The 72,089-nt window shown below is 33.2% G+C and overlaps 5 protein-coding genes across 5 annotated transcripts; all 5 read left to right on the top strand.

Moving 5' to 3' along the window:
* The first annotated feature begins 19,142 nt into the window (after positions 1–19,142).
* Positions 19,143–22,334, top strand: LOC140452791 (uncharacterized). The gene is made up of 2 exons (XM_072547120.1): positions 19,143–19,286; positions 21,015–22,334. The coding sequence occupies exons 1-2, from the start codon at positions 19,143–19,145 to the stop codon at positions 22,332–22,334; spliced, it is 1,464 nt and encodes a 487-aa protein (XP_072403221.1).
* A 981-nt stretch (positions 22,335–23,315) lies between these two features.
* Positions 23,316–23,960, top strand: LOC140452790 (uncharacterized). The gene has a single exon (XM_072547119.1). The coding sequence runs from the start codon at positions 23,316–23,318 to the stop codon at positions 23,958–23,960; it is 645 nt and encodes a 214-aa protein (XP_072403220.1).
* Positions 23,961–24,016: 56 nt separating this feature from the next.
* LOC140452789 (uncharacterized) lies at positions 24,017–25,198 on the top strand. Its single transcript, XM_072547117.1, has one exon. It carries the CDS (start codon positions 24,017–24,019, stop codon positions 25,196–25,198), a length of 1,182 nt encoding a protein of 393 aa, XP_072403218.1.
* Positions 25,199–46,600: 21,402 nt separating this feature from the next.
* Positions 46,601–49,402, top strand: LOC140452788 (uncharacterized). Its single transcript, XM_072547116.1, has one exon. The coding sequence runs from the start codon at positions 46,601–46,603 to the stop codon at positions 49,400–49,402; it is 2,802 nt and encodes a 933-aa protein (XP_072403217.1).
* A 94-nt stretch (positions 49,403–49,496) lies between these two features.
* Positions 49,497–50,321, top strand: LOC140452787 (uncharacterized). The gene has a single exon (XM_072547115.1). The coding sequence runs from the start codon at positions 49,497–49,499 to the stop codon at positions 50,319–50,321; it is 825 nt and encodes a 274-aa protein (XP_072403216.1).
* Positions 50,322–72,089: the final 21,768 nt, after the last annotated feature.

The raw sequence follows: 72,089 nt of genomic DNA, 5'->3' as shown, positions 1-72,089 counted from the left end.
ATATAAGACTAAATAAAGTAAACTAAATTGTAACATATAACTTTTAACGGGTTTTTACCCAGATATTTAGTGGCTCAAAAAATGTACACCTAGACACTGATGATGGAATATGGATTCCGAAAACGATTTGTCTTCATGACATAGCCCGTTTGGGTTTTTTAATTTATGTACCTTTTATAAAGGATTTGAACAAATTTTTTTTTGTAATGATCTTTCTTTTATCTTAGTATAGATTAGAGCAAGATCTTTCATTAACGATTGTCAGCGGTATGTCAGTGGTAAATTTACTGGCTTCATTTAGACTTTAGAGGGTCGTTGGTGCGTAAGGAATTTTCGAGAAATTTTTCAATATAGTTCTAGAAAACCCTAATTTTTGTGTTTTTATAGGATTTGAGTGCAGCTTTTAGTTCGAAATAGTTTATACGAGAGTTCGGATAATTGGTATCTTGTGAAACTGAGGATGAATAATGAAAGGGCGAAGGAAGAAAAGAGTATATATGGTTAGGTCCAGATTTGTTGCAAATCTGGACCCAATTGGACATATAACTCACAGCTCTGGGGTTCAGCTAGCAAATCTAATATTATGATAATACAAAGATTCCAATCAAAAACTCTGAGAACAATCGCTAATGCACCTTGGTATATCCAGAATGATGCAATACATAGAGATCTTCAAGTACTAACAGTCTCTGAAGAGTGCAAAAAAACTTCTGAACAATATCAAAACAGGTTGCGGGCGCGTTCTAATACCCTGGCACACAATCTTCTCAACAACCAACAAGCGAAGAGATTGAAGCGACATGACCCCTTGGACCTACCTCACCTATACTGACAGAGCCTACAGTAGTGGGAGTTACGCCTTCCACAACACCCAGCCATTGTGATCAGTGCCGCTATCAGTGCTTTAGTGCTCGCGTATCAGTGTATGTGCGCATCCTACCGGTAAAAAGCCAATTTGTGTCGTGATGATTTGGTCACTGGACCTTACATCTCTCTGTCATGTAAAGACAAAAAATTTTACTTATTGTTTTCACTGCAAAACAGATTGTAAAAATCTTAAATGTTAATAAAAAAAAAATTTTTTTTCCAAACTGGACTTAGGCTAGTATTTGAAGGACATAAAGTTTTCTTACTTAGTTAAATAAAATCGTGTCTAAATTTGGCAAAAGATGAAGTAAAAATATACAGAGAGCAGAAAAAATGAATAAATGCGAGAGAAAGAGAGAAATTCTATTTATCATGTATGCTGTGATTAGATTTGACATCAGAAGATTTATCAAAGGATGCTGTTATATATACCCTTGTAAGTCGGAGGTAGGCTGTTCTTTTAACTTTTTTAAGATTCTAGTGATACGGTTTTTTAGTGACCTTTTCCTTGTACCTATGTAGAGCTGCGATAAGTCCTTTTGAATACCATCTTTGTTGGAGGATTTTTAAGCTTCTTGTAGTGGGGTGATACATACAAAAGAGTTCTCAAGAAATGTAATAAGTTGCGTGGAATTGAATGTAAAATTAGTCGGATTATCTTTGTAAATCATTTTGATAGCGGAAACATAATAAGGTTTCATCAAGTAATCCAATCAAAGATTAGATTTGGACATTTTTTGGCTGGTTTGGGTGGCATCGAAAATGTCGAAGGAGGAAAAGAACTTAATAGAGCAAGAATACCGGATGAAGATAGAATGGTAGGAGTATCAGGAGGACTGTCATTGAAGTGTCCCCTTTTTTGTCCTACTGCCAACATGCGCTTTGAATTAGTACCACGAGAGATGGATAAATCCATAATGGCAGCCAGGATGGGTATGTAGTTAACGGAGATGGACTCAATTTCCGAAGATAGAAATTCTTTTGATGAAGGTAAGGATTCAGGATTAAGGACTCCTTAGAGTCAGCTGAAAATGAAGAAGAGGGAGGAGCATTAGCTGCAATGAGTGTGTGATCTGGTCAACTGGAGACTTTGCAATCAGACTCCACGGTACGACCCGTAAGCTTACAAAGAAAACAGTATAGTCTGTCAGAGAATAAAAATATTTTAAGGGATGTATTTTCATGGTTAATTAACAGAGAAGATTGCATTTCTAAGTTCACCTTGTCAGCTATTACAAATGTTACCCTAGTAAAACTCATAATATATGCCTATTGATCATCTGATGTTCCGTATTTTTTAGGGACTGCTCGATTAGTGAATGCGGGATGGAAGGAGATACATTTGAAATAAGGATTTTTTTGGTCGCAGAAAGAAGCCTGCAGATAAAGATGACGGTGGAATTAATTATGACGTTCGGTGTATTAGTTGATCAACGATGTCGGTAGAAGTGAGGAAAATGCAGATTTGATTATTCGAAATGCGAGATGTAAAAGTAATATTTCTTGGATAAACTATTTCAGCAATTTCTTTAATATATTTAAATAAAACAGTATTCAAAATGGAGTGCATGACAATAACTTGTCCCCTTTTAGAAAACGAACTCGAAGGAGGTCTAGAGACTGCGGCAACGACATATGATTTTGGGATGGAATTGAAGTTGTTTAGTGTAAATGTAAATATTTAATTGCTGTTCATGATGTGTAGTCCTGGTTACCCAGACCGTAACACAATACCTAAATGTGAGTACCTAATGGACCCTCTCCCAAACTGGAAAGAAATAAAAAAAGGATCTCACCTATTTCTTGGGATTTTCACTGTTTTTTTTTTTTTAATTACACCAATATAGCCGCAATTAAATTCGACTATTGAAATATAAAACCAAATTTGATACTCGTTTTCTTATCACATTGTAATTAAAGAACTTCGCTTGGTATTGTTAACTCGTCGATGAATTACTTTATCTGTTTAACACTGTTTAAATCTTTAAAATCCGTGAGGAACTTTAAAAAGGGTGTTTAACCTTTGACAGTTATTTGACGTTTTTTGATTCGATTATTTGAAGCTTTATTTATAAACTTCAACATTTTATTAAAAATGCAGTTTGAAAAAGTGCTTTTTAGCTTCTAAACATTTATACTACTTTTGATATTTTTCATGTCATACGGCTGTACGTAGGCTCAATAAAAAGCTGGTGTAAAAGCACAATTAAAAAAAACAGAAATGTCCATAACCAATAACAAGAAACAAGCTGAGATATTGCAGCGGACAGATCTACCTTGCATTTTTCTGTGGCGATATTTTACGAGTACCATTATTTTAATGTTTCAAAACTAATTTACTTCTTCACTGTGTATGCCATTTATAAATAGAATTATAAAATTTAGATATTCTTTTATAATGTGTTTAATTTTCAGCTTTTAATGTTAATAAACAATGAAAATATTTGCAATTTCTTAAACAAGAAAAAAAATGCTATTTGATTTCCTCTGGGCCATAGAAGGTTTTGGATTTTTTTTAAATGTTTTTTTTTATTTGCTTTATATTGAGCCTACATACAAGTGTATGACATAAAAAAGTGAAAGTTATTAGAAATTTTTATATGCTAAAAATTTGTTATTCTTCAAACTGATTTTTAAAAACAAATTTAATATAACCTTGATGTTTTTTTTTAATAATTTAAAACGAAGACATAAAAATCGATATCTATTTACAAAATAACCCTAGAGTGACTGTTTGGACAAGTACAGTTGTTTAAATAATCGGTCTCCTGGATAAACAAATTGAATAACTCATAATAAACTGTATGGTCGTTCTATATGATATTTAGCACACTTTAAAAACTCATTAACTGCCATAATTTTAAATAGTTGTATTACATATCGTTATACAAAAAAGAAAGTTATTTATATTTATATTATTTATATTTATATTAACATTTATAAATTTTACTTTAAAAATAAGGGTTTTTAAATTATCTCGGTCAATTCTTTATGTATTTTAATTATAAAAATCTCAATATTAGAGAACATTTTATGATCTATAACTTTTATTTTAACCATAATTATATCTCTAACATGAATAAGAAACGTTTTATGCGCATAAACTTTTTTCACTTTTTACGATTGTTTAATAAAAAAGCAAAGCAAAATTAGCTGGAGTCTTTACATAATTGTCATCAGCTACCCCTCATATACCTTTTAGAGACTTTAAATACCTGTTTAAGATTTTTTCAGCTTTTTTAGAGTTGTAGATCATAAAAACTTATGTAATTTTTGAGAGAATCCAAATTAAAATACATGAAACTATTAACTGAAATAGTTGCAAAAAAAACCTTATTTTTGCAGTTATTTATAAATTATAATAACTAATAAAGTGCGCTAAATATCAATCAGAGCAAATAGTTTATAGGTTATTTATTCTGTTTATAAACATTTATAATAACGTTGATATCGTTTATGCCACAAACTTATTTAGAGGCTTATGAAAAACTGGTGAAAAACACACTTTCTAAAAAAAACAGAATCTTCTATGACCATTACTAGGCAAGAGAGCATTTTATATTTAAAACCAAAGCATTTTATTCTTAAAATCATACTTCCATTGTCTATTAACAGTAAGAGCTGAAAATTGAAGGGGCCCTAAATGAAGATCTGAATTGTGCGTTCCAACATGGCATATGAGGTAAAGAAGTAAAAATTTATAACGCGTTAAAATGATGGTATTCGTAAAATACCGCTTCGGAAAAGTAGAATAGAGAAACATTTGAGCTCGGTTTTTTTTTAGATTTGAACTTTTTCAAAATGAAGCGCGATTGCAAAATTTGCAATATCTTGGCTTCTGTAAAACATATTTTTTTTTAAACTGGGATAGGTCAACAAAAAGTTGTTTACATAATCGCTTTCTACGATAAACAAATCGTCACTATTTTTATTAGTTACATTACATACCATTATGCAAAAACAAAGTTATTAAAATTTATAAATTTCTGCAAAATCAAGGGTTTTTTGCAATTATTTTGGTGAATTATTTATATATTTTAATTTAGAAATTCACAAATGGAAGAACTTTTTGAATCTACAATTTTTATTTTAACTATTTTTCTCTAAACTGGATAAAAAACGTTTATAGCCAAAATCACCTGTATGTCTTCACAGATTTATTATTAACTAACCCTCATATATCTTTTAGAACCTTCAAATATCTGTATAAAATTTTTACGTGAAACCAATAATTTTTTCCCAGATGGACCTTTGTATAAATTAGTTCTACGATAAAGATGAACTTATTTCTACTTTTCAATACAATAACTAAAGATAGCTAAATAAATACATATTTAAATATCTAATACTTTGTTTATGTTTATTAACTTGATTTTACTCACTAATTTGTTTTTCCGAAGTTTATTATATCATAATTATAATACCAACGAAAACGTAAGTTAATTACGTAACGGAAACGGTGTAAAATAAAAGAATATAAAAAAAGTTTCTATTTACTTACCAGAGTGTAATATCCATCTTTGACAAGGCGAAGGATTTTTGTCGGAAATCTGAACATTCTTAATTCATGAATTTTGTATGGTGATAAACCACATTTGTAATAACAACAAATATTTCCGGCCATCTGTAAAAAACCATTTATTTATTATGGAAGTAACATTATTTGAATTTAAAATCACTTTTTTCAAATATTATCGAATGTATGTATTATCATTGTTTAAATAGGACTAGTTAGACAATCCTTATGGAACAAACGTTTGACTTTTACTCTGCCGTCATATGGCGGCCTCTAGTCATAAATTTAAAAAACTATTAACAGAAACTTAATTCTCGGCAGGATTCTATTCGAGTATATTTTTACCTGTCTCATGACTAAGGCAAACCTGTACACGGATGCCAGATTGTGAAGAAAATATAAGACTTTAATAAAATGCTTATTGTTATTATCGTTGTATGCGTCTAGTGAAAGATAACTTGACTATTTCGAGAGAATATTTCAAATTGTTTTTATACTTTGAGACATGCTAAATCTAAATCGGTTAGTAATCTATTTAAATAAAGTAGGTAAATGCTGACTTCTTTTTAATTTTTATTAGTTTATCAGATATTTATTTTGGTTATATGATTTGCTAGAAAAGGATTAAATATTTAATTGAAATACACTCGATTGCTATCGTCTTAGAACACTCATGCGGAGGTTTATTTTTTAGTCAAGATTTAAGTTTTATCATTGTTTAAAAAAGAAAATCTTTTTAAACAATGGTTTTATGTATGTTTTGAGAAAATTAAATTTTCAATCTTTTAATCTTTAAAATGACGTTTGAAAATATAGTAAATATAAAAAAAACACATCGATATGCCACAACAAGAGGCAACACATATTTAGGGACAAATTAATCTATGTGTTGGGATAAAAGGAATAATAATTAACAACACTTTAATAAATAGTATCCTTTATTTTATTTATTTATGTATTTTATAATATAAACACCAGTTTTGTATTTCTGTTTATATGAATGAGAAGTTTAAATGACATAGAAATTTTTTTTTTAAATCGGGTAGCTCCAGACTTTCCAATGCAGCATTACCTACAACAATATTATTATTAACACAACTGAAAAAAAAGGCAATTTTCTGCACAATAAAGTAAAAAAACAATTTAAGTTCTGTATTCAAAATATAAATAACTTGGCAGTTATGCCAACATATTTTTAATGTTTTTGGTAGTATGGGTATGGGATCTAGTCTTTCACCCATTCTAAATAGCTATATCAAGGATGGTGTTATCAGTGATTGTATCAACAATTGCACTTTTTCATTCCTTTTTTTAAAGATATGTAGATGATTTAGTTTTGGCACTTCCTAAACACAAAATTATTGAAATAGTCAACATTTTCAAGTATCATAATCAACATATACAATTTACAGTTGAGGAAGAGGTAGACAATTCTCTAGTTCCTTAGAGTAGGTTTCAAATCCAGTGCTTTATACAGGTTGGTGAATTGTTTGAAGTTGGTAAGTTTGGTATGGTTGATTCGTAGTTGTAATAGTCGATGCTTCTCTTCTAGTTATGAAGTCTAGGGAGAGATGACCAATAAAAGATTGAAGTTTATGAAAAGTTGTTTTGCTCTTTTGCTCTAAGTTTTGTCAAGTATCCTCTACCGACTTTTTAAAAACGAATTTCGAGATTCGTTAGCTAGTTGAATTGGAGTGACTTCAGTCACCCCATGGTTGGTAGCTTCTTTGGCAAAATGATCTGCTGTTTTATTACCAGTAATTCCGGTGTGAGAAGGCAGCCATATGAGAGAGACTGTTACATCGTAAGCAGAGAGATTTTGGTATATGTCATGAATGTTTTGAACTAATAGGTACTCAGTGAAAATTATATTGACTAAATGGATATATGAAAGATAATCTGAACAAATGGCAATATGTCTGTTTTGATGTGAGATGCATTTAAAAGCCAACACAATACTATATAGTTCACCTGTGCAAACGTTGCATATTAAGGGTAACCGAGATGATCTTACAAGTTCATGTTTAGTGGTTACTGCACAACCAATACCAGTGGTAGTTTTAGAAGCATCTGTATAGAGAATTAAATTCTAAAAATGCTTTCTTTATAAAGGTTAGAAGATTCAAGTTTGTTAAAAATAGTGAGTGAGGTATATATTGAAGGGATATCTTTAGCCCAGAGGGGAAGTAAAGGTAGAGGAAATAAAATAGTCAGAAAAAGGTCAATATTTTTAAGTAGTGGACAAATTAATTGAGGTATAGGTTTTATGATAAGGTGTTGGTTATTGTTAGTGGAAGAAGACGGCATTGTGGCAATTAGGGAATGAACAAGATTACATGGATTTGCAGATGTTGATGCAGCATACGAAAGTAGAAGTGATTATCGTCTTAGGGTAGGAGAAAGTTCATTAGATTCACGGTATACACTCTCAATAGGACTAAAGCGAAAAGCGCTCAGACCTAGAAGTAGTTGTTTTATTGGCACCCCATTGAAGATGACTGAGGGTTTAAAAATGTTCAACCTTTTAAAACAATTGATTTTAAGTTCAGAGATTCGATTTTTTCAATTTAATCTGGAGTCAAACATAAAACCGAGAATTTTACAATAATTAACACCAGAAAGTAGAGAATTGTTAAATAAAATTTGGGGTAAGGGAGTGAAAATCCCTATGGAAAATTTTATTAATTTGGTTTTGCTCTCAGAGAGTGATAATCCTAGTTTGTTAAATCTATCTTGAAGTAGATTTACTACACTTTGTATAAGTTTATATGAGGATGGGACATATTTAAGATGGCAGTAAATGATTAGGTCATCAGCGTATTGAACATATTTGATGGGAGGCAAATTTCGTTGATGGCAAGAATGAATAAAGTTAAACTTAATGCAGATTCTAAAGGGACACCTTAATTTTGAGGAAGAGATCGAAAAAGTTTACCCTTGGCAAGGACTTTAAAGATTCTTTCAATTAGATATTTTTTTACAAATGAAAAAATATTACCATTTAAATTATAGTGGGAGTTTTTGTCAATGATTGCTTTTCTGGAGATTGAATAAAATGCCCCTTCAACGTTAAATATAGTTGCTACGACATCTTGTTGATTATAGATTGCTTAAGAAATGTGTGTTTGAAAAATAAAAAAGTTATCAATAGTAGACCGATTACGTCGGAAGCCGGATTGAGCGTCGGGAATAATATTATACTGTTTAACGAACCACGTGAGTATTTCATTGATCATTGTTTCAAGAAGTTTGCAAGTAATACAAGTAAGAGAAATCAGACGAAAGATATTGGAGTTATAGAGGGCTGGTCAGGTTTTTTAATTGGAATGATTATAGAATTGCGCCAAACATCTGGGAATTTTTGTGTGTTCTAGATAAGGTTATAAATTTCGAGAAGTTTGGAGAGAGATGTATTGGAGAGATTTTTTAAAAATATATAAGGGATATCATCGGGATCATCAGCAGATTTTGTAAATGAAAACAAGGTAAATTTTAGTTTATTTAGGGTAAACAAGCCGTTCATAAACTTGACATCGTGTGGAGTTGAAGAGATGGTGGAGAAAGATTGAGCGCGTAAAGAAGTGGGAGTAAAAGCTATATTACTTTTATTGAATCTGTCTTCAACCCCATTAGCGAGTGTGTCAGAAATGAATTGACTGTCAGAGATAACTGTGTTGTTGAAGAAGATGATAGGAGAAACAGTTAGGATATAGGAATGAAGGATGACTAAATTCATAGGATGAAGGTTAGTTTTATTGCCTTGGATTTGTGAAACAGTTTTTTTTATAAATGAGAGTGGAGTTATCATATCCACTGGTAACTTTAACATCCTAATATATAAAACTAAATAATGTAAACTAAATTGTAAAATATAACTTTTATCGGGTTTTTACCCAGATATTTAGTGGCTCAAAAAATGTACACCTAGACACTGATGATGGAATATGGATTCCGAAAACAATTTGTCTTCATGACATAGCCCGTTTGGGTTTTTTAATTTATGTACCTTTTATAAAGGATTTTAACAAATTTTTTTTTTGTAATGATTTTTCTTTTATCTTAGTATAGATTAGGGCAAGATCTTTCATTAACGATTGTCAGCGGTATGTCAGTGGTAAATTTACTGGCTTCATTTAGAGGTTCGTTGGTGTCTAAGGAATTTTCGAGAAATTTTTCAAGATAATTCTAGAAAACCCTAATTTTTGTGTTTTTATAGGATTTGAGTGCAGCTTTTAGTTCGAAATAGTTTATAAGAGAGTTCGGATGATTGGTATCTTATTGTGAAACTGAGGATGAATAATGAAAGGGCGAAGGAAGAAAAGAGTATATATAGTTAGGTCCAGATTTGTTGCAAAACTTTTATTTTAAATTTTCTGCCAGAATCTTGGCTGTCTCTTAATTGTCAAGGATAACCTTTCGATTAAAAAAGAGATTGGATATTTTAAGGTTATTTTTTGTTAACAATTTTTTTTCCAAACTGGACTTGGGCTAGTATTTGATGTACATAAAGTTTTCTTACTTAATTAAATATCGTGTCTAAATTTGGCAAAAGATGAAGTAAAAATATACAGAGAGCAGAAAAAATGAATAAATGCGAGAGAAAGAGAGAAATTCTATTCATCATGTATGCTGTGATCAGATTTGACATCAGAAGATTTATCAGAGGATGCACTTATATATACTCTTGTAAGTCGGAGATAGGCTGTTCTTTTAACTTTTTTAAGATTCTAGTGATACGGTTTTTTAGTGATCTTTTCCTTGTACCTATGTAGAGCTGCAATAAGTCCTTTTGAATACCATCTATGTTGGAGGATTTTTAAGCTTCTTGTAGTGGGGTGATACATACAAAAGAGTTCTCAAGAAATGTAATAAGTTGCGTGAAATTGAGTGTAAAATTAGTCGGATTATCTTTGTAAATCATTTCTATAGCGGAAATATAATAAGGTTTCATCGAGTAATCCAATCAAAGATTAGATTTGGACATTTTTTGGCTGGTTTCGGTGGCATTGAAAATGTCGAAGGAAAAAAAGAACTTAATAGAGCAAGAATACCGGATGAAGATAGATGGTAGGAGTATCATGAGAACTATCATTGAAGTGTCCCCTTTTTTGTCCTACTGCCAACATGGGCTTTGAATTAGTACGACGAGAGATTGATAAATCCATAATGGCAGCCAGGATGGGTATGCAGTTAACGGAGATGGACTCAATTTCCGAAGATAGAAATTCTTTTGATGAAGTTAAGGATTCAGGATTAAGGACTCCTTAGAGTCTGCTGAAAATGAAGAAGAGGGAGGAGCATTAGCTGCAATGAATGTCTGATCTGGTCAACTGGAGACTTTGCAATCAGACTCCACGGTACGACCCGTAAGCTTACAAAGAAAACACTATAGTCTGTCAGAGAATAAAAATATTTTAAAGGATGTATTTTCATGGTTAATTAACAGAGAAGATTGCACTTCGAAGTTCACCTTGTTAGCTATTTCAAATGTTACCCTAGGAAAACTCATGATATATGCCTATTGATCATCTGATGTTCCGTATTTTTTAAGGAACTGCTCGATTAGGAATGCGGGATGAAAGGAGATACATTTGAAATAAGGATTCTTTTGGTCGCAGAAAGAAGCCTGCAGATAAAGATGACGGTGGAATTAATTATGACGTTCGGTGTATTAGTTGATCAACGATGTCGGTAAAAGTGAGGAAAATGCAGATTCGATTATTCGAAATGCGAGATGTAAAAGTAATATTTTTTGGATAAACTATTTCACCAATTTCTTTAATATATTTAAATAAAACAGTATTCAAAATGGAGTGCATGACAATAACTTGTTCCCTTTTAGAAAACGAACGGGAAGGAGGTCTAGAGACTGCGTCAACGACATATGATTTTGGGTTGGAATTGAAGTTGTTTTGTGTAAATGTAAATATTTAATTGCTGTTCATGATGTGTAGTCCTGGTTACCCAGACCGTAACACAATACCTAAATGTGAGTACCTAATGGACCCTCTTCCAAACTGGAAAGAAAGAAAAAAAGGATCTCACCTATTTCTTGGGATTTTCACTGGTTTTCTTTAATTACACCAATATAGCCGCAATTAAATTCGACTATTGAAATATAAAACCAAATTTGATACTCGTTTTCTTATCACATTGTGATTAAAGAACTTCGCTTCGTATTGTTAACTCGTCGATGAATTACTTTATCTGTTTAATACTGTTTAAATCTTTAAAATCCGTGAGGAACTTTAAAAAGGGTGTTTAACCTTTGACAGTTATTTGACGTTTTTTGATTCGATTATTTGAAGCTTTATTTATAAACTTCAACATTTTATTAAAAAAAAAAAACAGTTTGAAAAAGTGATTTTTAGCTTCTAAACATTTATACTACTTTTGATATTTTTCATGTCATACGGCTGTACGTAGGCTCAATGAAAAGCTGGTGTAAAAGCACTTTAAAAAAAAAAACAGAAATTTCCATAACCAATAACAAGAAACAAGCTGAGAAATTGCAGCGGACAGATCTCCCTTGCATTTTTCTGTGGCGATATTTTACGAGTACCATTATTTTATTGTTTCAAAACTAATTTACTTCTTCACTGTGTATGCCATTTATAAATCGAATTATAAAATCTAGATATTATTTTACAATGTGTTCAATTTTCAGCTCTTAATGTTAATAAACAATGAAAATATTGGCAATTTCTTAAATAAGAAAAAAAATGCTATTTGATTTCCTCTGGGCCATAGAAGGTTTTGGTTTTTTTTTTAAATGTTTTTTTTTATTAGCTTTATATTGAGCCTACATACAAGTGTATGACATAAAAAAGTCAAAGTTATTAGAAATTTTTATATGCTAAAAATTTGTTATTCTTCAAACTGATTTTTAAAATCAAATTTAATATAATCTTGATGTTTTTTTTTTAATAATTTAAAACGAAGCCATAAAAATCGATATCTATTTACAAAATAACCCTAGAGTGACTGTTTGGACAAGTACAGTTGTTTAAATAATCGGTCTCCTGGATAAACAAATTGAATAACTCATAAACTGTATGGTCGTTCTGTATGATATTTAGCACACTTTAAAAACTCATTAACTGCCATAATTTTAAATAGTTATTACATATCGTTATGCAGAAAAGAAAGTTATTTATATTTATATTATTTATATTTATATTAACATTAAATATAACAAAATAACATTAAATAACAAATTTTACTTTAAAAATAAGGGTTTTTAAATTATCTCGGTCAATTCTTTATGTATTTTAATTATAAAAATATCAATATTAGAGAACATTTTATGATCTATAACTTTTATTTTAACCATATATCTCTAACATGAATAAGAAACGTTTTATGCGCATTAACTTTTTTCACTTTTTACGATTGTTTAATAAAAAAGCAAAGCAAAATTAGCTGAAGTCTTCACATAATTGTCATCAGCTACCCCTCATATACCTTTTAGAGACTTTAAATACCTGTTTAAGATTTTTTCAGCTTTTTTAGAGTTGTAGATCATAAAAAGTTATGTAATTTTTGAGAGTATCCAAATTAAAATACATGAAACTATTATTAACTGAAATAGTTGCAAAAAAAACCTTATTTTTGCAGTTATTTATAAATTATAATAACTAATAAAGTGCGCTAAATATCAATCAGAGCAAATAGTTTATAGGTTATTTATTCTGTTTATAAACATTTATAATAACGTTGATATCGTTTATGCCACAAACTTATTTAGAGGCTTATGAAAAACTGGTGAAAAACACACTTTCTAAAAAAAACAGAATCTTCTATGACCATTACTAGGCAAGAGAGCATTTTATATTTAAAACCAAAGCATTTTATTCTTAAAATCATACTTCCATTGTCTATTAACAGTAAGAGCTGAAAATTGAAGGGGCCCTAAATGAAGATCTGAATTGTGCGTTCCAACATGGCATATGAGGTAAAGAAGTAAGAATTTATAACGCGTTAAAATGATGGTATTCGTAAAATACCGCTTCGGAAAAGTAGAATAGAGAAACATTTGAGCTCGGTTTTTTTTTTTTAGATTTGAACTTTTTCAAAATGAAGCGCGATTGCAAAATTTGCAATATCTTGGCTTCTGTAAAACATATTTTTTTTTAAACTGGGATAGGTCAACAAAAAGTTGTTTACATAATCGCTTTCTACGATAAACAAATCGTCACTATTTTTATTAGTTACATTACATACCATTATGCAAAAACAAAGTTATTAAAATTTATAAATTTCTGCAAAATCAAGGGTTTTTTGCAATTATTTTGGTGAATTATTTATATATTTTAATTTAGAAACTCACAAATGGAAGAACTTTTTGAATCTACAATTTTTATTTTAACTATTTTTCTCTAAACTGGATAAAAAACGTTTATAGCCAAAATCACCTGTATGTCTTTACAGATTTATTATTAACTAACCCTCATATATCTTTTAGAACCTTCAAATATCTGTATAAAATTTTTACGTGAAACCAATAATTTTTTCCCAGATGGACCTTTGTATAAATTAGTTCTACGATAAAGATGAACTTATTTCTACTTTTCAATACAATAACTAAAGATAGCTAAATAAATACATATTTAAATATCTAATACTTTGTTTATGTTTATTAACTTGATTTTACTCACTAATTTGTTTTTCCGAAGTTTATTATATCATAATTATAATACCAACGAAAACGTAAGTTAATTACGTAACGGAAACGGTGTAAAATAAAAGAATATAAAAAAAGTTTCTATTTACTTACCAGAGTGTAATATCCATCTTTGACAAGGCGAAGGATTTTTGTCGGAAATCTGAACATTCTTAATCCATGAATTTTGTATGGTGATAAACCACATTTGTAATAACAACAAATATTTCCGGCCATCTGTAAAAAACCATTTATTTATTATGGAAGTAACATTATTTTAATTTAAAATCACTTTTTTCAAATATTATCGAATGTATGTATTATCCGGTAAAATTTATTTCTAAATACCTAATTTGTTCATTTCTCATACAATGTTTTTTTATGTTTTACACACATGTAATTAAAATGTTTTACTTACCTCGGACCAAATTTTTGTAATACACTTCCAAATAAAATAAAATATTTAAATTCTTTAAACTTATTTAGATATAGGAAGATTTAGAAGCCACAGTACGTTTATGTACAATTTTAGTTGACACGATATTTACTAGTTGATAGTAATAACTCTATTTTAAATGAATAGCTTAAGTGATTCAAGGTATGTTTTTTGTTACATGTTTATTTGTAAGTAAACCTGTTGCTACTATGTCAGTGAAATATTGCAACGCTGGTGAATTTAATTCAGGGGATCAAAAATGGACGTTTAGTTAAGTCTTTAACTTTTTCACATAGCACCATCTAGTATAATGTATATCAAACAAACAATGGTATATTAAAATCTATTGAGACAGAAAGAGTGGTGACATCTAGTGACTGTCTCAATTAGAATCAAACAAATTTGTACATTGCGTTGGCTAACTAATCCTATTTAAACAATGGTAACACAGAATTTAGTTTACTTTTAGCAGATAAATTAAAATCATTAATAAACCAGTTCTTGAAAATCAGTTTAAAAATATTGTTTCAATAATAAATATAAAGAAGCCCACCTTTAGTAAAGTAGCTGGAATAACAGGTAAGTAGTGTTTATGTATCACATATTTTAAAAATTAACTAAACTCTATTTTCACTATTTGGGAGAGTGAGTCATCGTTTGAAGGCGTAGAAGTGGGGAAAGACGTATGAAAATCCAGTGGCGTTCACTCACTTTTATTTCAACGTTAATTATATTATAATGTTTAAATATTATTGTTCAAAATAGGCCACAATATATTTATCTGGTTTTTACTGGAGTTTCAATCTCTATATCCAAAGACCGTTTTCAAAGATATAAATTATAGTTATATTTATTTTATTTGTTTATTATTATATATTCATATATTCTTATAGTATTTTCTTTTTTTTTTCTTAACTTTAAAAACGGTCTCTGTAATAGAGATCGAAACGTCAGTAAAATAAACATGTAAATAGATGTATTGTGGCTTATTTCCAACATTCTCCCTAAAAATACGGAATGTCACAAGCAAAAAGCCACAAAAAAAATAAATATTGCTATCATTTGTATATTTGAAAACGATCTCTTTATATAGAGATCGAAACGTCAGTAAATTAAACCTATGAATAAATATTTTGTGGCTTATTCCCTACTGTCTCCTAAAAATACAGAATGCCACAAACAAAAAGCTATAAAAAACAAGTAATTTTGCAGAAAGCTTACTGATGCCACCCGGTTGCCGCGGAAGTTACGCTAAAACGTCTTTTGCGTGACCCGCCCTTAAAGAGTTACACAATGAAATGTTTTTAAAACAAATTTTAAGACAGTTTCCACACCACCCGAGAGGTATGTCTTGTGGCGCGTTACTTTTTTTTAAATGGGTGTTCGCCAAGAGCCATATTTTCCCATTAAATAAAATAAACAAAACACTTAAACAGTATAAAACAAAACAAAATAAAATCCTATAAAACAAAATAAAATTCTATAAAAACAAAATAAAAATAATTTTGAATGTAACATTGTTCTATTCTAACACAAACACTAACCACACTTACTACGTTTTTTTCTGTTTTTGGTTTTTTTATGCTGATGTTCCTACTAAACTATTAGAAAATATTATTCGCTGTCTAAATCTGAAGATGTAGTGCTGCTATCGCTGTCATTATCTTCACCTGGTGTAATTATTATTGGCTCTAGTAAAACTTCGACATGAGTGTCAAGTTCCCACATACGATATTCTTCTTTAATTATGTGGCCTATACATTTAGCCCATTTCTCTGGAGTTACATGGAGGATTGCTTGAATCAAAAGTTTCTTAACTTCGTTTAATTTGAACGTTTTGTTATTGCGTGCTACTTCTCCTTTCACTTGCGCCCAGATAAGTTCAATGGGATTAAGTTCGCAATGATAAGGTGGTAGACGCAGAACTTTAACACCATAATCTTTTGCAGTTTCATCCACAACATATTTAAGATATTCACTTTTCCTTAACCGTGCAATGTCAAGTAGTTGAATTTTGAGCATTGATTCTTCGTATGCAATCCCCTTTTCTGTAAGCCATTCTTGAATTCTCCCTTTCCGCCATGCCGTCGTCGGTAATTGTTCTAGTCTGCGGCTATGATATGGCGCATTGTCCATAACAACCACAGACTCAGATTTCAATTTTGGTAAGATTCTCTTAAACCAGCGCTCAAATACTTCAGAAGTCATTTCTTCATGATAATCACCTGTTTTTTTCGACTCAAATTGAAGCAAACCATCATCAAGGAACCCTGTATCACTTCCTATGTGGGTGATGATTAAACGCCGTCCCTTTCCTGATGGAGCCTTTAATCCTGTAGACCAGCCTTCTATAAATGCTTCGCGTTTACTTTTTACATTTAAATCTTGCCAAACTTTTCCAACTATATGACCTTCGTTAATCCAGGTTTCATCCAAATAATATATTTTGCATCCAGTGCTGCGAATTTTTTGTATTTCTTCTAAATATTTTCTTCTACACAGAATAATTTCATTTTTTTCTAATAGCATACTTTTTCTGTTGCGTTTTACGTATCGAAAGTTCATTTCGTGCATGGTCCTAATTAAGACCTTACGAGATATCTTGGGTAAAGAGTCATCATTTTCGAGCTCTTAAGAAATTTTTTTCAGTGTTGGAATTTCACTCCGAAAATAAAATGAATGAATTTTTCGACGTATAATATTCCTTGTCTCGTCATCCAAAACAATGCTTTTCCTACCTCTAGTTTTACCTTTTTCTTGCTTTTTATTTTCCGATGTATTTTTAAGTACACGATAAATACAGCTAACGGATACTTTTGTTAAACTGCTACAAATGTCGACCGCTAGGCTAAAGTTTAATGCCATTTTTCTGCCGACAATTCCTTCATAAACGTTTGGTATCATTACCTTCTCTTCGGACGTTAACATTTTCCGTCTCTTTTGCGGCTTTTCATTCTTGGAATCAACATCAGAATTTTGCTGTCTTCTCTTGGAACAACTCGGTTTTTCGTCCATTGTATTTCAATAATCTGGATATATACTATATATACAATAATTTCAAAGAATATAACTAAATATTTACTATAAAACGACAAACTATAACACTCTTATTATCAATAACACGTTTTATCAATACTACAATACAATATTGATAAAACAGTATTGACAACAATAAGTTTACAAACTTATCACATAAAATATACTCACAAAAATACATGCACTATTTACCCATAGAAACACCAATGTTTTATTCGTTCATTTCTTGGGCAAAAAATAATAAAAACTAGTTTTACTGCATGTCTGGATCCGAATTGTAAAACCGAGTTCCCTCGCTAATTCCAACATTGCCAAACGATTGAAAAATAATGTTTTAAAATATCGATTTTTATTTTATACATTTAAATACGTAACGAAACGGAACATATAAATAAAATTTATTTTATTACAATTTTGTGCTTAATTTTTACTATTGAAAAAATCATGTTTTTTGGTATTTTTATGACGGTAATAATCGCTGCGTGGAAGAATACAGGTTTTGTATGACCATAATTACTACTTGTGAACAAGATTTGGCTACACTGTACGACAACTTCTGGTCAAGTCTACTATAGAGAAGCACAAATAAATATACAACTTTATATATTCTGTAATTTCTTATGAGGAAACGCAAATTTCAATCGAGAAAACAGGCAGTTTTCGAGGACTGCTGTGTACATTTAAATTTGAGGATATTCGGCGTTTAAACTATGATATCACTCTTCTGAATTGAGGGTTTCTACTATAAAAGCAACAGAATTTAAACCTTATTGAAAAAGCACCAAAAGAAAATATGTAATGGGTCCTAAATATAGTTCAATCATGTATCACACTATGGAAAACAGCAAAAGGAAATTGTGCTTAGGTCCAGTATATTAGGAGCTGGTTGCATTTGCAACATGGAAAAATACAAAGAAAACGATACCAATCAAAGTATTATCTCAACAATACAGTATTCATATAGTATCTTTCGGTCTATTCGACTACGACCTTTTCAGATCTGTTGTGGTCCTTAGTGACCAGGTATAATTGCAATATGTAAAAGTAACAAGAAAAAATTATGCTGAATGGAAGTGTTAAAGATAAAATTCAGTATAAAGCGGCCCCTAGATGGTTAATATTATGGTCAATATATTGGACAATAATTTATATTGTACAATATATTGATCGTCTGTTGGTCACATTGAATGATTGAGCAATATATTGTGACAATCAACATGACTTTCATTTTTATTGAGCATATTGTAAATATGGCGGCGTCTGTGAGTAATATTGCGCAATGTTGGTTCAGTTTCGTTTTAACACTCTTGTTGTAAACATCGCGGTACGGCAAAAAATATGTCCGCAAAGGAAAAATGGGCAGAAAGAAAGTTTATTATAGATTATAGAGTGCATCGATGTGTATCGGTCGTTACTGGCTTTGTGGAATGTCAAGAGTAAAGATTAGAGTAATAAAATAAAAAAAAAAGAACAGTAGTATCAATTGCTCCAAAAATATAGAGAATATTATCCAGATGCTGATAAGTTGCAGTTTCGTTGCGTACTAACTTTAGAAAAGAATTGCGTCGTATAAGGGACTCTAAAACAAGTGGTGCAGAGACAGACAATGTAATTTAACCAACATTATGGTAATGCAGTTTCTCGTGGGTCAGGACGAACCTAGTGCTTCACAAAGTACTATACAGGAAGGGAATAATGATAAGGAAGAAGCAGATAATAATATAAACGATGTGGACAGTGATAATTCAAAAACTGTTTTAAAAATCAATGTAAGCATATAAAGTTTAATAATTCAAGTTTACATTTTAAGCAAATTTATGTCGCCATGAAACCTGTTCCGTTTCGCATTTATATTTATTTTAAATATTATTTATCACAGTGGTGATATATTCGTTTTTATTTCTATTTAAACATACGCGCCACTAACGGTAACGCTTTGTGTTTTGCCCGCTAAAGCAGAAACCGGCTTTGGCGCGAAAGACTCACTTCGCCATCAACACTCGACCAAGTCGGTCGATATTTTGTATTAGTCGGCTTTTTAACGATTGTAATCAAAATATACGTAATAAAAGTGTTTCAACCCCATAGTTTTTTCTTCATGGTCCATTCGAGTTGTATATATCAGTGGTTATCAAAGACATTTGTGCAGTTTGATTCAATCTAAATTTAGTTAACTAGCCGGCAAGTCGTCCTCTTCTGTTCGTGAGGGCGGAGTCAAGTGGTTACAAGTAACCGTTACAAGTAACGATTACAATCTTCGGGCGGTTCCTGTAGAGCTACAATTCAAGCTGCTAGCAGTCCACCCAACATTACATCCAGCACCGTAGCAGAAAGCATCTGTAGTCTTTCATCTAGTGCGTGGATAGAACTTCATCTGGTCAACAGCACGCCTAATCAAAGTAAGTGAGCCTTTCCCATCTCTATTTCATATATTCTTTCTACTTGCGTGGAGTTAAATGTCGTTTAACTAGGGTCAATTATAAAAACCTGTTTATTTGGTTAAACTCATTTTATTACTCAAATATTTCGTTAAAAGGAACAAAAACCTGTCTTGCTTCGAAACAAAACAACTATTCATTTCATATACTTGATTTTTTATCGCCGAGTAAAACCTTTTATTGCCTTACTTACATTTCAGGTAACGAACCCTATATAATTTATGCGGTTTTACTTGCAGTTAGATAAAAAATAGAATTTTCAACATTTTGTACAATTTTATTGCTTATTCATAACGACAGGTAAAATCTTTTCTTATAATTGCGATTTCATTATTTCATTAGTATACTGGTAAACATTTTAAATCTTTTCATCGTAAAATAAACTTCGAGTATTATTAAAAAATATTTTATTATGTCTCTAAAAGATTTAAACAAAAAAAGGGGTATACTCAAATCACGATTGACAATATTCAAAAAATGTCTTAATAAACAGATTGAAAAACAATCTGACAATTTAGTTATGGAGGTAGAAACCAGGTTAGCAGATATACAGCCTGTTATAAATGAATTCGAAAAAATTCAATACGAAATAGAAAACATTTCGAAGAATGTTTCTGAGGAATTATACAATAGGGAAAGGAGGTTAGTCTTTGTATGTGGGTATATTTTATTTTATAAAATATACTCACATACAAAGACTAACCTCTTTTGTTATACGTGGTATACAGCCAGCTGCAGGAATTATTTTCCTTGTGGATTTTGTTAATAGGGAAAGCTTTTCAGATTTGTATTATTCGCTTGTATCACAAGCAGAAGCATTAATAAATTCGATTTTAAATAAGCATGAATGTAACAATCGTCCCGTAGAATCATTTTCTTTAACCTTAGGTAGCACTCATTTAACAAATGTAGAGCAAATAATACAGTCCACTTCACTCTCAAATAAAGCTCCCAACTATTGAGTTGCCTCATTTCAAAGGGTCATACGGGGGGTGGCTTGAGTATCATGATACCTATGATAGTCTAATTCATAAAAATCCTTCGATCAATTCAATTCAGAAGTTCCATTATCTTCGGGCATCTCTAGGTGGAGAAGCTGAACAGGTTATCAGCTCATTAGAGATTTCGGCCGCGAATTATGATATAGCATGGAACTTACTATGCGAAAGGTTTGCAAACACGCGTCTTTTGATCTACAATTATACAAAGGCCTTATTTGATTTGCAACCCATTCCAAAAGAATCTTCTACTCATCTTCGTCAACTAATTGACAATGTTTCGAAAAACTTGCGTTCGCTAGAATCTCTTCAGCAACCTGTCCATTCTTGGGACACTCTGTTAATATTCATGATAGCAAGCAAGTTAGATGCCCTCACTGCGAGGGAATGGGAATCATATAGATCCGGAAGTGATCTTCCTACCTTTGAAGATATGATCGCATTCTTGAAAGGCAAAGCTGATCTTCTAGAGAAGCTAGAAGTATCGAAAGTTACGTATAAATCGGACAGGCAGTCCAAATTCTCAAGGCAGTCGCAATATTTTCTCTCGTTCAATAGAAAAGCATGTACGTTCTGCAAAGAAGATCATAAAATATATAACTGCGCTAAATTCTTGGGGGCTTCGACCCAAGAGCGAATCAAACACGCTAGGGATTCAAAACTTTGTACAAATTGCCTTTATTCTGGCCATTTTAGCTCCAACTGCAAATATGGAGCGTGTAAAAAATGTAAGGCAAAACACCATAGTTTGTTGCATTTAGATAAACAATCCGTTCACACTACCGATACTAATCAGCGGGTGGAGTCTGAACCTGAACACCAAGTGTCTCTTTCAGCTCACTCGAATGTAGCTCAATCAATTTTGTCTACAGCTGTCGTTCAAATATTCGATAAAAACGGTAGGGTTCATCAATGTAGGGCTTTTCTTGATTGTGGCTCTCAATCAAATCTCATAACGAGAGAATTAGCTGATAAGCTAGCGCTATCAAGGTCCGAGGTAAATATCTCTATTGTAGGGATAGGTCATGCAGTCTCAAACATTCGATCTAAGTGCACAGCGAAGATTCAGTCAAGGCAGTCTTCGTTTTCTACATCTCTTTCATGTCTCGTAGTCAATAGTATCTGCGATAGAATTCCAGCATATAGTTTCGACATTGGAAACTTAGATATTCCACGTCATTTAAGACTAGCAGATCCAGATTTTCATGTTGCTTCAAAAATCGACATTCTGATAGGTGTTGATACTTTCTGGAAAATCTTGTGTGTGGGACAATTCAGTTTAGGTCCTTCTGCTCCAGTCATGCAGAAAACAAGGTTCGGTTGGATAGTTTCCGGTCAGTTTAATGACAAGGGAAGCAGTTTCATATTGCAACTTCAGTAGAAATGATTCAAGTTCTGACTTAAATGTTCAGTTACAAAAATTCTGGGAACTCGAAAAGTACACGGAACCTGTACTTTCCGAGGAAAACTTAATATGCGAAAAACACTTCTCCTCAACGGTGAAGAGAAATGACAAAGGTCGCTTTATCACCAATATACCTCTGAGGGGCTCCATTGCAAATATAGGTGATTCAAAGCGACAGGCATCAAAACGTTTTCTCAACTTGGAGAAAAAACTTCATTAAAATGACGCCCTAAAAAGGATGTATACCGAATTTATGGAAGAATACATACAACTTGGTCACATGTTCAAGGTTGATGATAGTCAACAGAGCTTTTCGTATTATCTTCCCTATCACGGGGTCTTAAAGGATGACAGTCTCACCACAAAGCTTCGTGTGGTGTTCGACGGTTCCTTTCCATCTTTTTCTGGTCTATCAATAAATGACATTCAAATTTCGGGTCCTACCATTCAGGACGATCTATTCTTAATTTTATTGCGTTTTCGACAATATGCATTTGTTATTTCTGCTGATATTACAAAAATGTATCGTCAGGTGCTCGTGGATCCTGAACAACGAGCACTTCAGCAAATTTTCTGGCGTTCTTCTCCTTCTGATACTCTGAGCACATATCAGCTAAATACGGTCACATATGGAACAGCTTCAGCTTCGTTTCAGGTCATTCGTTGCTTATTTCAGTTAGCATCCGAGAATAAAGATCTTCACCCTACTGCTTCCAAGATCATCAATATTTGCGAGATTTCTATGTTGATGATCTTCTGACAGGTGGAGATTGCGCAGAGTCATTGTCAAATGTATGCAAGGATATCAACAATATCTTAAATAGCGGATGTCTTGAGTTGAGGAAGTGGGTATCGAATGATCCGGTAGTACTTAATAAAATTCAAAGTTCCAAGTGTCTATCAAATCTAAAATCATTCGGTGGAGAGGAAAAGGTAAAGGTACTTGGCCTAAATTAGATGTGTGATTCGGACACACTAACATATAAGGTAGCTGATTTACCTAATCCTAATAAGGTAACGAAGAGAATAATTCTTTCTCGTATTGCTCAGATCTATGATCCTCTTGGGCTGCTTAGCGCTTGCACAATTACGGCCAAGATTATAATGCAAATTCTTTGGCAAGAAAAGCAAGGCTGGGATGAATCTGTTCCTCAAATCATTTTTACGCAGTGGCAGCATTTTAAGAAGAAATTACTTAGATTAAATAATATCGAAATACCTAGGTACGTAAAATTAAAGGATTCAATCACTTGTCAGCTACATGGGTTTTCTGATGCCAGCAACAAGGCATATGGTGCTGCAATCTATGTTAAGAGTGTTGATTCTGATGGACATGTTTTGGTTCGTCTGTTATGCGCAAAATCCAAGGTTGCACCCCTTAAGGTGATTAGTATACCTCGTTTAGAATTGTGCGGCGCATTGTTACTTGCTCGTTTATCTGAAAGGGTAATCAAGTCCTCAGATATCAATTTCGATAAAGTATTTCATTGGTCTGATTCTACTATCACTCTGGCATGGATACGCACACAGTCAAAACTATTAAAGACGTTTGTAGGAAATCGTGTCGCTAAGATTCAGAAAGGAAAAGTTGGCACCACGTAGTTTCGAAGGATAATCCTGCTGATCTTGCTTCTCGTGGAATTAGTCCCCTATTACTCATGTCTTCTGACTTATGGTGGCATGGACCTTCCTGGCTTAAATTATATGATTATCCTACACAATTTTCTCTTCCAGATGACATTCCGGAGTTAAAGACTGCCGAGGTCATTACTTTGTCTGCCACATTAGACTTTTCATTAATAAAGCAATTCTCTAGTTTGATTAAGTTAAAGAGATGTACTGCTTACATTCTGAGATTCATTAATAATTGCAAAATATCCAAGTCTTCCCTTCATGAGAGAGCTTCAGGTGCTTTAACTTCTCAGGAGATTTCAACCGCTATGTTTTACCTAGTAAGGATAGTTCAGAATGAATGTTTCTCGGAAGAAATACGCAATTTGACAAAAAAGGGGCCTATAAGCCCAAAAGGCAAACTCATTTTGTTGCAACCATTTCTCGATTCAAATCGAATACTTTGTGTTGGTGGTAGATTAAAAAATTCATCGTATTCTTTTGAGAAAAGACATCCGATTTTGCTACCATCTAATAATTATTTTACTGACTTAATTCTTTTAGACCTGCACGTTAAACTCTGTCATGCAGGTCCTCTTCTTCTTTTATCTACAATTCGAAATGAATTTTGGCCTATTCATGGTAAAAATTCAGCCAAGCGTATCGTCCATAAATGTATTAGGTGTTGTCGTGCAAGTCCACCTAAAAATCTGTCTCCAATTATGGGTGATTTACCGAAGGATCGTGTTGACCCATCCCCTCCTTTTTATATCACAGGCGTAGATTACGCAGGTTATTTTTTAGTCAAGGATCGAAAGGGGCGTGGATGTAAACTTTTAAAGGCATATGTAGCCTTATTCGTGTGTTTCACAACTCGTGCTGTTCATTTAGAACTGGTATCTGATTTACCTACTCATTCATTTATAGCAGCCTTTAAGCGCTTTGTAAGCAGAAGAGGAAAGCCTCTTAAGATATACTCTGATAATGGAACTAACTTTCAGGGTGCTAATCGTGAACTAAAAGAGTTTTATGATTTTATTAAGACTAATAAGCGTGAGATTCAAGACCATTCAATAATCGAAAGTATTGAATGGCACTTCATACCTCCACAATCGCCGCACTTCGGTGGCCTTTGGGAGGCCGGCGTTAAGTCAATGAAATCGCATTTAAAACGCGTCGTCGGTAATGCTCACCTCACGTATGAGGAATTCTGTACAATACAGAAGTAGAATCTGTCCTTAATAGTCGTCCTATATCTGCCCTTTCATCAGACCCCAATGACCTTTGTCCTTTGACTCCGGCTCATTTTCTGATTGGAAGGCCTTTGACAGCCATTTCTGAACCTGATTTGATGTCAATAAACGAAAATAGATTGAACCACTTCCAGCGCCTTCAAAAAATGGTGCAGCACATTTGGTCAAGGTGGTCTAAGGAGTTCATAGGAGAGCTGCAGCAGCGGAAAAAATGGAAACAAGTTTCCAAAGACATTAATATTGGCACACTAGTTCTTATCAAGGAAAAGAACTTGCCTTCTCTAATTTGGCAGTTGGGACGTGTAGTCGAGCTGCATCCAGGTCCAGACGGAGTTTCCAGGGTGGTGTCCATAAAGACGACGAGAGGTATCATTAAGAGAGCAGTATCTGTCATCTGCCCTCTACCATGCAGTGAATAGTGCTAGACTTTTGAAAAATTTTGGTCATTTTTGAAATTGTTAAGTTGTTGTATTATTTTGAAAGACTTTGGCCTTTCAAGGCGGGCGGCCTGTTCCGTTTCGCATTTATATTTATTTTAAATATTATTTATCACAGTGGTGATATATTCATTTTTATTTCTATTTAAACATACGCGCCACTAACGGTAACGCTTTGTGTTTTGCCCGCTAAAGCAGAAACCGGCTTTGGCGCGAAAGACTCACTTCGCCATCAACACTCGACCAAGTCGGTCGATATTTTGTATTAGTCATCTTTTTAACGATTGTAATCAAAATATACGTAATAAAAGTGTTTCAACCCCATAGTTTTTTCTTCAAAACCTGTCCCTCGTTATTAAAAAAATCACAATAATTATCTCTGACACTTTTTGCTACAGTGGCTGAATTTCTGGCATGAGTTGTATAAAGTGATATTGATTGTCCAGTTGTTCTCCAAGTTGCTTTAACAATATTTCCTGATTCAAAATCTTCTACATCCACAGAATTATTGTAGATGTATGACTGAGATTGGTTTCTTCTTAAATAATTGTGTAAATAGCAACATGATACGACAATGATTTGAGCTTTCTTAGGCAATAATGCAATAGGTCGTTGAAATACACCGAATTTTGATACTAATATTCCAAATGCATTTTCCCCAATGTGACGGACACAACTAAGTCGATAAGTAAAAATTCTTTTTTCCATCGTTAATCCTGTTTGGCTGTAAGGTTTCATGAAATTTTCTGTCAGTGCAAAAGCGTCATCTCCAACAAAGACAAAGGGTAGTATCTTTTGACTATTTGGCATCAGATCAGGTTCTGGGATTTTAAGTGAATTATCTGATAATGCTTTTCCAAATGCAGTATAATTCAAAACACCTCCGTCTGATATTCGTCTATTAATTCCTGCATCTACCATAATAAATTCGTAATTGCTATTTACAACTGCCATCATTACAATACAAAAAACTTTTTGTAATTGTAATAATATGAGGTGGAGGTTTTTTGATTGCCACGTGCTTTCCATCTACAGCTCCTAGACAATTAGGAAAATTCCATTGAACATTAAATCGATTGGCAATAGCTTTCCATTCAGCTTCTGTTGTTGGCAACTACAATTACAAGTTAAATTGTTAATATACAAACTTATTACTACTAAACAAAAATTTAATAAATGTTTTTTTTTACGGCAGTGCACATAGGAGGGATTACCAAAAACGAAGGCAAGAAAACTTGATGAGTCCAAACAATTAATAGCTTTAGCCCTTAAACACCTTGAAAAACCATCAACTGATTATGAGAAAATTGCTTCTGCTTGGGCAGTAGAACTTGAAAAAATGACGCATCGCAAAAAATTTTTGCGAAAAAGGCCATTAACGACATACTATTTGAAGGTTAAATGGGAACACTGCATAGGAATTCTGTGCAAATTAATACTTTTTCTACTTTTTTAACCTCAACTACTAATCGGAAAACAGACTATGAACTAGTCAGAGGCCCCTACTGTTTGTAACTATTTTTCAACTTTTCAATAAAAATATAATTTTACAGTAAACTGAGATATTTAAAATAAATTTTGTTTTGTGTTTAAAATAATCTGATGGGGGAGACGGTCCTGCAAGTGACACAGTAGTTTCGTTGATTTTTGCTTCGTAATAAACTTCAAATAATTGGGGAATTACAAGTTAGAAAATTCAACAAAGTTCAAAAATAAGAGTTAAAAGTTAAGTGCATACAGGTGATAGTAGTGAATAAAAGAAATACCATCGGACAAGTAAGATATAACCATTTTAAATAATTTTAACAAGTTTTGAGTAAATAAATACACACATTTGGAATACGTACAAATAATATATCTTCTACGCCTATGGTGGTTTTGAAACTGTTGTTGATATTCATTCTAGAGGGTTTTTAAATGAAAATGATAAAAAATTTGAATCGTTTTTGTATGATTTTGGTCACTTTCAACTGATTAGCGTATTTACACATTATTTCAGTCTTCGTTTAAATTTGAATTGAGCCGTTTAAAAATGCCTAAAAACGTGATATCTCATTTTGACAGATCCAGAGTAATTGCTTTGTTACAACAGGACTTTAGTCAAAGTTATATCGTGAATATTCGTGATGTTACTCAGAGTGCTGTATCGAAAATTAAAAAAAAAATCCAAGATACAGATAAAGTCAAGGATCGTCTTAGAAGTGGTAGAAATCGATGTACAACAGCAGCACAAGACCGGCAAATAACATTTATAGCTGGTAGAAATCGTCTGGAATCTACAAGTGGTATATCCAGAGAAATTTCTAGGCTTCAAGGACTGAATATTTCACGGCAAACAATAACACGCAGACTAAATGCGGTCAATTTGTATCGTAGAAGACCGCTACGTGTTCCTAAACTAACCTACCAACACAAAATAGTAAGGTTGCAATGGGCTAGAGAAATGGCGCATCATGATCCTAACTGGAATAACGTGATGTTCTCTGATGAGTCAAAAATTGACTTGGTATCTGATTCGCGAAGAACACTGGTTTGGAGGGCCCCAGGACGACAAGCCCCACTAGAAACAGCTAAACCGCGTGTCCCATTTGAATGTGGCAGTATTATGGTTTGGGGTGGTATTATGAGTGGTACACGGACGTCACTGCTGGTTCTGGAGAGAAGAGTCACTGGTGCTGTATACATCAAGGAAGTTTTAAATCCTGTCGTACGTCTATTTCGAGGGGCAGTAGGTAATGAATTTGTGTTTATGCATGACAACGCACCTCCTCATCGAACATCAGTAGTACAAAATTTTCTTGAAGAAGAAGGAATATCTACATTACAGTAGCCCTCGAATTCCCCCGACATGAACATTATTGAACATGCTTGGGACATTCTCAAAACACGCATCAAGAAGCGAAACAATCCCCCTATTACACTTTGAGAGCTTAAAGATGCTGCTCGTGAAGAATGGGAGAGAATTCCGCAAGCCCAGCTCGACCAGTTAATCGGCAGCATGCCAAATCGCCTACAGGCTTGCATACAGGCCAATGAAGGAAATACTGATAAGTTTTATTAAAAATTATTTTTTTCTATACTAATTTATTTTTAAACGTAAGTTGTACATTGTAAGTTTTTCACTCCAAGAAAATAATATTTTTTTTCACATATCGTTTATCTGGTTTTGAGATTTATTTAGTATTGTTGATAATTGAAACAAAATGATGTTTAAATATTCAGAAGATTTTATATATAAAAATCAATAAAAAGATGAAATATTCCAATATTCCAAACTTTTGGACATAATATGTGTAACTGTGTGAAAGATTAAAAAAACTGGTTTTGGCGAATGTTTTAAGTCCGAGGGGTCGACCCGCTTAGGCATTCCTACGCGTTTTTTTGGTTTCTTGGCAGATAAGAAACTAATTAGTGCCGACAAAAATTAAATATTAAAATAAAAGCCTCATAAGTTTATTACAAAAATCCAGATCTGGCCTTAGAATAAATTAGTTTAAAGTTAGGATTAGAATTAAATTAAATTAAAATAATAAATATTAATTGTTATTGTAATAAAAAAGGTTAATTAATATAGGAAAATACTATATTGGTGTATATTAATATAGAAAATATATATTAATATAGAAGGTAACAAAATCGAATGAACAGCAAAAGAAATAAACCAGAACACGATAACTCATCCGACGAGGAGGAAGCCTTCAAAAGAAGCAAAGCTACGTTAAAAACACCTTAAAAGGATAACATAAAAAATGGCGAAATGGAAGAACTAAAGAAACTACTAGAAGAAATAAAATAGAAGATTAAAACGGAAATAAAAGAGCTGAAAACAGAAATGAAGGAAGAAAATAAGGAGATCAGAAGATATATAAATGAAGTTAAAGAAGAGATAAAACTAAATAATGAAGAAATAAAAATCATAAAGCTGGAAATAGAAAGGGTGAAGGAAGAATGGACAAAAGAGAAAGAAGAACTGAAAAGAGAAAACGAACTAACCAAAACCGATAACAAAAAGATAACGGAAGAATTAAAGGATCTAAAACACTCATTGGAAAGATTAGACAAAGAAAAAAGAAAGAAGAATATAATCATTAGTGGAGCAATAATAGACTCTGAAGACCCAAAAACATTAAAAGAAGGAATGACTACTATGTTAGAAAATCATCTTGAAGTCAAAACTAATATTAGAAGAGCACAAAAAATAGGCACAAAAACATGCCTAATTGAACTAGAAAGCGAAGAAGAAAAAACATCAATCTTAAGAAACAAATACAAACTTAAGAATGTGAAGACCAAAAAAATATGGATTACAGAGGATCTCACAAAAGGAGAGAGAGAGAAAATGAAAGCTTTAAGAGATAAATCAAGAGAAATGAGGGAAAATGAAAAAATGGTCAAAATAGGATACAATAAAATCACAGTAGACGGCAAGAAATGGAGATGGTGCTATAAAGAAGAAAAAGTAGTGGAAATAGAGAGTTCAAAAAACTACCAGAGCAACGTAAAAAGAACCAAGGAGAGGTCAAGCAACGAATAAAGAAAGAAGAATTACAAAATAAACTGGACAATGATTATAAATGTTTAGTTTTAAGTAGTAATAGGAATAGGATTAGAAATGTAAATGATAAGTAGACTTCGGTAAATATGCATATTGCATATTTTGCATATTGTGCATATTTTATGCAAATATTTCATATTTTGGCATATTTGTATAAAAGTTTGCATAAAGTGCATAAAAGTTCAGATTTTTATACTGTATTTGAAAATTTTTAAACATACCAATTTATTTCAATTCTTGTATAAAATTTTGTAGTCATTTTAATCAAGAAATGATCTAAGTACGTAATCTCTACAGGTACAAAACATTTACAATTTCAAAGAAGATCAATTTAAGTAGCTCTCAACATTCTTAGAAAGTCTCGGTCATTGAGGCATTCACTTATTGGATAATCGCTAAGGGTTCGCTCATTTGCATTTTATGATCTAATCCACAAATCTATCTACAATTTATTGTATCTTAACAGCAGGTACAGTCGTGTTCTAGTTCACCTACGAATCGGACGTGCCTATCGACAAAGCGAAACTAAATTAAACTGTATTCGTTTAAAAATTGTGTTTTTATAAATCGGCAGATTTGGTGTAAAAATAAAATCAGATTGTGCGTTAAGAACAATTAAATGGACCAGTTAGTCGGGGGGAAACCCCCAGACGACCCAGTGCCCCCAGATATACGTCAAAAAAATACAAATGATACACAAACAACAACAGCAATGAGCATCGATAACGATAACACATCGAAAGAAAGAGAGGAGTTTTTGTATGTAAGTACTGATTTAGGCCCGTATCATATTTATGTCGAGAATAATTCGGTCGAATTTAAAGGTAAATTAAATGCACTTAAAATCGGAGATATATTATTCTTTCTAACTTTCCGGAGATAGACAATAAAATTATAAGTATTGATTCTATAGGTCGGAATAGGGTTAGGATCAAGTTAAAGGATTATAAATCAGCAAATTTTCTAATAAATAATAAAAACGAAAATATTTTTGTTAAAAATAACTTTGTATTGTATATCCCAAAATTCATTCTTCATAGACAAGGTGTTATTAGAGATATAGAAAAAGATTTTTCAGAGGCGTACATAAAAGATAAAATAAGACAATTGGATCAACATTGCACTTTTGAAGTATCTAATGTCAAAAGAATAAAACGTAAAGTAGAAAAAATTACGGATGAAGGTAAAATAGTAGAATATGTACCCACAAAGTCTTGCATTGTTATTTTCAAATCACAAATCTTACCAAAATATATTTCTATTAATAAAGTTATCAAGGAAGTAGAGCCGTATAACCAGAAAGTATTATTATGTTATAACTGCCTCCGTTTTGGTCATCTGGGAGGTCAGTGTCGAAGTAGACCAAGATGCAGCAAATGTCAGGAGTCCCATACCACACAAGATTGTAAAAATTCAGATTACATACCACGCTGCTTTAACTGTCAAGGAAATCATCTTACTACTAATTTGTCTGCTTGTCCAGAATTTAAAAGACAAAAAATTGTAAAGGAAACCATGAGCTCTTGCAATATTAATTTCTTTGATGCAAATAAACAGGTCCCAAAAAATACGTACGCAAACATAGTCGCTCATAATACTTCTGCCATGGAAAGTGGTCAAATATCCTCGACAAATTATTCCCAACGGCTTCAATCTGAACCTACCCCTTCTAGTACAATACAGTATCATTACTCTCAACCTCAGTACTCACAGTCCCACAATTTACAACCCAAATCCTATAATAACAATTTTACTAATTATATCTTTTCTTCCCCTACAACTTCAAACCCAAACAAAAGGCACAGACCAACCAGCCCTGATCCCATTGAAATTTCAAGAAAAGAAATACTTACACAACCAAAAACCTCTTTTGTCTCAGGGGGAATTTTTAATAGTCAACATTATTTAAAAAACTCAGTCGGAGTAAAATTACAATCAGAGGAATTAAATGCAACAATAAGTTTAGTTTTAGAAGTAGTTCTCAATATTATAAGTAATATAAAACAAACCAACAATTTCGATGTATCAAAATCTGAAATTGTGGAATTAATTAGTAAACATGTAAACCATACCTTGTCTTCAAATTCGCAGACACAAACGCGAACATAAATTTGCTGCAATGGAACTGTCGTTCAGCAGTAGCTAATAAAGTAAATCTAGAATATCTGCTATATCAAAATAATATTTCCATAGCATTGCTTTCAGAAACGTGGTTTAAATCAAAATACTATTATAATTTTAAAGGTTACAATTGCTTTAGATCAGATCGGGCAGACGGATATGGTGGAACTGCCATTTTATTAAAATCAAACTTAAGATGCGAAGAAATAAATCTTAAAAATAGATATCCTTTCACTCACAAATGTATTTCAGTTAAAATTTTCCGAGGTAAAAATCCCATCAATATTGTGTCAGTTTACATTGAACCAAAGACCAAGATATCTGAAAGTCAATGGTTGGAATTCTTTAAAGACATACCTAAACCGTTTATTATTGGTGGGGATTTTAATTCCCACAGTATCGCATGGGGCTGTGAAATTGAAGACAGCTATGGTAAAAAACTTTTAGAATGTATTGATCAGTGTAATTTGATTTGCCTGAATGATGGATCGCCCACATTAGCAACTAGTAAGAGTCCATCCGCTATTGACTTAACCTTTTGTACACAAGATATTTCAAAATTTTTTACTTGGAGAGTCCTACAGGACCCTCATGGATCCAAGCATCTTCCGATTATCATTAACATGGAAACAGATCATATAACTTCATTTACAGCTCAAAACTGTCACAAGATCTGGAATCTTAACAAGGCTGATTGGAAATTATACACATCTGTACTAGAAGCTGTAAATTCTCCTGAAAACTATCAAACTCTAATAGCAAACATTAATAAAGCAGCCAATTTAGCAATACCAAAGTTTTCATCTAACGGAACACATAAGAGACGAATTTCGAACCAATGGTGGTGTGAAAGTTGCAAAACCGCCGCTGATAACCGAAAAATTGCATATGGAAAATATAAACAAGATCCTACAAGAAATAATTTAGTTGAATTTAAGAGACTTGACGCTGTCGCAAAAAAACTTTTCAAACAAAAGAAAAAACAGAATTGGGTAGAATACTGCGAAAGCCTAAATTCAAAAACAAAAATCAGTGAAGTGTGGAAGAAAGTAAACGCTTTTAAAAACCGCAAACAGTCCAACAAGATTCCAATAGATCCAGAATCCAGCTGGCTAGATGAATTTCATAAGAAAATATCTCCACAGTGGGTACCTTCACAACATTTTCCAGAATACAGCGAAACAGTGTCAAGAGATAGGTTTGGCTTAGAAGAACCATTTAAAATGTGGGAGTTAGAGCAAGTACTTAGCCAACAAAATAGCAGTGCTCCAGGTAAAGACAATATTTCATATTCCACGATATACCATATTCCTCACCACTATAAAATATCATTATTAAATATTTTTAATGACATTTGGAATGATACGTCACAAATTCCAGACAGCTGGAAGGAATATATTCTAATACCTATTAAAAAACCTGGTAAGCCAGAAAATTGCAGTAGATCATATAGACCAATATCCTTAGCCTCTTGCTTCCTAAAGACGTTAGAAAGGTTAATAAAAAATAGAATTGAACATTGGTTAGAGCAAGAACATATTCTCCCAAAATCTCAGTATGAATTTCGAAAATCAAAATCAACCCAAGATGCCATAACTGCCTTAGTCTCATCCATACTAATAAACTTTACTGATAATATGTATACTATGGCTGCTTTTCTTGATGTCTCCTCTGCATTCGATACCGTTAACTTGGACATTATGCATAAAAAGCTATTAGACATCGGCTTCCCCATCACCATAGCTAGCTTTCTGAGGACATTGTACACTAATAGATCAACTTTTTTAAAAATCAACCATTCCATCTCTCCACCACGTCTTACAAATATAGGACTTCCACAGGGTAGCATATTAAGCCCAATACTATTTATTTTATATAATATGGATATAGAAAATTGTATTAATAGCCCAACAAAAATTATTCAATATGCTGATGATGTAGTAGTTTACACAGCCCACAAATCATTGGATATATGTAAAAATAATTTTGATCTCTCAATTAAAGCTGTTCTTAATCACTATGAAAATATTGGTTTAGAAATATCAGAATCTAAAACAGAAATTTGTATTTTCTCTAGAAAACATCAAATTCCACAAGGGCATCTGGAAGTAGGTCAAATTCAGTTCCCTATTAAAAGTTGTATAAAATATCTCGGTACTTATTTAGACAGAAAACTCCTATGGAAGGATCAAATTCATCATGTCATAAAAAAGTCTGAAAATGCAATGAACATTCTAAGAGCCTTTTGTAGAACTAACTGGGGCGCTGATCCAAATGTAGCACTTTTATTTTACCGTACTATGATTCGTCCCATTTTCGATTACAGTTGTCATTTATATGGAACTGCCGCAAACACACATTTAAATAAATTAGAAGTACAAAAAAATAAATGCCTTCGGCTTTGTCTTGGATATTTGAATTCTACACCCGTTAATATAATGGAAGTTGAGGCGATAGAACCACCTCTGAAATTTCGACGGGAGTTTCTAAGTGATAAATTCATTACTAGAGCCATAGGGAAAAATACTAACTATCTCCAGGATATTCATATTTTATCAATTTTAGATCTAACTCATAAATATTGGACAAAGAAAAAATGTTCTCTTCTGGTAAATAGTTACCTGAGGATATCTCAATACCGACATACTTTCTATACGTATGAAAATCAAGTTTCACCTATGTATTCCCATATATTAGAAGAGCTTTTTTCAAAACATATTAATACCTTTTTTATGGACAGTAATTTAGATCCAGTCGCTTTTCAATCATTTACACGGCATAAATGGCCAAATTATCAGTTTTACTTTACAGACGGATCTAAAGTACAAAACAAAGTAGGATGTGCATTAATTAATGTTCAAAGTGGATTTAAAAAATTATTGAAATTTCCAGCTGAATCATCGATATACACTGCTGAAATGACAGCGATTCTTCTTGCATTAAGGCATATACATAGTAACGAACCTTGCAGCTGCATAATATTTACAGACAGTAAGAGTGTCGTCGACAGACTAACAAACGTACATAGGTCCAAACAACTAAATCATATAGAACTAGAAATTATGACTATTTACAATAAAATTACAAATTTAGGGAAAAGCATTATTATATCATGGATAAAGGGACAGGCGGGCATTAAGGGCAATGAAATAGCAGATAGCCTAGCCAAATCTGCCCTAGACATAGGCGAAGAAGCTCCCTTGAACTTACTCCCCTTTTCAGACATTGATATAATTAGTAAACAGCATCAAAAAGAAAAATGGCAAACATATTATCGAAACACGAGAACTGGAAATAATTACAAACAAATGCAGCCTGAAATACCCATAAAAAGACGGTTTCGTACTCTATCAAATCGCCATTTCATAAGGGTTATAAACAGATTAAGATCTAATCATGCTCTTACCCCCCTTCATATGTACAAGTTGGGTCTCGCGGAGTCACCTAATTGCAAGTGTGGAAAAGAAGGTAACTTATTACATATTTTTCTTGAATGTTCCCACGAATCAGTAAACATAAACAAATTTTATGATAATCTTATTATATTAAAACTTCCACTTCCCGTCTACCTGAACAATTTGATTTTCTCTAGAGATGTCAATATATTAAAAACGATTTACGAACATATCAAAAACTGTAAATATAAATTGTAGCTTAAAACTAACTTATATTTAAGTAAATATTGTATTATAGCAAAAAAAAAAAAAAAAAAAATTAAATAGAAAAAACAAAAATAATAATAAATTTAAAAAAATTAAAATAAAAAAAAAAAAAAATATTTATAAAATTAATAGTATTCATTTGACTCTCGACCTGTAAACATCGATACGAATTAGGCGAAAGTTTATAGTGGTGATTAAAAACGGGCTCCGGCCGCGTTTTTACCGTCATTATCGTTCAAGTGGATATACTATTTATAAACTATTTAAAAATTAAAATATACAGTTTAAACAATTAAAATGAGTGCTCCACCAGATTTATCGGTCAGTGTTCCTTTTTATACTGCTACTGTTAATGGTCAAATAATAAATACTCAATATCAGCAACAGCAAATTCAACCAGAATGCCCAAATGTCCTTTTTCCACAAAATTTACAAACAAATTCAGCACAAATTTTAAATAACCCACCAACAACAATATATTATGTTCCTAACCAAGTACTATCACAATCTTCCTCAAACTGTCAATACAATCCTAAAATAAATCCCACATTATCTTCACCTCAAAATGGAGCTTACAATTCGATTGAGATGACACGTACATTACAAAGTGAAGAATCTTCAGGGGAAATCAGCGACATTGAGTCATCGGACATCCACGAATGGCAAACTATACAACATAGTAACAAAAAACGCAAAATTAATCCTCCGACACCAACAGAAAACGAAGACACAGTAGTAACTAGCAATAAATTTCAGATTCTACAAAATGAAAACGAAAACGACAACAATAACAGTACAGAAAATACCAACGAAACTCCAGCAACCTTTAAACCCCCACCAATTTTTATATATGGTGTTACTGAATACAATAAAATGGTTAATAGCCTATCGGAAGTAACACAAACAGAGACATTCTATTGTACAGCATTAAAGAACAACACAATAAAAATAAATTCCCGTGACTCAGAAACATACCGAAAACTGGTAAGACATTTAAACAGCAAAAAAATTGTGCATCATACGTACCAAATGAAAGAGGATAGAGCATACAGAGTTGTAATTCGTAATCTACATCATACAGTGCCCATTAATATAATAAAAAGCGAAATAGAAAAACATGGGCATTTAGTACGCAATATTGTAAATATAAAACACAGAGTAAGTAAGGACCCTCTAATGATGTTCTACGTCGATATAGAACCTAATCGAAATAATAAAAAAATATATGAAATTCAATTTATAAACAATGCGAAAATAGTTATTGAGCCACCGTATAAAAAGAATAACATTGTCCAGTGTACCAGATGCCAATTGTATGGACACTCTAAGACATACTGTAATAGACCTTATCACTGTGTCAAATGTGGAGGCAACCATATGTCAGCTGATTGTAAAAAACCTAGAGACACACCTGCCATATGTGCTCTCTGCAATGGAGCACACACCGCAAATTACAAAGGATGCATGGTATATAAAGAGTTAATTATCAGTAGAAACAGAGCAAGAGGAGTATCATCGCACACTCCAGCGAACAATCAACTACAATATAACAGAAATACAGTACAGAATAATCCGCACTTAAACAATCAAAATTACGCGACTTACACACAAGCAACGGGTGGAACAAATGTAAATAATGTCCATAAAAATACGAACTCATACAACCAGAATCATGCAACTTACGCTCAAATAGCAAGTGGAACACATGTAAGTAATACAAACAGTGACATTGGAGAGATGATGAAGAGTTTCCTTAACGAATTCAAAGCTATGTTTTCACAACTAATTAATCAAAATAGCGTGATCTTAAACATGCTTTCCACAGTAATAAATAAAATTAGTAATGGAACTTAAGTCACTACGAATTGCACAATGGAATGCCAACGGCCTAGGCAACCATAACACAGAAGTTACTAACTTTCTTAAACATAACAAAATTGATGTTACTCATATCGGAAACCCATTTCACTGACAGAACGATGTTCAAGATCCCTCATTATTCTATTTACAACACCAACCATCCTGATGGAACAGCACACGGTGGCGCTGCTATTATTGTACGTAACACTATACCACACTATGAGGAAATAATGTATCAGTTCTCAACCATGGTCTTTTGACATTGCGGCAATGTACAGCCCCCCAAGGCATAATATCACCACAGCAGAATATGAAGACTTCTTCAAACATCTATCAAACAAATTCGTAATTGGAGGTGACTGGAATGCCAAGCATACAGACTGGGGATCAAGACTATGTACGACAAAGGGAAAAAATCTCAGACAAGCCATAGCTAACACAAACAGCTCTTACTTATCTACAGGGCAACCCACCTACTGGCCATCAGATCCAAACAAAATCCCAGATCTACTCTACTTCTTTATCCTCCATAACATGGCCTTAAATTATTTTGACATACAAGCATCCTGGGATCTGTCCACCGACCATACTCCCATAATTGTGACACTATCTACGCAAATTATAAAACGTCCGAATATCCCTAAGTTGACAACATCAAAAACCAATTGGAATATATTCGAGTCTTACATAAATGAAAATTTAAATTTAAATATAAGATTAAAGCAACCAGACGATATCGATAATGCTGTGCTTCTTCTCACCCAAACTATACATGCAGCCGCTGAAATAGCTACACCCCCTCAGAATAACAAAGAACCAAGTGACACCAACATACCCGTATATATAAAACGTCTTGTTGCACAAAAAAGAAGAGCCAGACGCATATGGCAAAGAAGTCGCAATCCTATAGATAAAAATGAATACAATAGATTAACACGGCAACTTAAAACTGCTCTACAAGACGCGAGGAATGATACATTTGAACTATTCATTAACAGCCTGTCAAAAGAAGACCACAGCATCTGGAAAGCAACGAAATCATTCAAGAGCACATACCACCTCTAAGGAAAGCCGATGGAAGCTGGGGAAAAACTGAACAAGAAAAAGCATCGATATTTGCTGAACATCTCTCACACGTTTTTGGTGCACCTGAACTTAATAACAATAATAACGAAGAACAAGTTAAAAACTTCTTAGACGCTCCATGCCCAATGATGCTACCAATCAAATACTTTACTCCTAATAATGTCAAAGAACAAATTTCTAGATGCAATAACTACAAAGTACCAGGCTTTGACATGATCACTGGGCTAATATTAAAAAAATTACCCAGAAAAGCAATTGTCCTACTAACAATGATATATAATAGTATCATAAGATTAGCCTACTACCCGATTAATTGGAAGTTCGCACAAATAATTATGATTAGTAAACCAAATAAACCACCAAATATTACTACTTCATATAGACCAATCAGCTTACTTCCAATAATGTCAAAAATCTTAGAAAGACTTCTGCTCCAAAGATTCTCAGAAGACATCGGAATTAATTCAGTGATCCCCACACACCAGTTTGGTTTCCGCGAAGCCCATTCAACTCTACAACAGTGTCATAGGATTGTTAAAAACATTAATGTATGCCTCGAAGAGAAAAAAATTTGCACTGCTGCCTTCCTGGATATAGAACAAGCCTTCGACCGTGTTTGGCATGATGGTCTCCTGTATAAACTTAAGTCATCCTTTCCCACTCCTCACTACCTACTCTTAAAATCATACCTCACAGAACGTCACTTTCAAGTCAGATTCCTTACAGAAACCTCTCATTACTATCCCATAAAATCCGGTGTCCCTCAAGGAAGTGTCCTGGGTCCCCTCCTGTACCTCATATACACTGCTGATATTCCAACAACAAATACGACCACAGTAGCCATGTTCGCAGATGACACCGCCATAATATCCATCGATGATGACCCCCAAGTAGCATCAGGAAACCTTCAAATACACATGAACCTACTACAAGACTGGATGAATAGATGGAAAATCAAAGTTAACCATACTAAGTCTAATCAAATTACATTCACCAACAGGAACATCATATGTCCAAGAATTAGACTGAACAACATATTATTACCAGTAAAAACAGAAGTCAAATACCTGGGAATGACACTTGATCAAAAGCTCACTTGGAAAGCACACATCTTGGCAAAAAAAATCCAAATCAACATGAAAATACGTCAAATGAATTGGTTAATAGGCCGAAAATCACAGTTATCCACAGATAATAAACTTCTCTTGTATAAGTGCATAATAAAGCCTATATGGACATATGGGGTGCAACTATGGGGCTGTGCAAAGCCTTCTAATACCAAAATCATTCAGAGGATCCAATCCAAAATACTCAGAATGATTTTCAATGCGCCGTGGTACGTTAGTAATAAAACACTACATGATGACTCTGGAATACCGTTCGTTGAAGACGAAATCAGCAGACTAACAAGAAATTATTTAGAACATCTGCCAGCCCACCCCAACGAGGAAGCAAGACAACTACACCTACAACCAGAAGTCAGACGAAGATTGAAGAGACAGTGGCCAACAGACTTTATTCACTAATTTTAATTTTAATTTTCATTTCAATTCTAGTTTCAAATTATAATCCTACACTGATTTTATTTGTTAGTGTTAGTATTGGGAGTGTTATCAGTGGATAATTTCTCCTCTCATGTATTTGCAATACTCACATTTACTAATAGCTTGTAATAGCAGATTGTAAATTTACAAATTTAATAATAAAAAAAAAAAAATAAAATTAATAAAAAAAAAATCATAAAGAATTAAAAAAAAAAGGAAGATGTAAACCTCCGAGATGTTGAATCGGGTTATGTCTTAGCGCAGGAAAAAAAAAATTAAAAAACAAAAAAAAAAGAATTAAAAAATAAGTTGTAATTTATTACTAATTGCATGTTAGATTGTACGGATGATTATATGTTTATTCCTCTAATTGTAAAAAATTCCTCTGATTGTAAAAATTGTTTGTCTTTAAATTTGTCTGGCTAATTGGCTCGGCCAAGGCCATCAAACTAAATAAAAAAAAAAAAAAACAGCAGGTAAACGGCTAATAGTTTTGTTCCTAATTTAGGGATTTTCCAAAATCTCCCAGTTTATTGAATTAGGTACCTGAACATTTCTAATTTGATGCTCAGATTTGTAAATCATTTTTGTTTTGATATTCAAAGCGTAAACACTCGTTGTGCGTAACAAAAAGGAAGATTGTGATTTTATAATGCCTAAAACAACCAGTGCTTCAACTTGGATTAAACCTTATAAAGAGCTGTCTATGGATATGGGAAAAATCTACTGTTCAGTCTGTGGCAAAATTGTAAGTATCTAATATTTTCTATTAAATATCTAATATTTCATACATACAGGGTGTTTCCAAATGACACTTACAACGTTTGACTGTAGATACTTCTCTAAAAATTAAATAAAACGATATAGTTAATGAGGGGTCAAACTTATTTACTTTTCGAGATACAGGGTGTTAAAATTAAAAAAAATTAAATTCTTTTAGTTAATAACAACAATAAATTTAAAACCAATAAACGTATTTACTTGAAATTTAGTACTCGTAGGTTGTTTTTAAATGAAAAATAGCTTCCTTTAGTGAGAAAAAATTGTCCATGGTACAATACAATGGTGTGTATTTGGAAAAATTTTTCACCTTTACTTTTTTTTATGAAGTCAGCTATTCTAAAACACAATTATTTTTATTGTAATTATATTAACAAAAAAAAAACTTTTGTTGAATTTTAAAATAAGTTATATGATGTACTAATGGTTAGTAACAAAACTAATTTGTGGATTAATACTGCATTTAAAACACTTAGCGAGTGTTTTTTTTCCAAACCAGTTATTTGATTAACCAAAAACACCTTGTATATTTTTATATTTTTAAGGTTGGGTTAAAATAAAGGTTTTTATTTTTATTTATAGATAGCATGTGAGAAGAAATTTCAGATAGACCAACATGTGAGAACTGCTTCACACATTGCAAAAAAAGGAAAAATAGGAGGAAAACATCCAACTTCAATGGCTAAATGTTTCTAATCTACTTCAAAAAATTAGATGAGCAAGAAACTTTTAATGAAGACCCTTGTCGCGCATTAGTGTCTGCAAACATACCGCTTTCAAAATTAGCAAATGTAAATTTTAGTTCGTTTCTAAAAAAATATTGCAAACTTAATGTTCCAAGTGATCGGTCTCTAAGAAGAAATAATGTGAACGGGCTATACTCGTCGGTGTTAATTAATATTAAGGAAGAAATTGCAGATAATTATTTTTTATTAAGGTATTAAGTATTAGTAAGGTATTAAGAAGATACCTTACCAAAATCTCATCTTATTTCATGCCAGCAACTTGAGAAAACAAATGCTTTAACAATTTCGCGTTTTATACAAGAAACATTAGCAACTTTTTTTCTTCCGACAACTATTCCTTCTAATAAATTACTGCTTATTTTATCGGATGCTGCTCCTTATATGGTGAAAGCAGGACAAAATTTAAAAATATTTTTCCCAGATTTAATACATGTTACTTGTGTAGCGCATGGATTAAACAGAGTTGCAGAGGAAATACGAAAAAAGTTTCCTCTTGTAAATACCATGATATCCAGTGTCAAAAAAGTATTTCTTAAATCTCCTATAAGAATTCAACTTTATAAAGAAATGCTACCTAACATTCCTCTTCCACCACAACCTATTTTAACGCGATGGGGAACATGGTTAGAAGCAGCTAATTTTTATGCAGATCATTTTGTTAAAATAAAGAACATAATTGATACGTTAACAGATGAAAGTTCCCAATCTCTTTTGGATTCTAAACAAACTTTTCAGAGTAACTTGCTTCAACAAGAACTTTCATTTATAAAATCAAATTTTAGTTTTGTTCAAAAAACAATTACTCAGTTAGAATCACCAAAACTGTCATTGTTCGAAAGTACAGCATTAATAAAATAATTTGCGTCATGTTGTCGGAACGTTAGAGGTAATATTGGAAAAGATATTTTAAAAAAATTTGAAGCTACTATGGAAAAAAATAAAGGTTACCATATTCTTTCTGAAGTAGTCAGTGTTCTAGCTGGAAATATTTCGGAAACAATTAATTTAGAACCAAATGTTTTGGTTAGTTTGAAAAATGCTCCCGTTACATCAGTTGATGTTGAACGAAGTTTTTCCATATATAAATATATGTACTCAGACAGAAGCCACAAGTTTTTGTTAGAAAATTTTGAACACCACTTGGTCATTTATTGTTACCATAATTCTAAATAAGTTTATTCATACTTAAAAATGATGTAGTTACTTAAAATAAATGTAAATCTTAATGAATAGTAGGAAATATTTAGTTATGTACACTTTTTTTTTAAATAAAATTGTTACTATTTTACGATTTTTTTATTTATTTGTATGCATATTTTGTAAAATATTTGCATATTTTCGGGTAAACACGTGCATATTTATGCGCATATTTTCTACATTTTTATTTGCATATTTGCCGAAGTCTAATGATAAGTATGCCATTAGAAATATGACTTGTGATAGGAATATGGGTATTAGGCATACTAACAGTAGTGATAATATTATAGTTAGGGGGAATATCAAAAATGAGCATAGCATTAGTAATGAAGGTAGGGAAAAATTAAATATTAGCATTAAAAATAAAAACGGTAATAAAATAAATAACGGATATAATGTTAATACAAAAACCAGGGAGCATGAAATCAACGTTAACACCAATAATGGAGAAGAAGAATACAGTAATAAGGAAATACATCTTAACAAGACAAATCATATAGGAATAGCGACATGGAATGTGACATCTCTGACCGGCAAGGAAATAGAAGCTACGGAAGAAATGGAAAAAATGAAGGTACAAATAATGGGAATAAGCGAGACAAAAAAGATAGGGAAAGGACACATCAATATCAATGAGAAATATAGTTGTTGGAGAACAATAATCTCCAACCAAATAATTCTATTTCAAAACAAAATAAAAATATTTCCGCCGCATCTGTTACCTAAATAAATTCCTTGCCTGCATTGACTTATTTCTTAGAATGTTAATCTCCGCCCATATTGACCTTAAACCGGTAGATCCTTCAAAATGCATAGACAATAATTTCGGAGTAACTAGGGGAAGCCAGTGAATTAGCAACAGTTGTAGGGTTTAGACCTACTTTTCAAGTTTCGGAGAGTTTTTCTCTACGTTCGCAATCGCAAGTTACGCAATATATCGGGAACCCTTAATGTGAAGTGTTATGGTGTTTTCGTTCGTAAACTGTAATTATCTAATTAGGTTCCTTACGATTAGTTATTCACTCACAGTTTATAAGTTTCTATTTCTTGCCCTTTTTCAATTACAGTTCTAGCTAAACAAGTTATTGTTTTATTTCACTCTATCAATCTATTCAACAGGCCAGACTAAATCACATTTAAGAGTCTATTTAAGTTTCTATTACTGAGCATTCGAAGGCTAGCGGAACAATTGGACTTACAGCAAGTACAAACCGCTGAAAGAGACACTGTTAGCATACAAGACTCTATGTGAAGGGATGTTGAAAACCGGCATCCCTCCATTTGTTCACTTCGAGCCGGATTTTGATCCTACTAGCCGACTTTCTGGCCTAAAAACGTTAAATTTAAGTTTCTGTAATTCTGTGCTTTCAAAAAGAAAGTAAAAGTTTCGTGTGTTTCGGATATTCTCGTCGATAGACAATAATTCCTAGAGACATAGTGAGTGCGTTGTTTATTCTACGGACAAACAAACATTCGATAAACAAAACAAAACAGTGATAGTTTAAATAAAACCAGTGATTACTTCAAGAAATGCTGTTCCAGGACTAGCTGATTCCAGAGAGGGATAGATCAATAGAGGGATAGAGATCAATAGAGGGATAGATAGAGAGGGATAGATCAATTACTAAGAACCCAGGGGTGACGTACAAATCAAACTTTTTTATATAAATTTAAAAAGTTATTTCAAAAAACATTGTTCTTATAAAAACATTGTTAAAGAACTAGTCAGAGTTAAATTTTTAGTTTAGCTTATTGCATGCTTGTTAAAATTCAAAATTAATAATTCAGAATTAATTAATTCAAAAATAAATAATTTCATTTAAAAATAAACAAATTAAAGTTATTACAATTAGCAATAAAGGTTTAAATAAATTAACAAAAAAGAAGCAGTCTATACTAGATTCTGTTGGTAGAATTCAAGAGTGGCTAGAAATAAACCACGACTCAGAAAAAGATATTTTCTCATTCAAAACGCGAGAAGATAGGTTAAAAGACCTTTTCTCTGACTTCAACAGCGTACAGGATGAAATTGAATTCCTGGACGAGTCTCAGGAATCTGATCGTGCCTTGTTTGAAGAAAATTATTTTGCGACGCTTTCAAAAATTCAAAACTCGATTAAATCATTGGAAATTACCAATACAGGGAGCGCTAATAAACAAATGGCCGTAAAACTCCCAGAAATCAGTATAAGCAAATTTTCTGGACACGTAAGTCATTTTGAAAGCTTCTATGAACTATTCGACACACTGATAATAAAAAATCAGTCCCTTTCTGATATCCAAAGATTTCTTTACTTAAAAAGTTACCTACAAGGTGATTCTCTAAAGTTGGTGGATTCTTTGAAAGTCACCAATGAAAATTTTTCAATTGCTTTGGATATTCTAAAATACCGCTATCAAAATAAGGTCACAATCATAAATTCTTATTTAACAGAAATTCTAGACATTCCTACACTGAGAAACAGCTCACCGCAGATCCTCAGAAATTTTCTAACAACTGTAACAAAAAATATGCAACTGCTAAAAAATTTGCAATTTTCAAGTTCAGAGCTCATTGATATAATTTTAGTTTTTCTGCTACAAAGCAAATTAGACTTTACAACAAGGAGACTTTTTGAAACTGAGCGAAATCATACAGATGTACCAAATTTAGATGCTTTTCTTAAATTTTTAGGAAAAAGGTGCATTGTTCTGGAAAGTCTGGAAAATACAAATCCTAGGCAAACCAAAAACGTAAAAGTTTCACATCATGCATACAGTAATAACACATCAGAGGATTCAAATAAAAATAATATTTCAAATAATTTAGTTTCTGACTTTTATTGTATCTACTGCAAAAAACAAGGACATAAAATTTATAAATGTCAATTTTTCAAAAACATTCAGCATTATGAAAAAATAAAATTCGTAAATTCAAAAGGTCTCTGCGTAAACTGCCTAGGTAGGCATAATTCTAAAAACTGCTCCTCAAAACATGGATGCACCATATGTAAAAAGCGCCATAACACTGTTCTTCACATTTCGGGTAAAAATTATACTTTTTCTACGACTCATAACAATGAAAGTCCGTCAACTTCTACAAATTCAAACAATTACGAACGCGAGCATTCGTCTAATTCAAATTTTCAAGGTCCTTCGGTTCAAGGGCAAGAACCTTTTACAAATTCTTTTTCTGCTTTGTCCGTAAAAAATTCAAACATACTTCTCGCTACGGCCAAAGTCACCATTTTCGAAAAAAACGGGAGCCCTTTAACGGCCCGATTGTTACTCGATACAGGAAGTTAGAATAGCTTTTGTACCCGGTGTCTCGCTGATAGGCTGGGTTATAAGCCGTATGACATTTTTCTAAATATCTCTGGCATAGGCCAAAATAATTCGGTTTCAAAAAAGATGGTCAGCATAAAATTGCATTCTAACTATAATAAAAAGTCTTTCAAAATTTCATGTGCTATCTTAGAAAATATTACTTGCAATCTTCCACAGTTCCGCATTCTTACAAAAAAGTTACCAATTCCAGGGGACATTTTTCTCGCTGATGATTCCTTTCACAAACCTAGTCAAATAGACATCTTGGTTGGGGCAGATTTGTACTACGACCTAATTCTTCCGGAAATAATTCCTCTTGGCCCCAGGCTTCCAATCTTGCAGGCTTCGCACCTGGGGTACCTAATTGCCGGCGTGATAGCTCCTCACTTGACGGCACCCACAGTAGCAAACAATGTTTCTGGAGAGGTTGCTCTACTTTCTACGTGTAGCACGGATGAGCTGCTCACAAAATTTTGGAACATGGAAGAACTTTCTCAAAAACCTATTCTGTCGGAAGCTGACGAGCTGGCCGAACAAATATTTCAAACTACAACAAAGATCCTTGAAAATGGACGCTTTGAAGTAGATATTCCATTAAAAAGTGCACAAGAACACCAATTACTGGGTGATTCATTTTCCATAGCCAAACGGCGTTTTCTCTCGCTCGAAAATAAATTCCAAAAAGATAAAAAATTATTTTTCGAGTACAAAAACTTCATTGACACATATGTTTCTTCAGGGCATGCTGAATATGTACCGCTTTCGTTCGTGAATGAAAATTCGGACAAAAAATATTTTATTCCACATTTGTGTGTCATCAACGAACAAAATAAAAATACAACTTTGCGTGTCGTCATGGATGCTAGTTGTAAAAGCTCTACAGGAAAAAGTCTGAACGATATTTCATTAAAAGGGTATCAGGTGCAACCTGATCTATTCGATATTCTGGTTCGTTTCAGGCAATACAAATTCATATTTTCCTGTGATATTCAAAAAATGTTTCGACAGACGTGGATCAACAAAGATCAACGTTTTCTACAAAATATTCTGTGGAGGGACGATACCCATGATTCTATAAAATGTATTCAACTTAATACTGTTACATACGGGACGAACAGCGCCCCATTTCTTGCAACGAGAGTCTTGCAAGAGATTTCAAATAAAAATAAAATTCAATTCCCATTGGCCTCACACTTTCTCGAAACCCAATTCTATGTAGATGATGGTTTATGTGGGTCAAATAATATTGAAGAATTGCTCGAAATACTTCAGCAACTAAATTCTGTTCTAAACCGCCATGGTTTTACATTACATAAATTTCATTCAAATTCATCCATATTCATACAAAAAATCAATCCAAAACATTCAAAAAATACTACTCAGGAATATGACCTAAATTTCGATTCTACTTCCAGCAAAGTTCTAGGCCTAAAATGGAACCCTGCGGAAGACCAAATAACAATTTCCGTCCCTGAAAATAATTTCTGCCCCCCAGTAACAAAAAGAAAAATCCTGTCTGCATTAGCACAATGTTTCGACCCTCTGGGACTCATCAATCCATTCATTGTTAAAGGCAAAATGCTTATGCAGAAACTCTATCTGCAAAAAATTCACTGGGACACAGAAATTTCGGACAAAAATATTCTAAACGATTGGAACAAGTTTCTACAGGACTTGTCACAATTAAAAAATTTAAAAATTCCTCGTTTCTACTTTTCTGAAAAAGTAATTCTAAAGGTTGAGCTTCATGGATTTTCAGACAGCAGCTTGGCAGCTTATGGCGCATGCGTATACCTGAGAACTTTCTATGCCGATGAGACCATATTCTGTGCATTAGTTTCTTCCAAATCAAGGATAACTCCGTTAAAGACGGTAACACTTCCTAGGCTTGAGCTGTGTGCAATGGTTCTCCTTTCAAAACTTGTTTCAAAAATAATTTCTATCTTTGAAAATCAACCTGTAAAATTTCATTCGGTCACCCTCTGGTCAGACTCCCAGGTAGCTCTGTCGTGGTGTAAAAGTCACCCAAGTCGGTGGTCGGTTTTCGTGGCTCACCGGGTAGCACTTGTCCAAGAGTTGACTAAAAACTTTACATGGCTTCACATAAAGTCTGCACAAAATGCCGCAGACCTTCTTTCTCGAGAAATGTCTGGTTCTGAAATTCTCAATAGCGATTTCTGGTGGCAAGGCCCTAAATGCTTACGAGATAAAAATTTCAATGTTTCCAATCTAGCAAATGACAAAGTTCTCGAAAACCTACCCGAGGAACGAAAAATAAGCCTCGTGGTAAATTCTAACGTAGAAAACTTCTGGATGAGAATTTTTTCACGTTTCTCAAATATTTCACGCTTAAAACGTACAGTAGCGTACGTATTTCGGTTTATTTCTGATTGTAAAAAACAAAAAATTTCTGAACCCCTTTCTGTGGCGGAGTTAAATTATGCTATGGATTTCATCATCAAACAAATTCAGGGTGATGCATTCTCAAAAGAAATTGCGGAGCTTAAAAATAACAGATTTATTTCAAATAAAAACATCGTTTCACTAAAACCATTTGTAGATTCTTCTAATTTTCTCAGAGTTGGAGGCAGACTTACAAACTGTCCCGACATAGACTATTTACAAAAACATCCGATACTACTTCCATCCAAGAATCATACCGTCAATCTTATTATCAAAAATGAGCATATCAGATTGGGACATGCTGGTGCTCAAAGAGTTCTCTCAAACCTTCGGTTGAAATTCTGGCCTCTCAATGGTCTTAAGGAAGCAAAACGAATTATTCGCAACTGCACCACATGTTTCCGATTTTCGTGCACTCCTGCACAACAGCTAATGGGTAACTTACCTGAAGATAGGTTGTCCATTACAACAAGACCTTTTTAAAATATAGGTGTAGATTATGGTGGACCCTTTCTGTTAAAATCTTCTTCACTCCGAAAAGCGTGAAGTCAAGGCATACATAGAAATTTTCGTATGCATGGTGACCAAAGCTGTGCACATTGAGGTTGTTTCTGATCTAACAACTTCTTCCTTTCTATTAACACTCAAAAGGTTCATCTCCCGACGTGGTAACCCAACTGTCATTTACAGTGACAATGCCACATGTTTTTCTGGTGCAAGAAACCAACTCTACGACTTATACAAATTCTTTAAAAATAAGTCTAATTCTCAAACCATTGTGGAATATCTGTCTGAAAATCAAATCTCATGGAAGTTTATTCCCCCTAGATCTCCTCATTGGGCTGGGATCTGGGAAGCTTCAGTAAAAAGCGCTAAATATCATATGCGTAGACTAATAGGCTCTTCTTCTTTCACTTTCGAACAGTTTTATACTGTCATGGTTCAAATTGAAGCTGTGATGAATTCAAGGCCTATCTGTGCCATGTCCAGCGACCCTTCTGATTACACTTTTCTCAGTTCTGGGCACTTTATAATAGGCTCCAGCCTGACTGCGCATCCTGAGCAAAACTTAGAAAAAATCCCGGAAAATAAACTATCCGTGTTTCAACAAATTGCAAAAGTACAACAAAGTTTCTGGAAAAAGTGGTCTGTTGACTACTTAAACCGCTTACAAAACTCTCCAAAACGGTCCCGACCAAGGGATAACATAAAAGTCAATGACTTAGTTCTTCTGAGGGAGGACGATGTACCCCCTCTAAAATGGCCTCTAGCACGGGTAGTTGATACAATGCCCGGTCAAGATGGCAAAGTCAGAGTGGTCAAGTTAAAGACCATCAATGGTCAATTTACAAGGGCAATCTCTAAAATTTCGGTTCTCCCTAGGCAAGATAAAGAAGAGTAGGTTAGACCACAAGGCTCTAACGCCGGGGGGAATGTTGGAGAATAATAGTCTCCAATCAAATAATTCTATTTCAAAACAAAATAAAAATATTTCCGCCGCATCTGTTACCTAAATAAATTCCTTGCCTGCATTGACTTATTTCTTAGAATGTTAATCTCCGCCCATATTGACCTTAAACCGGTAGATCCTTCAAAATGCATAGACAATAATTTCGGAGTAACTACGGGAAGCCAGTGAATTAGCAACAGTTGTAGGGTTTAGACCTACTTTTCAAGTTTCGGAGAGTTTTTCTCCACGTTCGCAATCGCAAGTTACGCAATATATCGGGAACCCTTAATGTGAAGTGTTATGGTGTTTTCGTTCGTAAACTGTAATTATCTAATTAGGTTCCTTACGATTAGTTATTCACTCACAGTTTATAAGTTTCTATTTCTTGCCCTTTTTCAATTACAGTTCTAGCTAAACAAGTTATTGTTTTATTTCACTCTATCAATCTATTCAACAGGCCAGACTAAATCACATTTAAGAGTCCATTTAAGTTTCTATTACTGAGCATTCGAAGGCTAGCGGAACAATTGGACTTACAGCAAGTACAAACCTCTGAAAGAGACACTGTTAGCATACAAGACTCTACGTGAAGGGATGTTGAAAACCGGCATCCCTCCAATAGTCTTTATTATTCCGGAGTACCACAGGGTCACAGAGCAAAAGAAGGAGTCGGTATAATAGTGAATAAAAGAATAGAATCAAGAATAACAAACTACGAAGCAGTATTATCTAGAATAATCACAGCCCAAATAGAACTAAAAGACAAGATAGGAATAATACAAATATACGGACCAACAGAAGGTAATGAAGAAGAGATAATGATATAATTCTACATAGAACTCCAAAACGCATTAGACAAATTAAGAGGGACAAGAGAAAAAATAATAATCTTAGGCGATTGGAATTCAAGAGTAGGTAAGGATATTAACAGGGGATTAGGATGCATTGGACAATATGGGGAAGAAACATTAAATAGAAATAGAATTAAAATTCCAATTCTGGAATTCTGCCAAACCAATGACCTGATAATAGGAAACACATTCAGTGAACAAACCATTAACGACAAATATACATTTGTGGCTGAAGAGAGAAATGCGAAAAGCTTAATCGACTATATAGTCTATACGAGAAACCTAAAACAAAATATAAAAAACATCTTAACGGAAAAGGAACCCGAACTGTCTTCACAACACAGAATGGTCACTGCAAAACTGGAGGATGAAAAAATGGAGGAAGTGGAAAGAAAAGAGTACAAGAAAGTAAATGTAAACAAACTAAAGATAAAAAGTGTGCGAGAATTTTACACGGAGGAAACTAACAAAAGATTGAGACAAATAGAGTACCAAAAAGAAACATGGACAATGGAAGAAAGGTGGAGTACATACAGTGAAGTATTAAAGACAACAGCAACTGAAGTGTGTGGAATCAAAAACTATAATAAACAGTTGAAAAGGACAAGATGGTGGAATAAAGAAGTGAAGACAGAAATAAAAAAGAAGAAAATAGCATGGAAAAAATTCATCGAAACGGGATTAGAAGAAGATAAAGAAAAATACTATAGGCAGAGACGATTGGCAAAAAAGACAGTCACACAAGCAAAAGCAAAAACATGGAAAGAATTTGGAGAAGAACTTCAGGAAGAATATATAATAAATAATAGAAACTTTTGGACGACAATATGACACATAAGGCAGGCAAAACGAAAGGAAATAAACGCAGTAAGAGATACTTCAAACCACATACAAATAAGCACAGAACAAATAGCGAGGGTATGGAAAGAATATTATGAGAAAAAATTTGATACCGAAGTGATAAAGGAAGACAATATAATCAATGAAGGCAAAGAAAACACAGAGCCAGAGCAAATAAGTAGAGAAGAAGTAATAGAAGGATTATCAAATATAAAAACAGACAAGGCAGGTGGAGATGATGAAATTTAAGCGGAAATGGTAAAATACATGGGAGAAGAAGGAATAAACTGGCTATGGAAAATACATAAAGAGGCGTGGGAAAAACAAACGATCTCTAAAGACTGGCAGAACAATATCTTCGTGCCAATATACAAAAAAGGAGAATATGTAAACTGCGACAACTATAGAGCAATATGTCTGTCATCGGTATGCTTTAAAATATATACGAAAATAATAGAGAAGAGACTGAGGCAAGAAGTAGAAATGGTATTGGGAGAAGAACAAACGGCATTTAGACCGGGAAGACAGACAAATGACAACATATATATCATTAGAAACCTAATAGAAAGAAGCATACATACGGGGGGAAAACTAGTATTAGCATTCATAGACCTAAGAGCAGCATTTGACACGATAGAAAGACATATTATAGGGAAATGCTTGAGGAAAATAAACGTACCTAATGCATTGATAAAAATTATAGAAAGTACTTACAAAGAAGTAAAAGGAAGGGTACAAATAACAGAGGAAAGATCGGAAGCATTTAATTGGAAGAGAGGTATTAAACAAGGAGATAGTCTTTGCTTTTGCCTTTGCTATTCATAATAGTAATGAACGAATTGATAAGAAACACTAGAGTTAGAACTAATCAACTACAGACAATAATAGGTTACCGCAGATTACAACCGGTAACAATAGAGTCCTTAATGTATGCAGACGACATAGTACTAATAGCAGATTCCGAGAATAAAATGCAGAAACTAATGGATATATGGGTAGAACAAATACAAGAACTTAAAATGGAGATAAACGAGGAAAAAAGTAAGATAATGATAATCAGCGGCAAAGGAGATAAGGAAGATAATCAAATAAAGATAAAATCTAAAAACTCAGAATTGGAAATAGTAACAACTTACGAATACCTGGGAAGTATAATAACTAATGACGGAAAAATAGACTGGGAAATAACAAATATAGCAAAGAAATCAAACAAGTTATATTATGCGTTAGCCCCAATAATGGGAAAAAGAGAACTTGCACGAGAAACAAGAATAAAAATATATAACACAATAGTGATACCGACTGTGCTCTATGCAAGTGAAAACTGGACAATTCTGGAAAAACATAAGAGCAGGATAAACGCAATGGAGATGAGACATCTAAGAAGGATAGTTGGAAAGACAAAATGGGATAGATTAAGCAACGAGACTATTAGGAGAATGGCCAACCAAAAACCGATAATGAACAAAATAGCAAAGAGACAAATGAACTGGTATGGGCATCTAATGAGGATGCAATCCAATAGAATAACAAGAAAAATTTATGAAGCAAAAAACATCGGAAAAAGAAAAAGAGGCAGACCAAAAAAAAAATGGATACAGCAAGTAGTAGAGGCGGGAAAACAAAAATCATTCGAGGAATTGAAAATAATGGCAGGAAACAGAAAAGAATGGAAGAGGTGGGTAAATGAAAATTAAAATAGCTAGCCCAAATCCGACACCCTGATAGGGTAAAAGGAAGGGGAGAAAGAAAGAAAGAAATAATCTTATTTACCCTTATGTAATCCTTCAGGTAGTTTATTATAGCTTGGCAAGTTTCCATTACAATTATTCCTGTGGATTGTGGTAACCCAGCACTTGTGAATTTAAAATCGTCAAAGGTATTTCCAGTAGCTAGATAACGTAATGGTATTGATAAACGCTAACTTGGTGAGATAGCATCTCGCATAACAGTATCCCTTTTTTGAATTTCAAGTATAACGATTCTTAATAGTTCATCAAAGAATGTACTATCTAGTCGAAGAAAGTTTTGAAAACCACTAGGTTCGCTAATTCTTAAATCATTTACCTAATAAATTTTCATGAGTGTACTTATTTCTTTTTTTGAACCATTCTTTCATTCACCTGCGTGTATTTCTTTTCATCTCTTGTGAAGCTATGTACAACTAATGCGATAGCCACTCAACTCGCCGTTTTTTAATTCCACATGTTAATATCACAAGTTTCAGTCGGGAACTAATTTATTGTACAATAATTTTTTTTTTTTTTATAGCCCTTCTTCTATCCGAATTGTCGAATAAAGGCCTCTCCCATTTCTCGCCATTCATCCCTGTTGTGTGCTAGGCGTTTCCACATTGGTCCTGCGACTCTTTTGATATCGTCGCTCCAGCGCATTTGAGGTCTTCCTCTTGGTCTCTTCGCATCGTACGGTCGCCAGTTTCCGACTTCTTTGTTCCATCTACCATCTTCGAGACGTTCGTTGTGTCCAGCCCATTTCCATTTTAATTTAGCTGCTTGTTTCGCGGCGTCCTTTATTTTTGTTCTGTTCCGGATTGCTTCGTTCGTTTGCCGATCTATTAGTGAGATACCAAGCATCTGTCGTTCCATGGCTCGCTGAGTTTTTCGAATCTTGTCCATGTTCTTTTTTGTGAATGTCCAGGTTTGAGCTCCGTAAGTGAGAACGGGAAGGATACAAGAATCGAACACTTTTGTTCGAAGGTTTTGGGGTACATTGGGGTATATTGTACAATAATATTGATTCGTTTGTGTTGGCCTACTAAATTATTATGCAATATATGGTACGATAATATTGACGCTATTATTGACTGTCTAGGGGCCGCTTAATAGGTACATGATTATGATTGCAGTAGGAAAATAATGCAGTAAGAAAATAATGCTTAATAAAAGTGTTACGTTCCAAGACGGTGGCATATAATAGCAGGAACAAAGTTATATATGTATTAATTACTGTTAAAAATAAGCTATAGAAAATATTTTACTTACCTGTTACTTAATACTCCGTGTGTTCTTTTATGTACCACAAGCACAAACTCCTACCTTGAAATAAACATGGTAAAGCTTCTACTTTCACAAAAAACATCAGCATTTTCATACCAGGACCAGTAGCGTCGTTTACTGAACGCCGGTAATACTTACTGGTAAAAACTTCCTAACAGTTGATACTTTAGGTAATATATTCTTTTCATGAAACTTTTGCCTTCATTTGACCCAAAATTCAGATGACTATTACTACAAATACCCTCAGCAAAGCATTTAGAATTCGGTAACAATATTTTCTTCCATTCCTCGGCTCCCGTCGATTGGAGTTTGGAGTGACTTTGTTGGAATTATAACTTTAACATCGTAATCGTATTATGTCGTTTTCTAGATTGGTCACATGACGTTTTAATTTTTTTTTTTTTATTGGATACGTGGATATTTTGACGTTAGACATAGAATACAAATAATACACAGGTTTAAATTATCATGACACTTTTCCTCACTTCAGAACTACTATTCTTTGTTCTTTTCTTGATTTAATTATATAAAAACCGCTAGGTTTTTTAAGAATATTATATCACAACAGTCCACTTTATCCGTATATTTTCGACTAATTTTATTTAGTTAGTTATATCGTGGATATCATGGTACAATGAATACGTGGATATTGTTTATTCTGAAAATGTTTTATTTACGTTATGAATTTTGAGAACTCAAAACCTTGATGTTGAACAGGGTTAATTCCACCAAATAAATAACTCGTGTATAATTTGATCCAAAATTATGTCTCCATATTTCAAACCGCAGTTCACATCGATACTCCAAACCGAGCGGACGTTAGGTGGTTCTCCGTTATCAACGTGCGACAGGTTTTATCGAATTGAACAGATAAGTAAATGTTAAGTGATTAAAAAGCAATCAATTAGTAATAGACTTAAAAACAATAAACTCATCAAATTAAATTTAAAAACAATTCAGTAATTTATTTATAATGTTTCCAACGGGGAATGGACCAGGATTCGACAACTACATAGTTAGCCAACAAATGCAAAATGTAAACAGCCAGCCATTACCAAACCAGTATCCATCAAACCAAATGAATTGTTACCCACAAATGCAGATTCCAAACAACACACAGGGTCAATCACCAATCAACAATATACAGGGTTATCCACAAATCTCATCACAAACACCAGGTATGTACAATATGCAAATAAATCAACCAACCACCAATTCTTCGACGAATATGATATTTCCGCCCAATCAAGAACAATATATAAATCAACAAAACGCGCCACACAACAGCAATATAAATAACAGAAATAGCCAGCAATACTACAGAATGTCATCAACAAGCGATGACGAACCAGAAAGTGCAAATGTGTCAACAAAAAACTCATGGCAAGTAGTTAAAACTACAAAACGCAGAAAAATCAGATCAAATGTAGAAACAGACAAAGAAGATGATACCATTACACTATCGAACAAATATAATACACTAACGGATACCCAAGAAAATGAAACAGCGTCAAGAAAACCTAAACCACCACCAATATTTGTTTACGGTGTAAGCGACTTCCCAGAAATGAGGAAAAAATTTACAGAAATAGCTGAAGCTGAACAATACGAAACCAGGGCTATGGCAAATAATACAGTCAAAATAATTTGTAGCGATCCAGAAATATACAGAAAATTATCAAGATATATGAGAGAGAACAACATTATTCATCACACATATCAACCAAAGGAAGAAAGGGCCTATAGAGTCGTAATTAAATACCTTCACTATTCACATGCAACAGAAGATATCAAAGAAGAACTGACAAAACTGGGTCACAAGGTAAGAAACATCATTAATGCTAAACATAGGATTACAAAAGAGCCAATAAATATGTTCTTTGTTGACCTTGAACCATCAGACAATAACCAAGATATTTATAAAATTCAGAAATTACAACACTGCAATATACAAATTGAACCACCCATAAAAAACAAAAATATCATCCAATGTATGAGATGTCAATTATATGGCCATTCAAAAACATATTGCAATAGACCATATGTCTGTGTGAAATGTGGAGGGCAGCACAGTACAAACAGCTGTAAAAAGAACAAGAACACACCAGCTACGTGTGCTTTATGTGGAGGAGATCACCCAGCTAACTATAAAGGATGCGAATATTATCGTAATTTAAATAGAAATAAAAATATAGCACAAACTACATATAATCATCACCAAAATATGTCGCAAGCACGTAACAGAAACTTTATACCCAATACAGTAAGACCAAATGTAAGCTATGCTAATGCAGCGAGTAATAGACAACCTCCTGCTGCTCCTTCAGATAACCAAGATTCAAACACTATTCTTATGAAGTTTTTAGAAGAATTCAAAGCCATGTTTAATCAAATCTTGTAACAAAACAGCATGGTAATAAAAATGCTAAGTAAACTCGTATGCAAATAAAATTCTTTTTACGAATAGCTGAATGGAACGCCAATGGCTGCTGAATCATAAGGACGAGGTGATAATATTTCTACAACAAAATTTTATAGCTATATATTTAATAAGTAAGACACATTTTACAGACAAATCGTATTTTAAAATACCTCATTATCTAACGAATTTAAAATTCTTAAAGAAAAACAAAAAAGCCCAAATTGCGTTAATCGTCATGTTTCATTCAATCGAGATTTTCTCCCTCTCCATCGCCAACTATTCTCCTAACTTACATCCCCAATTTACTTCTACAATTAAATTCCATATTAATTATTAGTTCACCTAATACTCATCTCCCTTAGTTCACTCTAAAAACCTTTCTTCCAATACATCTTACTTTCTACCTATCCCACTCTTTTCTTTTCAACCCAAACTTCATGTCTTAATCACTATAACCAATACGTTCTATGCTTCTATTTCGACACTCCCAAATTCAGATCAGATCATCCATCATCCACCACCCATTCCATATTATTAAATTCTTATTTTACTTCTCTACACAATTCCCTCAGGGTTTGGCTTCGGTTCTCTGGGGACCTCAGCCTTTCGTAGTCTATCCGTTTATCAAAATTTTCTCATAACACCTTAATTTTCATTCTCTTTACTCAAATTTAACAGAGCCACATACAACAATTTCATTTTACTATTATAGTCAATATAGACCAATAGTTCATTCAACTCACCAACTTATAACTTAATCTTTTATCTTCCTATGTACCTAGTGTTGCTTTATAACAGATAGGGCTTTTTCTCAAGTTATAAGTTAAGTACTTTACGACCAATATATTACAAAACCACTTTCAACCATCAAATTTTGTCCATTTCATACTAGTCAACACACAAAATATAACTACTTCACTCAGTTTGTCAACATCCAATCAGATATTCATATTCATGAACTTACAACTCAAGAAGTTTTACATTTTCCAGGTACCAAATGTTGTTTTTTGACATACAGGGCCTAATATAATTGAGTTGTAAGTTAATTTTTACATGAACTTTATATCATAATAGTTTTATTTCATTCATTGAACAACATCCTCACATATTAAATATATCAATTCCAATATTTTTTCAAGAACCCAACTTTCCACCAGTGTCTAGTTTCCATTTTCCAGGTACCAAATGTTATTAAAACATAAAGGGCCTTATATAAGAATCTTTTCATCACACCACTCGACACTGTATAGTTGGTTGCCTAACTATAATCACATAATTTTCTCACCACAATTTCATTTCACATACATAATTTAAAACAATAAAATTGATGGTTGATACTGTTATAATTTCATTTTATTTCAACTTTCACAATTTTTAAACAACGTTGGCTTCTGTCTTAAATAGACATATACAGTTACACTGACTGCTCTGTCATAACTTCCGTCTTAACCTGCCAAAATTGTCATTTCAATCAGTTGCTTTGACAAAGTCCTCGTAGACATACCGTCTCAGGACTCGCAACTAATGTAGAGTCATATGTCGCCCTGTTACCTATCCAACGGTAACTTTAACATCTTAAATGTAAATTAGACATAATGTATTAACTTGTAAGTATTAACCACACTTTTACATTAACCTTAGTCAAAACTTAAATCTTTTCATGTTCTTTTTAATTAAGTGGTTAAATACTATTTTAGGACACTGATGATGGAATATTTATTCCGAAAACGTTTTGTCAATGCAACATAGCCCAACTGGGTTTTTTATATACCTTTTTATAAAGGATTTGATTCAAAATTTTTAAGATATGGTATACAGCCAAATACAGGAACTTTGTTTCCTTGTTGATATTAAAAAAAAAACGATTTCGGATCTTTCTTCAATACTCTAGGTCCAAAATTTATCGCAGCTGGTGACTTTAATAGTAAACACACTTACTGGGGATCAAGATTAATAACAACAAAGGGGAGAGAGCTCTATAGCTTAATGCAAGAAAATAAATACTCATATTTATCAACAGGAACACCAACGTACTGGCCAACGGACCCCAAAAAAAGACCAGACCTCTTAGATTTTTGCATCATAAAAGGAATATCTAACACCTTTATGGAAATAGTTCCAAGAATGTTCCTTTATGATCTATCTTCAGATCATTCACCAATTATTGCAACAATTAGCACATGCGTTATTAACAAACAACCTACTCCAAAACTGCATGGACCTAGAACAGATTGGAACCTTTACCGAAAAATACTGGATGAAAACATTAAACTAAATGTAAGACTAAAAAGCCCTTCAGAAATAGAAGCAGCTACAAACAACCTTATAACTTTATTACAAAACGCTGCAAAAAAAGCGACACCGAACGATGCAGATAAAAATAAAATCGAGAAAAGAATAAATATTCCATTAGAAATTAAAAAGCTCATTGCTGAAAAAAGAAGAGCAAGAGCCAAATGGCAACAAAGTCGGAACCCAGCGGATAAAACGTTTTACAATCGCTTAACCAATAAATTAAAAACACAACTAAAAATTGCAAGAGAAGAGTCAGTCAAAAAATATGTAACACAACTTAATAGATACGACCATTCAATATGGAAACCAATCAAATCATCCTTAAAACCTCAAGCAATATCCCCACCAGTAAGAAAAACTACAGACACACAGAACCAATGGGCAAGAAGCGATAAAGAAAAATCAGAATTATTTGCTGAACATTTAGCAACAGTATTCCAACCACACAACAATGAAGAAGATCAAGAAATTATTAATTATTTAAACTCAGAACAACCATCAGTAAATCCAATAAAATTAACAACACCCAAAGAACTTAAAGAAGAAATCTTAAGACTGAATATCAAAAAGTCACCAGGAATTGACCTAATAACACCAAAAATGCTAAAAGAATTACCAAAAAAGGGTATAGTAATCCTTACATATATATTTAACGCAATATTAAGATGTAATTATTGGCCTAACAATCTAAAAATTGCAGAAATACTATTATTCCCAAAACCAGGAAAGGATCCAAGTGAAGTCTCATCCTATCGACCTATCAGTCTATTATCAACAATCTCCAAATTACTAGAAAAACTTTTAATAAAAAGAATAGATCCAGACTTTACAGGCGCAGATTGGATACCAAATTATCAGTTTGGATTTCGACGAGAACACTCAACTATACAGCAATGCCACCGAATAACCCATAAAATCAATTCCGCATTAGAAGAAAAGGAATATTGCCCAATGGTATCACTAGATGTACGTCAAGCTTTTGATAAGGTTTGGCATAAAGGACTTCTTTATAAAATTAAACAAATATTACCACCATTCTTTCGAATACTTACATCATACTTGGAAAACCGACAGTTTAGAACAAAAGTAAATGGAGAAATATCCAAAACGCATCCCATTAAGGCGGGAATCCCACAGGGAAGCGTCCTGGGACCTTTATTATATATATTATATACGTCTGATCTACCAACATCACATAACGTAACAATTGGCACATTTGCAGATGACACAGTAGCACTTACAAGTCACAAACACATTAACATAGCTACACAACAACTTCAAGACTATTTGTATGAGCTTGAAAACTGGCTAAAACAATGGAAAATAAAAATAAATGAAAACAAGTCAACCCACGTAACTTTTACTTTACGACGAGAAACACCACCACCAATATATATCAACAATGAGGAAATACCCAGGACTAAAACAACCAAATACCTAGGGCTACACCTAGACCAAACCCTGTGTTGGAAAGAACACATCACCAAAAAAAGAAAACAAATACAACTAAGACAAAAAGAAATCAATTGGTTAATTGGAAAAAACTCCAAGCTGTCAATAAATAATAAAATTCTAATTTATAAAACAGTTATCAAACCAATATGGACATATGGCATAGAGCTATGGGGCTGTAGTAGTAAATCTAATATTGCTATTATAGAAAGATGCCAATCAAAAATCTTAAGAGCAATTGATGCACCCTGGTACGTAACCAACCAAAGAATCTATGGGGATCTCAATATCTCAACAGTGAAAGAAGTATACCAGCAAAAGAAATTACAATACATTCAAAAAGTGAACATACACTCCAATCCATTAATTTCCGCAATACCTCAACATCGAGTTATCAGAAGACTAAAGCGACGTTGGCCAACAGACCAGTAACATAGACCCGTGATTCTCTCACTGGAGGGGACCACATCACGCCAGAACCAAGGGACAGGACCTAAACTCATCACATTAACTTATAGAATACATTGTTTTTTATTCTGATTGTTAATTTATTAGTTATAATAAAAAAAAATATTTCAAACCGATACGATTTACTTCATAATATATTTACATATATTATATATGGCTTACTTACAACAAAAATATTTTTAAGTTAGTTGGATAATGAGAGATTGCTTTCTCAAAAGTAACCATTCTCTAATGTTCTGAGTTTCTTAGTTTCATGAGTTTTCATATCATCGTTACAGTGTATAGGTAGTCTTTCCTTACTTAATTTTTTCGTCAGTTGTCGGTTGCCCTTCCAATACATTCTTGGTCGCTTTCTTCTTCTTCCCACATTACATTTTATTAGTGCAGTTAATTTAATATTAAGTAATATTTTGGTTCTTTGTGGTATTTCTAGTTTTTAAGTGTTTAGTCTATGTAATAGGTACAAGGTGTAGGGATCCTAGCCTGTAAGGCATTCGTGTATCATATTTACGAAAATCTTTACAACAGACCATTATATTAAAGGTCTTCTTCAATATAATCAAAAATATACTGAAATGATGGTATCTCCTGAGTCAAGCAAACAGATCCTTCGTTCGGATTTTCGATGGAGCCTATTTCAGGGAAATACCATTACAGGTAAGAAAAATCAGGATGGGTCTCGGAATCATAACAGTATTGCAGGTAAGAGTATGGACATGGTAGATTCGCTTAAAAGAAGGAGAGCACAAATTGCTTGCCTTCAAGAGATGAGGTGAAACGAACAAAGGGTGAAATAACTAGGTGAAGAATATGAATTGTTTTATGTATTGCAAAGTACCATTAGGAATAGATTGTAAATAGTGTAATTGCTGATAGATAAATGAAAGTAATCATAATAGAAGTTGCTAAAACAAGTGACATAATAATGTCAGTGATATTTGTAAATCATAAAGAAGAGTTGATTGTTTATCTGTGTGTTTGTCCTCCTCAAATCTTTTTGTGTGAGAATGAAAGAAAACCTTTATACAATCACAATCACCTAGGAGACATTGGAGTATCTTGGATTTAGGAGAAAAGTAGTTAAAGAAAATTGAGAAATTAAAAGAAAGTAAAGTGATAGAGCAAGTGCCTAACGCAATTTGCAGCGTTGCAAGAAGGGAAACAGTTTCAGAAAGCTAGATTTGTTAAATGCGTACAATCAATTACATGCGGAACCAGAGACAGCAAAACTTCTTGCTTGGAGCACACCGTATGCTATATTTAAAGTTATCCGTTTACCCTATGGTACCAAGCCAGCTTGTGAAATTTTCCAGTGGACAGTAGAGAAGGTGTTGCAAGATTGTACAGGGACAGTGAATTGTTTAAATGATGTAGTGGTAACAGGGAGAGATGATGTTGAACATGTTGCAAATTTATACAAAGTTTTAAGAAGATTGGATAAAGCAGGTTTTAGATTAAATAGTAGTAAATGTAGTTTTTTTTAAGTAGTATCAAATATTTAGGGCATATCATATCATCAGAAGAGTTAAAAAAGAGTAAAGAGAAAGTGAAAGTAACAGTAAAGATTCCAGCACCTAAAAATATTAGAGAGGTAAGAGCTTTTGCAGGAATGACAAATTATTATTCGAGGTTTAATCCAAATTTGTCACAAATTTTAAAATCTTTATATTTATGAATTAACCAAAAAGGATACAAAATTTATGTGGATAAAGGAATGCAATGAGGTATTCGAGGCTGCAAAGGGACATTTAGTATCTGATACAATTCTAACTCATTTTGGCCCATTTAAAAAAATTAAGGCTCGTGTGTGATAGCAATGAATATGGATCACTACCACATAACTACCATCAGACATCACGTGCTTTTGCACGTGAAGAGCAAAACTAGTATGGGCAGAATTTGGAAAACTTAGTTGGATACTTAAGAACCGCAAAATACCCCAATACTTGAGGAGCAAAGTGTTCAACCAATTCATCATTCCTATCATGACATATGGATGTCAAACCTGGACCCTAACCAAGGCAAACATAAAGAAACTAGCCACAACAGAAAGAACAATGGAAAGAGCAATGTTAGGTATACGACTGTCAGATAAAAAGAGAAACCACTGGGTAAGATCCAAAACAAAAGTCGAGGACATAGCAACAAAAATTGCCAAACTTAAATGGAGCTTTGCGGGCCACACTGCTAGAAAAAAAGGCTAACGTTGGAATACTACAATAGAACATTGGAGACCTTACGAAAGTAAACGACCAAGAGGAAGACCGCAGATAAGATGGGTTGATGACATTAAAAGAATAGCCAGAACAAATTGGAAATATGTTGCTCAGGATAGAGACCGATGGAAGGAGTTGGGAGAGGCTGTAACGATACGATCGTTAATAATCTAAAATTTTGAACGTTAGCAAACCGAATCCCTACATTAACTACTAATCTGCCGCCGTTGGAGTATGCAACCCACAATACGATCTCATATTTCATTATTATGATTATCGATATCGATGATAAGATAATCGATTCCCTCGTCAAAAGGGAAAAAGAATAATGTAATGGCCATTTTTGTAACAGAACTTGAAGGAGATGAGTTGTTGAGTTTGCGGCAGGCAGTACTTGAAGGGAGTAAAAAAAGAATTTAAGTTATTTTATTGTTTTTTGGGGGAAAGGTGAAGAATATTTTTATTGTTGTTTAAGACGTATTTAGTTTTGTGCATTAAGAAGTTACGTTGATTTATGGAAAATAAAACTCCCAAATAAGTTCTGGTAAGTTATCACACATCTTCCATTTAAATTTGCCAGTTCCCAATCATCTAAATCTTCTCAGCTTACTACAAATATCCAAATATCATTCCTATTTTTTTTATATATATATAGATACAAATTATAATATATTCCAGTGCAGTAACACTATATTTTTGAGCCAAGGTCACCTAATGGCAAATATATTCTAGTTTTTGTTACTAGAACAAAAACTATAGATATTAAATACAAGAACACAGAATAAAAAAAAGTTTTCTTTTCTTATAGCCTGCCGGCTCCAACTTCCAAGTTTGGAATTTCATTTTATTTGGAAAGAAGTTTTAATTTGGGGAAGAATCACATTTTATTTGGGACAGAAGATTTTTTTTGATTTTGGAAAGAAGTACATTTTTATTTATGAAAAGGAGATTATTTGATTTGGGAGAAAGAACTACAACACTTGGTTGGTCTGCCAGTCCTTAAAGGCTGATACACGGAGCATAGGCTGATCCATCTTAGAGCCATCCACTACCTGGACACTGGACAGCAGATTAAGTAACTCCCTTTCCAACAAAAGAGTTACTAAGCACCATTATATTTTATTAACTTTATCATTTAAATTTCAATTTTTTTTTATAATATATACTTGGATACTTAGGCCTTCAGTCTAAGTGGGTTACAAACAGGTTTGTGCACAATCCCTGGGTAGTACCCTCAACTTGTTGAATCTTTTTACTTGTTTAAATTTGTCATTCTCTATTTACTTTGTATTTATTTCGTTATTAATATTTTACATAACCCTTATGATAAGTGGTCAGGATACATTATCCCATTTTATGGTTACTAGTACGTACCTTTATTTTGTTAAATTGATGTATGTATTGTTCTAGTGTCTTAACTGACTATTCTCATATTTTAAACTGCCCTTTTGTAACTTATATAAGTACTTAATTGTTTTATAATATTTTAATTATTATTTACTCCAAGTGGGTTATCCAACCAATAATCCCAGACCATTTTACCTCATTGCCAGAGGACAGTGTAAATCAATTGTTGTATATAATTATTATATTTTGGGTCATTTTTTTTAGGTAACTGTTTTTTTTGTAAATATATTTTGGGGATATATTTTAATAATTGGTTAGGGTATATAAGTATAGGGTTGGTATAGTACATAAGATTTGAATATAGTGTATAAAGCATTTCTGATTTTTATTTGTTTCCTATCATTTATTTTTCAGTTAGTATATAATTACATATATCCCAAATTGGAGTGATATTCAAAATTCACCCTGGCGCCCATCTCAAGATCATCTTAGGATTGATCTAACTATCTTAGGTTACTACAGGCAAGCAAACGTGCCAACCTCCTCTCTGAGCACTACTCTCATTCTTTTGAGCTAAGCCTATTCTATTGTAGTACTTCAAGTAAATTTTATATTTTCTTTTTGTATTGGTTACATTCCCTGTTATTTAATCTTATTAAAATAATAATTGATTAATTTTAAATTTTATTTAACCATAAATCTTACTTAATTTCTAATATTGGCTTCACCATCTCAGGCTTTTCCTTTTAATGTGCCACAATTAGCTATATCCTTTTATTTTATCGGTAACAATTGGCTTGACCCAACGTGGTGCCTTAGTAGTAACATAAGTTATATTTTAGTGTTATTATATTTAAATATTTAGATATATTTGGTAACTGTGGCTATATACACTTATATTAGATAATCTTGTACTCAGTTAATATACCATCATACATATCGTTTAGTTTGTTAAGATACATTGGGGCAGTACAGTACAGTCAATTTGATAAATTTTAGTATATTTTAATAATTGTGGTCTGATCTTATTTAAACAATATTTGAGTATATTTTCTTAACTTAATATTTTGATATAGTTGTAATTACTTTAATTATTTTAATATTCGTTATATTGAATTAATATTTTTTTCATAATATTAATACAAATTTACATTACTATAATTCGACTTGTTTGGTAAATACTGTGGTCTTGTATTTTGGTGTAGAGGTTCAATATTTGATATATTTTCATAATGTCTTCATTTAAAGTAGAACATTTATTAGTTAGTGAGTTGGATTATGAACTCAAAATTAGGGGTATTAATATTGAGGATTTACCTAATGTTGATACAAAGCGCAAGGTCTTGCGTGGAGCCTTGAAACAGGAGGAGGGCAATAGGAGTTTTACTCAAATTTCTGCTGGATCGATTCCATTTGAAGAACAACAGCAAGGAATATCCGTGACTCTCGATGACTTAGCTCAGAAAATAGGCGAATTTAGAGGAACTGTGCATGACAGTCAGTATGGTCGACTAACTTCTCGCTTAGCACACATTTCAGGTCGTGTCCACTTGCTGAGTTGCATTGATGAGGATCAACACTCCTTCAAAAGGTCTGTCTCGGTTAGGATACTTACTTTGGAGGGTGAACTCGACTCTAGAGTTAACCCTATTGCTTCTTCCACTCCTAATGCTCCAATTAACATAGTCCCTAGTTTTTCATATTCCAAACCAGTTCAAGTGCATAAATGGGGTATTACATTTTCTGGTCAAACTCAACATATCGATGTTATTTCATTTTTAGAGCGTGTTGAATGTCTAAGGATATCTAGAGGTGTTTCAGAGGATGATCTTTTCGCTGCTTCAGCTGAACTATTCACAGATTCTGCATTTACGTGGTTTATGAATAATAGGGGTCGTTTGTCTTGTTGGTCTGATCTGGTGCAGAAGTTAAAGTCTGATTTTCTCCCCTATTCATTCCAGGATGATCTACTGGATGAGATCAAATCCCGTAAACAGAAACCTGGTGAATCAGTCACGATGTTTATAAATAATATTTTGGGTATGTGTAGTAAGTTAGATACTCCCTTATCTGACTCTGCAAAAATCAAAATCATTTTAAAAGGTTTGTTACCTTTCTATCATGTTCAGTTAGCCTTGGTGGATATCCACAACATTGAAGATTTGACTGACAAATGTAAGAGAATTGAAGAAACTCTGTCTTGGTCTTCACATCCTCCGACCTCATCTCGACCTACTTCAGGTCCTTCGTCCACTCCGTATCAATTTTCAAATCGATCATGGCATCAGAAATCTCGGGAGCGTAACATGTCGGTTTTAAATTCCAATTTATCATGTTGGAATTGCCATGAAGCTGGACACACATTTTATGAGTGTGGAAAACCAAGGACACATATATTTTGTCATGGTTGTGGAAGAGATAACACTCTCAAGAGGAATTGCCATAAGTGTTCGGGAAACGAGCAGACCGAGGCTCGTACCCTGAGCGTTCCTCCGTCTACAATCCCATCAGGGAGCACAACCACCGTCGTGGAAGGAAATGTAGGTCAAGCAGGGCCCAGCAATTCAAGGTCAGGTCCCCTATCAGAGAAATCATCAACAAAGCACAAACGCCACAACAAGTCGAATCAAGGAAAAAAGTAACTTGGAAACCCAAAGCACTCCATTCTGACGTTCTCAATTCTAGAGTATCTTCTCCTTTATTAAATGTTAGGTGTAATTATGTTAATAATATGGACCAGGAAACAGTTCTGTCATCTGTACCAAGTTTTGATGTTAAAAATGATAATGATAGTTCTATATTAGTACCTTATAATGACTATTCTATACCTAGAGTCTCTGGCTTAGATATAAATTCTTTATTAGTTAAGAAATGTAACGATAATCGACCATATCTCCAAATTGAGATTCTAGGACAATCTTGTTTGGCATTATTGGATAGTGGCTCCAATATTTCATTACTAGGTTCCCATTCATTAGAAATGTTAGATAAAGCTAACATTAGCATATCACCTATTTCCTCCCTGCAAGTTTCAACTGCAGATGGAACAATCCAATCTATAGTAGGTAAATTTGAAACCGAAATTTTAGTGGCTAATATCAGGAGGAACATTACGTTTGATATAATTCCTTCTGTACAAAATTCCATAATTCTTGGCATGGATTTTCTAAATATATTTAATAGTACCTTAGATTGTTCAGATTTTTCATTGTGTATTTCTCCACTGAATTTATCCACTCTTACTGTCATCCATGATTTCTCTAGTTTATCAGTTTCACAGCAGAAACAATTAGAGGCCATTATGTCCAAATTTTCATCGATCTCTTCGAAAGACAAATTAGGCCGTACCTCTCTAATTTCGCACACTATTGAGGTAAATACATCTACTCCATTTAGACAATATCAATATCCTATACCTCAAGCGTGGCACGCCGACTTGGGAAAAGAGATTGATTCAATGCTTTCTTTAAATATTATAGAACCATCGACTTCTTCTTATTGTAGTCCACTTTGGTTAACTAAAAAGAAGGATGGATCCTTCCGAGTTTGTTTTGACGGTCGTAAGCTAAATAGTATCACTGCTAACAGGGATGCCTATCCTATCCCCAGAATTGATGTCATCTTAAGCAAACTCCGGAGAGCCAAATACATCTCTTCTATTGACTTATCCAAAGCATTTCTACAAATTCCTTTAAGTGAAGAAAGTAAGAAATATACTGCTTTTGCTGTCAGTGGTAAAGGTTTATTTCAATTTGTTACTATGCCTTTTGGTCTTGTGTCAGCTCCTCAGACCATGTGTCGTCTGATGGACTTAGTCATTGGTCCACAATTGGAACCATATGTGTTTTATTACTTAGATGACATTATAGTTGTCACTCCTGATTTTGATTTACATATTGAGATTTTAGAGAAAGTATTTTCTCGCCTTAAAGAGGCGAATTTAACAGTTAATATAGAAAAATGTAACTTCTGTCGTCCTAATCTTAAGTTTTTGGGATATGTTGTCGATAGTCGAGGTTTGCAGACAGATCCTGATAAGGTAACTGCTATCAAGGATTTTCCAATACCGAAAACCACTACCCAACTACGTAGGATCTTGGGAATGTGTGGGTATTATCGTAGGTTCGTACCTTCCTACTCCACCTTATTGTCTCCACTTACTGATCTCCTTAAAAATAGGAAAAAGGGCCAGACTATTACCTGGACTTCTGAAGCCGATGATGCTTTCCGGCTTATTAAAGAAGCTCTCACTAGTACTCCTGTCATGATGTCTCCAGATTTTAACGAACACTTCTATCTCATGACAGATTGTTCCAATACCGCTTCAGGTGGTGTCCTCTTTCAGATGAAAGATGGAGCGGAACACCCTATAGCTTACACTAGTAAGAAACTCAACAAAGCTCAGAAGAACTATTCGACTACAGAGCGTGAACTCCTAGCTATTATTCATGGCTTAGAGGCATTCCGGTATTATTTAGAGGGTCGTAAGTGTACACTCATTACCGATCATAGCTCTTTATTATGGCTACATTCCATGCGTAACCCATCACAACGTTTATCCCGTTGGATTTGCAAACTATCAGCTTTTGATTACAACATTGTACATCGCAAAGCCAATGGTGTCGTAGTAGCTGATGCCTTGTCTTGTACCTTTGATGTTAATATTCTCGATTTGTCTAGTTTAATTCCAGATGCATGGTATCAAAAGATGTTGGTTAGGGTTGCTCAAGAACCGGATCGGTATCCTGATTTCAAAGTGGAAAACAATGTTCTTTACAAACATATTGTTAGTTCCACAGAAGTTTTAAATAATATGTCGGATTGGAAAATAGTAGTCCCCACAGCAAATAGGGATGAAATCTTGACTTCATTTCATGATAATGTGACAGCAGGTCACTTTGGTTTTTATAAAACGTTTAGTAGAATAGCTGAATTATATTATTGGCCTGGCATGCGGTATACAATTAAGCGATATATATCCAGATGTAAAGTTTGTGCTACATGCAAGCCCAGGAATATGCCACAAGCTGGATTAATGGGTTCCTTTAGGAACATTAATTTCCCATGGCAGATGATTTCTATGGATCTTATTGGACCATACCCCCGTAGTTACAATGGGAATACATATTGTTTGGTAGTCGTTGATTATTTTACAAAATTTCCTTTAGTTTTTCCTCTTCGTAAGGCTACTGTTCCTGCTATTGTTAAATTTTTAGAGGAGCAAGTCTTCTTGTTATTTGGTGTTCCACAGATAGTATCGTGTGATAATGGTCCTCAGTTTGTATCTAAGGCCTTTAAAGACCTCCTCAGTAAATACAAGGTACAAAAGATTTTTTATAACGCTGCATATCATCCACAGGCGAACCATAGCGAACGTGTGAACCGCAGCATCGTAACTGCTTTAAGATCTTATACTTACGAAGACCATCGAGCTTGGGACCAATATATCCATTCCATAGCTCAGGCTATAAGAACGTCTGTCCACGAGATTACTAAATGTTCTCCAGCTTATCTAAATTTTGGCAGAAACGTGCCTTTATCCGGTGATTATTTTGGTTTGATTTCAGACAATTCTGTAAATCTTCCTCAAATTTCAGAGAACCTCCATCGGTTAGATGATCTTCAGCATCTACCCCCGATTTTTGCCGATATTAGGAAGAAGTTGAAATCTTCTTACCTTCGATCACGAGGTCATTATAATCTGAGAAAAAGAGACTTGCGATTCTTTGTTGGCGATCGAGTATTAAAACGGAACTTCGTTAAGTCTAGCAAGGGAAATGCGATTTCTGCCAAGTTCTGTCAGAAATACATTCCTTGTATTGTCAGTAAGGTAATTTCTCCTTTAGTCTATGAACTGAAAGATAGTTTGTCTAACAAACGTATCGGTCAATTCCACGTGAAGGATTTACTGCCAGATAATACTGTCAATGATTTGGACTCTTCATCATCAGAAGAAGACGTAACTTAACAACCTTGCTTAAGTTAATTCCTCCTTCTAATTTTTTTTTGGTAATACTTGATTGGTTCATGATTAGGATTTGGATAGGATTTTGATTTGAAAACCCCGGATAAATGCTATGTTGTATTTATTTTAAATTTTGTTACTACTAAATTTTTATTGATAGTTAAATAGTAGTTTTTACATAATTATATAGCGTAAATACTGGTACAGAACTGTCATCCTTGGTACATAGTTGTTTTCATACGGTTTGGGTATGTTTTATGTATGTTGGTTACGATTTTGATATTTGTATCGAGAAAGTTAGTATAAAATTTAGTATTAGTCTGGAAGGTTATTATTTTCATTTGGTCTATCTAGCCTTAATACTATACAGTTGAGGAATACTATATAGTTAACTTATATTTATAAGGAATCGGAAACAAGTTGATTTACTAAAGTCAACCCCAATCGATTCACTATACTGTCTTAATATATGTTGAGATGCATAGAGATACAAAGTGTTGAGATTACTCATCTTTGGCAAATGCTGGCTGTGTTGTTTAACGGTGTAGAACGTGGGTTCGAAACCTGTCAACCTTATCAATTGGTACCTCGATAAGGGGCGGATTTCATAGCTCATGGTTTTTGTCGTTATGATATACGCATCTTCCCAGATGTTAGATCTCCTGATAGCATAGTTAAATATAGTCTTTATATTATGTATCAAACATTTTAGATATCTGTCTTCAGTCTACTCATTTTTTATCAAACTATTGATTATAAGTTATGGTATTCTCACTGTAGTTAACCGTTTAATTTATTTAGCTCACTAAGTTTAGACCTTTTATAATATAGATACCTTTAATGATGT

This window comes from Diabrotica undecimpunctata, chromosome 11, assembly GCF_040954645.1.
Source record: "Diabrotica undecimpunctata isolate CICGRU chromosome 11, icDiaUnde3, whole genome shotgun sequence".
In the NCBI taxonomy this organism is placed as follows: Eukaryota; Metazoa; Arthropoda; class Insecta; order Coleoptera; family Chrysomelidae; genus Diabrotica; species Diabrotica undecimpunctata.
This window is presented reverse-complemented; position numbering and strand designations above follow the sequence as displayed.

Excerpts from the sequence above, each read along its gene's own strand:
- LOC140452791 (XM_072547120.1), top strand. The coding sequence starts at position 19,143 with ATGGTAATGCAGTTTCTCGTGGGTCAGGACGAACCTAGTGCTTCACAA. Across the intron at positions 19,287-21,014 it reads AAACTGTTTTAAAAATCAAT|AAGTTCCATTATCTTCGGGC; the intron begins GTAAGCATATAA and ends AATTCAATTCAG.
- LOC140452790 (XM_072547119.1), top strand. The coding sequence starts at position 23,316 with ATGTGTGATTCGGACACACTAACATATAAGGTAGCTGATTTACCTAAT.
- LOC140452789 (XM_072547117.1), top strand. The coding sequence starts at position 24,017 with ATGTCTTCTGACTTATGGTGGCATGGACCTTCCTGGCTTAAATTATAT.
- LOC140452788 (XM_072547116.1), top strand. The coding sequence starts at position 46,601 with ATGGTCAGCATAAAATTGCATTCTAACTATAATAAAAAGTCTTTCAAA.
- LOC140452787 (XM_072547115.1), top strand. The coding sequence starts at position 49,497 with ATGGTGACCAAAGCTGTGCACATTGAGGTTGTTTCTGATCTAACAACT.